At 36.4% G+C, this 72,089-nt stretch overlaps 2 non-coding genes across 2 annotated transcripts; both read right to left on the bottom strand.

Moving 5' to 3' along the window:
* Positions 1-41,450: 41,450 nt before the first annotated feature.
* LOC126005472 (small nucleolar RNA U3) lies at positions 41,451-41,659 on the bottom strand. Its single transcript, XR_007494544.1, has one exon. It is a non-coding gene; the product is annotated as a small nucleolar RNA U3 (small nucleolar RNA).
* A 17,269-nt stretch (positions 41,660-58,928) lies between these two features.
* On the bottom strand, positions 58,929-59,092 carry LOC126005652 (U1 spliceosomal RNA). Its single transcript, XR_007494694.1, has one exon. It is a non-coding gene; the product is annotated as a U1 spliceosomal RNA (small nuclear RNA).
* Positions 59,093-72,089: the final 12,997 nt, after the last annotated feature.

The raw sequence follows: 72,089 nt of genomic DNA, 5'->3' as shown, positions 1-72,089 counted from the left end.
ACCTATGCCTACTTCCACCTTCTCTTAAGCCACTTTAACTCCAAGAATGTGCATAAACACAGCAGTAGGGCATTTGCCTTGCATGTTGCTGACCCAAGATGGACCTCGGTTTAATCCTCGGTGTTCCTTATGGTTCCCAGACCCAGGATCGATTTCTGAGCTCATAGCCGGGAGTATCCCCTGATCATCACTTAATGTGCCCCCCTCAAAAAAGAATGTGCTTAAACAGTGTAAGATATGTGCAAGAAGTGATTAAAATAGTGAGACAGCTATGCTATTTAAGAAAGAAGGGGAGTGTGTTTTCACACAGATGTCACTTGGGAGATTGCCATGAGTAGGAAATCATCCCATTGCAGAGCAAATTCTATGATCTAAATTTTCTAGGGTCTGCAGAAGTTTGGGAACTCCTGTATGTGTCCAAGGTATCATTTATGCTTTCCATATGCATACTATACACAAATATTTATTAAGAAGTACCATATTCCAATGCTCTTAAAGCCTGATGCCAAGTCTAGAGGTGGGCATCAGTGGTTTGTACTATACAAATATTCTCAAATATTTGAGAAATAATTACAAGGAAAAAAAAGTGAGAAGAAAAGGAGTTAAAGTGAAAAGAATAAAAGTTACATGCAAGGAGCTAGAGTGGTGGCACGAGCAGTAAGGCATCTGCTTTGCAAGTGCTAGCCTAGGATGGACCCTGGTTCTATCACCCAGGCCTCCCATATGGTCTTTCCAAGCCAAGAGCAATTTATGAGTGCATAGCCAGGAGTAATCCCTGAGCATCACTGGGTGTTGCCGAAAAACAAAACAAAACAAAATAAAACAATTCACAATACTAAAAAAAGGGGAAATCTTACTTATAAAAACAAGCTCTTATCTACTAGGGATAAGAACTCATACTTTTTTACAATATGGGGGCACCTCCACCTTGAATATATGTCATGTGGACCCAATTTAGACCCCGGGTGATTAGACACCTACCGTTCAACCTTGAACCCTGGATCCAGACATAGAAAAGACACAATTCTTCACAACAGCTCCAGGAACTAAACCCCCTCCGGGACATCTTTAATACTTCTCTGGCACCAACATGTGCCAGTTTTGATATGATATCTTAACAACGAGGAAATGGGAACAGCTTGATTGAAGAGCAGGTTGTCTCACCATCTAATGATATGACAAAATCAGAAGACTTGTCATCCTTTAATCTGTGCAAAAGCCAAGATCGCTATCTACAGATGACTGGTTGTGACAACCATGACTGGGCAGAACATATCCTGGGACCAATAAAAAAAAGCCCTACTCTAGGTTTTAGCCTACGATCTGTACAACAACCAAGATCTCTAACTCCAGAGGTCTGACTGAGACAATTGCAACTGAATGGGTCTTCTGGAAACATAACGAAATACTCTATCCCAGGCTTCATCCTAGGATCAATGCAATGACCAAGACCACCAACTACAGAAGACTGATTAAAACGACAGTGAAAGAACAGAACTTCTAGAACCGTAAAGAAAGACTTCTTCATAAGCTCCATTCCTTGACCTGTGGAGATACCAAGATCTTTAGATACAGAGGTCTGATTTTATCACCCATGATGGAGCAGAAGTCTTCCATACACCACAAAAGCACCTAGGGGAGAGTAAATGAACATGCAAGGAGTCTGTAGTTATTCCCATGACAGTATACTTCAAGGGTGAAGAAACCCTGTATCTCTTCAGCCAAGGGAATTCCCTTTTAATGTCCCAATATTTACTGTGCCTATGCAGAAAAAAAAACACAAAACAATCTTTTTTATTTATCTATTTATTTTTATTTATTTATTTGGTTTTGATATTATTGTTGTTTCCATTTTTGCGCATTGTTTTGTTTTTATTTCAGGACCGTGGTTATTATGTGATGCTTGTCTTTATTGCTATAGTGCTCATTGGATTTTTTTTTGTTTGATATTTCTTTTTGTATTGTTGTGGTGTTTCTCTTCCCTTTTTTCCTTTCTTCTCTCAAACTGATGTTGAGAGCCTCTAAGGACTCCACCCATTTTTGGCTTATTTGATTTTTTTTTTTTTTGGTTTTTGGGCCACACCCGGTAACACTCAGGGGTTACTCCTGGCTATGCGCTCAGAAGTTGCTCCTGGCTTGGGGGACCATATGGGACACCGGGGGATCGAACCGCGGTCCGTCCGAGGCTAGCGCAGGGAAGGCAGGCACCTTACCTTTAGCGCCACCGCCCGGCCCCCGCTTATTTGATTTTTACCCCATTTTATTGCTTTTCTTTTCTTCAAACAGAACCACATAACTTGAACCATCTAGTTCCACCTCTCAATTGAGGGGGGAAATAATGGAGGGTACCAAGACCAAACAGTTGTATGCTCACTAAGTAGTAAGCTAGATACAGAGGGGACCACTTATACTAGTAGCCCGGAATAAGGATGGGGGATACGGATGCAACCTGGGAATGGGGGTGAAGGGAGGACAACTTTGGTGATGGGAATTTCCCTGATTCAATGTTAATATGTACCTAAAATATTACTGTGAAACATATGTAATCCACTTTGGTCAAAATAAAAATTATTATAAAAAAGTTATATGCAAAATGACTATAGGACTTAACTCATTAGATTATCTGATGAGTCTCAGAAACCGTCAGAAGGGATGACAACTGAGGAAGTAATGACTCTGAGTTTGTAAGCTCTGTTGGTCACATATGTTACAATGAAAATGAACACTATCAGCAAGTCTCAATCACCAGCCACAGAGGCATACCAAAGCAAGAAACCAGAGCAAAGGCTGAGAGTTTGTAATGAGAGCGGCAGGTTCTATCTGGAGGTATAAATTGTTTTAGTTATAGCGACATCAGAAAGAGGGCAAGAGGCCCAAGGACTTCTATAAACAGCCAATACATGACATTGTCTCCATAAAGAGTCTAGCATTAGTAGTACAGAGACCTCCTCTCCAAAATATTATGGCAAATATATAAATAGAAACTGATACTCTAATACCAATAGATTAACTTATTTTGGATCACTTAGAGCAGTACTCAAAACTTATTCCTGGCTCTGGGCTGAAGGATCACGCCCAGAAGTGCACAGGGATCTTTATATGTTGCTAGGGATCAAGCTAGATGCAAGGTGAACTTCTTCATTCCTGTACTCTCTCTCAGTCCTATTTCTGTTCATAATTGAAGTCAGTCTAGCGCAAGGTCAGAAGGAAAGAACAATGAAAAAAACATAACCGCATGAGAAAGCCAACCATGATGTCATTTCTTTTTTGGATTTGGTTGAGCAGTATTAATTTGCTTACCAGTTAAGCCATTTTAAGTCAGATTTTCTGTCAAAAAACACAAACCATCTAAATTTCTCTGATTTTAATCTTAGTAAGCAATCCATGAAAATATTTTTCTAGTTGCTGCTATATGTCTTTTATTAATACTACAATATACGCAAAGCTTAGAGAAGTAAATATGTTTATGGCATTGAATTAGGAAAATAATAATCACAATGTAAAAAACTTTATTTATGCACCAGCCCCTCTATGAAATACTTTACATAAAAAGCCTTATTCTAGGATCATTCCCCAAATCTTATTTGTTATATAAGAAATGGAAGCTCGTAATAATTTAATGCTTTTCTCAAATTGATGTTCTCAGCTATTTGTCTCTCATTGAGAGATATATGTCTATATATGTCTATATGTATAGATATGTGTCTCTCTATATAATGAGAGACATATCTTTATTGTATGTGATCTTATTAACTTTTTGTACAGTTACAAAGTTATTCATAATTAAATTTCGGTCATACAATTGTACAATGCCCTTTACAAGTGTATATTTCTAGCCACCAATATCCCTCCCATTTCCCTTCTGGCCTTCCCACTGACTGCCTCTGTAACAGACATTTTTCTTCTCTTTTTCTCTCTTTCATTTTCTTTTAAATGCTGTGGTTTGCAATATTATTTGTGAAAGGGTTTATGCACATCACTGTACCTCCTTTCAGCACCCAGCTCTAGTTCACAGTGATCATTTCCAACTAACACTGTAACAGTGGTCACTTTTCTGCACTAACTGAACTCCCTGGGAATATTTTAATTCTAGAGGAACTTGTCTCACTCTGAGACAAGATAGATGCTTTCATTTGGTACATGTATTCATTCACTTGTTTGCCCATTACACATTCATTCACTTGTTTGCCTTAGATCAGTGAGAAACAATTACTCAGTGTTATCCCATTCAGAACTGTTTCAAATTATCTTTTTTGTGTGTGTGGGAGAAAGAGGGTGTGGATACACCTGGAGGAACTCAGAGCTTACCCCTGGCTCTTTGTTTAGGGATCACTCCTGGCTGTGCTATGGACCACACCCGTGATTGGACAGGGGAAATTGTACAAGGGATGGCAGAGTGCAAGGTAAGCATAAGGCAAGTACTATCTCTCTGTTCCCACATCATCTTCCTTAGCGTGAAGCATTTTTTTCCAACAAAGGTGTTAATTTGCATTTAAAAAGCTATTTTGTTCGTGACTTCTATCATTGGAATAGGTTGATGAGAAATAATTCCAGCGTTGTCCCAGGCAAAATTGTGTGTGTGTGTGTGTGTGTGTGTGTGTGTGTGTGTGTGTGTGTGTGTGTGTGTGTGCGCGCGTACGTTTAGCTTTTACACTACAGAAAATACATTGTATCTTATTCTCAAAATTCCCATCACACTTCTATTTCAGGCTCCTTAGAACTTAGTTTATTGTCCTTAATTTGCAGTAGTTTCCCACAATTCCATCCTTAATTTATGAGGTATCCTCCGGAATAGTGGTGAATAGGGAGGGAAGACAAGGAACTTGTAGGCAGGTCCCTGGGGGACCTGTAGGCACGGGTTTCCCTGCTTTGTATGGAACCCTATCTGTAGCATCTGTCCCTGAGCATGACTCACTCTTAGCAACCTTTGCAGTACATCCATTAAAAGTACAGTGAGAGATCTCCTGTGTGACAGAAACTAGGACAACAAACCCATTACATGTTTAAATGTGCATGGCAAGAAACTTCCAAACCTGTCAAACATTTAGACAAGGTTATTGTCTGACCTTCCTACTGCGAATGATTTTAGTTAGTGAAATATGACGTTTGTCTTCACATCTTTGTAGGATTAGTTGCTAGGTAATTCAAGGCACCTTTGCCTTCTGACTCAGAAAAGCTGCCAGTTTGCTGAAACTCATAAAAGAGTGGTTATAAATACTCACTTTTCTTCAATTCATATTTAATAAGACATCCAAATTAAAACCAATTTATTAAAAGGACCTGAAACTCTCTCAAACTCTACTTTCAGAGCCTAATTCTTTTATGAACTGCGACATGAATAATTTTGACTACCACAAATACATATTTTGTGATTAAAATAAGACCCTGGACTTTTTCATTACACTATCAAAAGCATGATGGCATGATGCATGAATAAAATAATTAATAACCAGGCTTCACGAAAAATTTAAGCTGTTGCTTTGTGAAAGCCACCGTCAAGAGAATAAAAAGGCCACAGAGAGAAAATTGTTGCAAAAAATTTAACTAGTAAAAGATTGTGATCTGAAATATATGAAAAAACTCAAATAATTCAGCAATAAGAAAATGAACAATACAACAGGAAATAGGCAGAAACCTGATAGCTCACCAGAGAAGATATGAGAATACTAACAGGGGTATGAAGGCATCCTCTACATCAGATGTCATCAGGGCAAATCAGAATAAGTGGGTGCTATGTGCCTCAGGGTGGCCAAATATGAAAACACTAACAAGTCAAATGCCAGTGATAATATGGAACAATAGCAAATCTCACTTATTATTGGTGGGAATGAAACATGGAATAGACACATTGGAAAATCCAGCAATTCTACTTCTTGGTATTCACCCAAAGGAGTGAAAATGTGTGTCTATATAAAAATATGCACATGAATATTTTTTTATCATTTTCAGTATACTTACCCAAGCTAGGAAGAAAGATATGCTTTAGTCTGTGAATCTGTGAATGGGTAGAGAACCTGTTTGTCACATCTAGAAAATGGGACTTGAATAAACTATCAAGTTATGAAAACTTAAATGCATATTATTAAGAAAAATAAGTCTGAAAAGGCTATGGCTATCTATTATCTATAGTATGATTCTAACTACATGACATTCTGGAAAAAGCAAAACTATGGAGACAGTAAAATAGTCTGATATTGTCAGAAAAAAGGAGATGGCAGGGACAAATAGGTGAAGCACGACAAATTTTAGAATGCTGACTTCATGCAGTAAACATTTGTCCAAATCAACAGAATATACAAAACTAAGTTAACCTTAATGTGAATTAAGAACATTGTTGTGTGGACACTATGGATCAGAGATAAGAGCAGCTCTGCAGCTCTTATCTGTTATAAAATATGCAACCATTAGGTATAAAATAAGAGAGGACAGGAAAGTAGGTAGTATCTAGGAAATTCAATATTTTCAGCAAAACTAAAATTGTTCTGAAAAAATATGATCTTTTTAAAAGAGGAAAAATTCTAAATTTAAAGCAAGCATTTAAGGTTCAACAGTCTCCTTCATAGACAGGATTTAAAAGCTAGTCTTTCCAGGGCTGGATCGGTGGTGTTGAGCGGTAAGGCATCTACCTTGCCAGTGCTAGCTTAGGGTTTGATCTCTTGGCGTCCCATATGGTCTCCCAAGCCAGGAGTGATTTCTGAGCGCATAGCCAGGAGTAACGCCTGAGTGTCACTGGGTGTGGCCCCCCAAAAACAAAAATAAATGAATAAATAAATAAAAATAAGTAAATAAAATAAAATAAAAGCTTGTCCTTTTCAGGGACTAAAAGAAAAGGTTAGATTACATCTAATAATCCAGAACAGAGACTTTTAAGGGTTTTGTTTTCAGTGAACTCATTGTGCTATTATAGTTTATCAGAATATTTTAAAGTATTCAACAAATATGGTTGATTTAGTTTTAAGCTCACAGCTGATAGTGGAAGCTCAGAGGCTGCTCCAGCTTGAGTCTAGTGGTTATTCCCAGTGGTATTCTTGGAGCCACGTGATGCATGAAAGCCAACCAGGACTTCCTCCTGCCCCAAATATTACTTTTAAAGAATATTTTATTTTTCTGCCTCTCCGGAGTATAGAAATACAAATACACTGGTCATGACTCAGCCCCTCTCTGTAGACTACACCCCTGAAGCACAGTGAACAAGACAAATGAGTCATCTTCTCTGAGTCACTTTCTTTTCTTGAAGAATAGAGATAATAATATCCTTAAGATTATTGAAGGAATTAAATGAGATAATAGGAAGTATTGATTTCCTTTGTACTTTTCTTCTCTTAGAAACACTTCTTAGAAGGAATCGTGAGGCTTTTGCTCTTCCTATCTCTCTTTAATCATGTTCCCATGGCAAATTGTGATCTACCACAGAGGATTACTACAGAATTATAGACAAGAAGTGGAGAGGGATTGATTTTTGAGATGTTTTCTCAAATAACTGGTTACCCAAATTAGGTAAGTGCAGATGAAGTACTCTATATTTTTCAAACAAGTATGCTAAGACTAAACAAAACATGTAAGGTTTGCTTTTCTTAGTCTTGAATACATTTATTTTAAAGTTTATTACAAAGGCTTAAAAAAGGAAATTTCTCACAAACCAATGATGTGACTTGTCAATTTAAAAGTACTTTGAAAACATTCTATTTTTTGTTTGGTTTTGTTTTTAAGCAAAAGAGCACTATGTTGCTTGAACTCATGATGAAATGTCTTTCTGAAATCATGTCTCTGCTTCCTTTTCAGACAATGATTCTTGCTTTTGGCTTTGCTTAGTGCATGCTTCATCTTACGTGTTTGTGTGATTTGTCTAGCAACTGCATGCGACAAATATATTAACCAAGGTATCAAAGCCTTCTAAGATGAAAAAGTTCAAACCTGTTAATCAGTCATCTACCACAAGATTGTGACCCTTAGTACAAATGACAGTGTGCTAAATAATTGAGATTGTAGCACCTAAAATCTGATGCCAAGGTGCCAGTGGTTTCCTGAATTTAAAAAAAATAATAGAGATAATAATATTACCTAATTCACCAAGTTGTCCCAGGGACTAACTACAGAATTCATAAAATACTTAATAGGCTGGTTAGAACATGAAGAGACCTCAATACATATTGGTCTGACTTGATATAGATGGAAAAACTGTTTGTCTCTGGTTCCATAATAACTTTATTACAGTCAACCTGAGATTGCTGTCATAGAAAATTTCAGGCACAATTATCTGAGGACTGACGCTCTTGGAGTCAATATCTCTTGCTTTTGCAGGCGGGTACCAGGAGCTTGTTGGAGAAATATTTTTTTCTGCCTGTTTTGGTTGTGCTCAAAGATTAGTCAGGAGTCTTGGAAGCTGGGAGAATCTTTCTAAAATCAAAAGAATGGAAATGAAAAAAGGCAATGAGGAGGGAAGAGGGGATGGGCAAAATCTTGCTCTCTGGGCAAAATTACATTTTAACTGTTTTTGGGTGTACTGGCCTTTGATGTCTTTTCCACACATTCTAATCCTGAACTTTGGGAAAGAATATACTGAATTACAGGAATGGAACTCCTTCTTTCACATACAATGGGCCTTTCCTTCAGTGTTTACGATTTAGAAACAATAGAGATCCTAAAAAAGATAAGACAAAAATCACATGAGAAGATCTGAAAAGGTACCTCTTTGTGAAGCAGGTTATGAAACTGACATTGTTCAAGCCATGGAGGCAGAAGAGACTATGGGAGTCGGAGGAAGCAGGGGAGAAGGAGTCATTTTTGCTGTATAGGACCACATGGGTAGTCTACAGTAACCTCACTTCACCTATTCTTATAGATTAAGGGAAAGGTGACTTTCATTTCCTTTCTCAGACTATGACAAAATCTCCTGGTTCTTTTTTTTTCCTTCTACCAGAGATAGTAAGTGTGGGTAAATCATAGCCTTAAAAGATTGGCATAGCTTTCAGTGTTATCAAAAGAATGAGGTTGATATATTAATAGAATTGCTTAATTTAAGAAAAAGTCACTCAAATCTGGATTTCTCCTTTGCCCAAGAAAATCAATTTTTGATGCTCAAGTTTAATGAATAGCCTTCTAATAGCCAATGATAAAATTTTACTTCAAAATCTGAAGTTCAGTGATTTATAGTTTAGTGTTTTATTTTTTTTAAAGAAAAGCTCTGAGAGTGGGAATCAGGTGAGACAGGATTTGACTGAATGTGTTCCACTTAATAATTTTAGAACATTTTCTATCCCATCTCTATAGTTCACAGTTTACTAATTTGTGAAATTAAGAACAATATATTGAGTTCTAGAATTTAATAATTTTTGTGACTATTCTTTTTTGGTGGACTTTTTGATTTAGAAACTCCCTTTGTATTTATTAAAATTGATAACCCAAGCAATAAAATAATAATACAGAAGCAATTTATTTTCTTTTTTGTTTTTTTTGGGTCACAGCTGGCAGTGCTCAGGAGTTACTCCTGGCTCTGCACTAAGAAATTACCCCTGGCAGGCATGGGGAACCATATGGGATGCCGGGATTCAAACCACCATCCTTCTGGATGTAAAGCAAACGCCCTACCTCCATGCTCTCTCTCAGGCCCCAGCAATTTGTTTTCTTGCTTTTCTCTTCCTTCCCTCCTCATCCACTTTTCCATCCCCCCTCTTCTTTGTTTTTCTTGCAAAAAATGTTGTGTATTATTGTGTAGGTATATGTCTGTTAATGGATTTAAGATGAAAATAAATCAATCTCTTTAAAAAAATACCTTCTTATAGTATTTATGTATATATATATACCTTCTTTCATTCCAGACAATTTATAATAAACACTGTCTTCTCAACCAAGGACAAGTATATCCAGCATTAGTCATTACTGCCTTATTTCCCCACACAGAATAAGCTCACACCCTTTTTCCTACATGTTTTTTTTTTATTATTTTACAATTTTTTTCACTTCAAGATTCTATCTAGTTTTTAATATTTCCAAAAGATCCCTGAGCACAGCTCATAAAAACAGAACAAATACTTCAACAAGCTTCTGAAATAGTTGCCTATAGGTTTACTGATTGAAGTACTCAGTTATCAAATAACTGTGCTGGAAATTTTCTGTTGCTGCAATTTCAGGTCAACTGTACTAAGCTTGTCCTAAGCACCAGAGAGACAGTATTTCCATTATAACTAGTCATAGACTAACATGTATGGAGGTTTAATTATGTTCTTGCCTTTACATTAGGAATTTTAAGTACAATTCCTTATTAGGAAACTTAGGGGGTTTAGGTCTCTTTGAGAGTCCTCAGGATACACAAGACAGCATCTGAATTAATCAGCTGACCTCAGGATGACTTCCCTCTTGCTTTCTACAGAGGAACACTACTGGCAAATTCTATTCTGAATTTTTAGTTGGCTAAATGTTTGTCTCTGTTCCCTCACTAAAAAAAATTGTTGTACAATGGTAATAATACTTTTAGATAACAATAAAGAGCTCTATCTATACTCATTTTTAAAATATTGAAGTTTTTAATGTTTTTAAAAATTTATTCCTTAACAATGTATTTCCATTTTTTTTTAGTGTCATCTTAATTATATCAATGGATAGAACTTCTGCTCTGTAGAAACTGGCTCAGTCTGTTTTTCTCACTTTGGGTTTTAGGACTAGGAGATCATATCAGTACATAGCAGTAATAAGAAGTAACATATTGTTTAGATCACAATGTCAATATTGCTTATATTATAAACAACTTTTGGTAAGTTATGTAGTAGTTTAAATATGCCTTTATAATAACCATTGCCTTATCTAGAAAATTTGTTTTAACCAAACCAAATTTTCAGTGCTTTCTGTAGCGTTTTGTTAGCATTGTTTTCATGTCTGACTTGAGTATTGAACTTGCATAACAAAGTTATGGTGGAAAACAAGTGGTTTACAATAACTAAACATGTTAATAAATGATACACTGAGGCCAAAGTAGCACAGTGGTGGCTGACCCAGGACTGATGCAATGTCAATCCCCAGCATCCCATATGGTTCCTCGAGCCAAAGGCGATTTCTGATCACAGAGCCAGGAGTAAACCCCTGAGCACCACCAGATGTGACCTCCCCAAAATGATACACTTATTTATGAGAAATGTATTTTCCATGCAAACCTTTAAAAGATTAAACTATTTTGGTTTATTTATGATTTATTTTTATTCAATTAAGAAGTAATCGATTTAACCATTTAAGTATTAAACCTTCACAACAAAGGTAAAACTTGATTAACGGGGGATGGGAAATAGTACTGTTGGCTAGTCTGGATGCCTTGCATTTGCCAGGTCAGGTTTGATCTCTGTATCACATGCTCCTGGAGCATGTTAGTATTGTTAGGCTCCAGAATTTCAAGAGTGACCTGAGTATCCCTGGCACCACAGGAGCCAAGCAGCACTTGCAAGCCTTGCAATAAACTTCCAACCTGCTTGGCAAAGACTGTACCGTGGGAACCTGGACCTCTTTTTTGAGTACCAATTGGGCCACCCACCCACCCACCTACCCTCACTTTCCCCACACCCCTCACACCAAAAAACAGACAAAAAATTTCATTTATTTATATATGAGACAAAATAAACTTAACTAGGTGTTTTTTTTTTCTCACTTATTTTTGTAATCAGAAACAAACAACCAGTACTTGAGTCCTCAGAGAGTCACAATCTAGATGTGGTATTATATAACCCTTAAGAGAAGGAATAATGCTGTTGTCATCATTTGACTAAATGTTGCTTCCTTATACTAACATCAGAACAGGCCTGGTACTATCTTACCTGGCCTTCATTTTGTTCTTTGTCTCACTTATTGACTATTTCCAAATTAAAAGCAAAAGTTTTTGTTCCACCTTTGTCTCTATTTCCCTCCAAATTTGTCGTTCTTGAGAGGATACATAAAACTCCAGCTTTTTTTGTTCCAACAAAGTTTTTCATCCTTTTACCTTTCTATAGGAAAGGAGGTTAATATATTTTTAGTCAGATTAAATAGTGTGATTTCCAAGTAGTCCCCATATAAGTTTCACTTATATAATCTAGATGGACTTTAATTTTTAAATCTATGATATATTTACAGTATTTTTCCAAAAAAATGTTAAGTATCCTAAAATTTTCTTCAGAATATATAAATTGATTTTCTTGATGTTTTCTTATTATTAAAATAATGTTATAAATAGCATTTCAATTAATATACAATAGTATTGTACAACTATAATGCTTAACATCATGTAACGTCTTATCCTTAAATGTAATTATCAAATTTGGATTAACTGTATTATTTTGATCAATTCATATATATTTTTTAAAAGGCTTTAAATTAAGCAATCAGATAAGAAAAATAACAGCTTAAAAGTACACAAAACTATTGGCAGAACATTCTATATATAGCCTTGGTTTCATACCAGTAATTATAAGACATATGTTTTAGGTCAGAAAAGATTCTCTGCACTTTGTGTGTAGGAATTTTATTAAGAGGAGTCCTGATGATCAAGAATTAGGGAGTAAATGAAGGTTTAAGCAGATGGATATTCTGTTACTAAGACCAAAATGTTCTGGTGTTTAGGGGCCTTAAAAAATTGCTCCTTCCCTTGCCTGCTCCCATATTATTTTTATTTAGTCCCCTTAAGCCAGGGGTCCTCAAACTATAGTCCGTGGGCCACATGTGGCCCATCAAGGACAATTATCTGGCCTACAGGGTATTTTGGGGCCACTGTCTGTCCTGCTTATAAGTAGACTTGTCCCAGGCCTGCAGTGCACATGGGTGGGAGGTGCACCTCCATCTCTGAATACCTTCCTCTCTGTCTCTCCACTTTTCTCAGTCTCAGGCAGGGGTCCTCAAACTATGGTCTGCCAAGAACAGACCCTTAGTTTCCATTGAAATACTGCTAAGTTTGTCTATTTAACTTTACTTGCTCTTCATTTTAAAATTGTATTTGTTTCTGTTGTGTGTGTGTGTGTGTGTGTGTGTGTATTTTACTTCAAAATAGGATATGTACAATGTGCATAGAAATTTATTTACAGATTTTTTTAAACTGTAGTCCGTCATTCCAATGATCTGAGGGACAGTGAGCTGGCACCCTGTTTAAAAAGTTTGAGAAGCCCTTCCTTAAACCTAAGAAGGCATCTGGTAAATCAATCTTCAATCACGGAGAGGGACTCAAAGAAGGGATTTTAACGATAAATATTTCCAGTAACTGAAAATGAGGATCTGGAGCCTACAGATAAAATCAAGGTGGGCCAACCCACTATCCATTGCACTATCAATACAAAACTGTGGATTAGATGGAAATCTTTGGGAAATAACCTCAGGACACTTATTGTGCTTCCCTCCTGGAGCCAAGTGATCTCTATGGATGACTGGACTAGTTGGGGTTTGGGGTAGTGTGTTGGAGCCATACCCAGTAGTGCTCATGATTTACTCTGAGCTCTATGCTCAGAGAATCACTTCTGGCTGCTCAGGAATAACTCCTACCAGGTGTTGGGGAATCATATAGGGTACTGATAATTGAATTCAGGTTATTCACATGCAAGCAAGTTTCCTACCTATAGTAAAATCTTTCGGTTCCTCCCTCACCTAGTTTCTACTTCCTCTTCTATTCTATTCCCTTTGTCTATTCCCTTTGTATAGTCATGTGAGTACATGTTCTAAACACTGAAAAACAAGAATTTAAATTTCTCTACTGCTCTTTTTTTTTTTTTTACTATGTGGCTTCTCTGAATATAAATTTCCCTGTCTTTGTTTAATGAGGTAATACTACCTGTCAAAAAGTGTGATGAGACTTCTATTTTACTCTACTCTTATGTTAGAATACTATTGTTTTTTATTGTTTGAGAATAATTTTAGTCTTCCCTCCCATATGAATGAGAGTTTTGCTGGATAGTGGACTCCAGGTTGAAAATTTCTTTCGTTCAGTTGTTTAAATATGTCATTCCACTGTCTTCTTGCTTGAAGTATTTCATATGGGAGATCTGGTTTGATTCTAATGTTCCTTCCTTTGTATGTGAGGGTTTTTTTCCTCCCTTATTGCTTTAAGTAGGCCGCCTTTCTCTTTGTTTCTTACCATTTGAATTACTATGTGTCTTGGAGTTGGTTTGTTAGGGTCTATTTTGTTGGGTACTCTTTTAACCTCCTGGATTTTCTCAGATGTGTCTTTCCAGAGGGTGGGAAAATTTTCTGCTATTATCTCCCTGACTAATTGTTCTTCCCCTTTCCCTGTTTCCTCCCCTTCTGGTATACCTACAATTCTTAGATTGTTTCTTTTGTCTTTGTTCATTAAATACTGAACTTTTACGTCCAGTGCTTTTCCTTCTATTTCTTTGTTGGCTTCTTTGTTGTCTTTTGATTGCAATTTATCTTTGAGTTGTTCTATGTGATTCTCGAGCTGTGCAATTCTGCTCTTCTGGCTTTCTCGGTTTTACGAATTTCTTTTAATTCTATTTGTATGTAAATTTAGGTCTTCCTCTCTTGGGTCTGCGCATTTTGGTGGACTTGGGAACCTGTTCTGATTTCTCTCCATCTCCCCTGTTGTTAATGTTTTCCTTGGTTTACCCATCTTTCTTTGCATTTATTGGCTTGGCTTGGAGTGCAGTACCTTCAGGTTTCAGCCAGCTTTTGCCACCTGTGGTGTGGGGCTGGGTCTCTTCTCAGGATGTGGCTCTACTTGAGTATGTTGGGTGATGTGGCTGAGTTTTGGACCTTCCCTCGTCCCCAGTTCAGCCTGACCAATCACCACTTCCCTCAAGCCAGACAGTGCAGGTTCACTCTCTGGCCTGTCCCTGTTCCCTTGAATGGCCGCTTTCCACCCGCCTGCACGCACTCTGGCCTGTTCCAGGAGCTCAAGGTTCCCTAGAATGGCCGCTTTCTACCCTCCCTATTCCGCGACCTCCTGCACCCACTCTGGCCTATTCTGGGAGCTCAAAGTTCCCTAGAATGGCCACTTTCCACCCGCCCTAGTCAATGACCTCCTGCACCCACTCTGGCCTGTTCCAGGAGCACCAGGTTCTCTTGAATGGCCACTTTCCACTTGCTCCAGTTGGCGACCTCCTGCATGCACTCTGGCCTGTTCCAGGAGCTCCAGGATACTATTGTTTTTTCTTAAAGCTAGGATTTAAACATGCAAGGCAACAAATCTACTGCTGAGCTATATCTGGCCCCTCTAAAAGTGTCTCTGTTTCCTCTGCTGTGGTAGAAGAGATAAGATTTCTGGGTCACAACTGTTTATTTTTTTGGTTTTTGGGCCACACCTGATGGCGCTCAGAATTTACTCCTCGCTTTGCACTCTGAAATCGATCCTGGCTCGGGGGACCATATGGGATTCAGAGGATCAAACTCAGTTCTGTCTCGGTCAGCCACGTGCAAGGCAAAAGTCATACTGCTATTGCTCCGACCCCAAGAACTGTTTTTTTTTTTTTTTTTTGAACTGGTTATTTTTTATAGTCAGACTTTAGCTTGAGTATCAGTTTTTGAGTTGGTTCTCCAAGGTCTAGTTCCATAGAATAGTGCAAAAAAATATCACCTGATACTCACAGTTTGGAATATAACAATGGAAACTTGAGCTTAAGAAAGTGCTTTAAACCAGACATGAGAAAGCCAATCTTTGCTCTGAAAGAGAGTGTTTTATCATACACGATAGTTGTTTCATTCAGTGCATTTCATTTGCTGAAAAATGGAGAGAACAATATATCATACTAATGAAAATTATGAGGTGTAACTGTGAAAGTCTTGTAATTCACATTGGTCATAATAAAAATTATTTGAAATAAAACAAGAAAAGAAAATGATGAGGTCTAAAACAGAATATTTAAATGCCTCTCACTGGAAATAAGTATATCCTGGCTTTACTGTTTGACAGAATGCAACCTTGAGACAAATTGCTTAGCCTCTGTGAACCTGTTTACTCATCTGTGAAATAAAAAATGATAAAGGTAATCTTTTTTTTTAAATTGAGACCAATATGAAGTACAAGTCTTTCACAGTTATATTTAAGGTACATAGTGACAGTGAATTAGGGCAAATCCTGCCACCAGTGTTTACCTCCTTCTGGCACTGTTCCCGGCATGCATCACATACCTCCATGCTTTGCCTCCTGGATTGCTAGTGTAACAGGTCCCTTTTGTGTATAGCTTGCTGTAGTTCGGGTCTCTTGATTTTCTTGTCATTGACTTTGGGTGATAAAGGCCATCTTATAAACATAATTAGATTGTTCCAAAACCATATTGACCTATCACAGAAATGACTGATAAGCAAATATATTATTATTATTATTATTATTATTATTATTACATGCATGAACATTGATCAGCAGCCTCACTCATCTCCTGAGGAAGTATCATTAATAGAAAAAGATTTTTCTCACATCTTTAGCCAAGGGAAATGGCAGACCATGCTGAATTTTCTCTGCAGGATCTCTCTCATCTTGCATGAGTTTCAGTTCCTATTCCCATACTACCAAGCATGTGTTTTCATTCAGAGTTGGCTGGAGGAATATCAACTGCCATTCCTACTTTAGATTCTGGGGCTTGGGAAACATAAAAATAATCAATGTTCTAGAGACTCTAGAGTCTTTCTCTTGAAGGTCAGCAGCCATTTGGGTTTCCCCCCAATTTTTATTTTTTTTTATTAAATTGAATCATTGTGAGATATACAGTCACAAAGTTGTTTATAACTGGGATTCAACACATATACCTTCATCAGTGTACTTTTTCTACTATCAATGTCAAATTTGGACTTTTTTTTAACTCTCAATTTCCTTTATATTTTCCAGCTCCAGTGATTGAGCTAACGTAATTCTCATCTGAGGCTAAACCTAATGGCAGTGATTTAAGTTAGTTTTAGTCTTGTAGGGAAAAAATATTACTACAAAAGTTCCATTAAAAACTCAGAATTATAATCTTTATCACCAGACCCTTCTGTCCTCATGTGAAGATTTGACCCTATGAACTGCATATATAATGGCAGGGCTCAACAACCTACTAGGGTTATGTCTAATCTAAACCTTTACCAAAAGGAGAGATATCCCTATAGAAGACATTAGTCTGAGGAAATCATTAGAAAAAAAAAATAATGTGTGGAGGAAGACTATGATAGTCAAAAGCATTCAGCTACTTTATCTTCACAACCACCAAATAGATTAATCCAGCCACTCCTTCCTCCTATCCTTTTAGTGTCCTTTCTGCTACCCAATGACAGTTACCCAGAAGTGTTTGCAAATCCACCACCTCTATATTAGATTGGATCTCTCCATCCCTGTATCCTAACTTCTTCCCTTTCTGAATAGCCTTATTCAGATCTGCTTCACAGAGCAGCAACACTAGTAGAGTGCTTACTAGACATTCAGAATTCACTTTAGAGGGTTCCATACTAGAATTCTGAAACATAAACTGTTTCAAGTCAGCCCTTGATGGGGTTGACTGATGGAGGGATGGAGGATGAGGTCTTTCCAGCTCGGAGCACTCGTCTGCCACCCTGTTCAGCCGGCGGTCCTGAGGTGAAGCAGCGGGTAAAAGGCTAGCAAACAGTCAGGCTTGTGAAAATTCAGCTTTATTTGGAGGACAAGACTGAAGCCAAAAGCCTCAGCATCAGTTCCAGCCAAAAAAGCTCCCCGCCTTCCACAGACCCTTGCTTTTATCCCCCAGAATCAGGTACCACCCAAAGGTGGGATCAGGTACCACCCAATGGTGGGAGCAGAATCAGGTACCACCCTAGTGTGAGAGCAGAGTGCCAGGTCACACCCTATGGTAGGGCAAAATCACTGATCAGGGTAGGGTCAGTAACATAATAATCTCATTGAAATGTTTACATACACAATAAACTACTTTGGGACTGGGCAGAAAGTTCAAAGGGCTAAAGGGCTAAGTCCAGTCTCTGGAATGACATACCCTTCAATTAGCATAGTGGTGGCCTTGGTGGTTCTCAACACCACTGGGCCTGAATTGCTGGGCCCATGCATTGACCAAGTATCATGGAGAGTGGTGCTAGGGTCTCTAAGAATTACTTGTTTAGACCCCCAACGTAGGAATCTATTTTTCAGTTTTTTTGTCCCGGGGGGGGGGTCACCGTGGGTAGTACTTATGATTACTCTTGGCTCTGTGCTCAGTGATCACCCTTGGCTGGGGGTTAAACCCTATACAATCATATTTCCATTGGCTTTTTAACAAGTACTTCAAGTGATTTGAAAGTATAGTTATACTCTAATTCTCATACTTGCCAGCACCCTAGATCTACGGTACTTGTATCTTTTTTTGAAAATTTAGATACAAGTATTGGGGTCACAATTTAGAAAAGTTATGATTCAATTATAATGAAAAGAGACATTATCATTGTAATTATAATAATAATGACATTATAATTATAAAAGGAGCATTATAATTTAAATGCTGAGGGCAGGTATAAGGTGCAGTCAGGCTAAGAACTATCACATTATGATTTGGGAGACAATGGTGAGAGGATTACTGTTGGAACATATGAGTTTCATGCTTGAACTCAAACATGAATAACTCTGTAGTTTAAGATGACTCAACAAAAAATTAAAAATAAATAAAGTATCTTCCCCTCCCAAAAGAGAAACTATTGTGTTAGCTGGGGATATGATTCAAGAGAGAGATTCCTTGTGAATCATGAGTTTGTTCCCTGTTCCACTCAGATGCCTACTATGATCCTAGTGGCACTGCCATTTATGATTCTTAGCAACAACTAACGGACATTTTCCACCATAACTAAGAGTGTGAGCACCACAACCAATTGTATGGGACCCTGTTCATGACAGCAATAACAGGAAGAGGCAAGAACCACTGCTCTAGTGGCTCTTATCTTCTTTTAAAGAAGGTTTAGTTGAGACTATTTCTTCCTCCAGTTATTTATGTTGGCACTTGCTGTTTTTCTGCTTCCATTCCCTCACTGGCAACATGTTCTTTCCTTGCTCCCTTATCTTGAATTCAGTGAGTTTCACTCCAACCTGACTTTTTTTCCAGACTACTGAAAATGTCTGTTAATAAAGAGGGGGTGATGTTTGAGTCTTATTTCTTATTGTTTTTCCAATTTTGCCCTCAATTTCAGGGACACATTGTTTCTCTGGTTTCCTCTTTGAATGGACATCTCTTTCCCTTTCTTGTCAGTTGGGTACTTGACAAGTCATTCTCAAACTCAACCTGTTCTGAGCTGAACTGACATTTTTTCCAGTAAAATTATCTACTCCAGGGGTCTAAAACTCAATTTATCTGGGGGCCGCAGGAGGCAAAGTCGAGGTGAGGCAGGGCCGCATAAGGGATTTCACTTACTGAATATTTGCAATAAAAAATTGCCTTAGTAAGAAAAAAATTCGCAAAAAATCTATTAAACATTTGCATACCCCGAAAGGAACTGCTCAGGGTATGCGAATGTTTAGTGCGATTTTTTTCTTACTAATGCGATTTTTATTGCAATTATTTGGTAAGTGAATAATCGCGAATACTGCGATATTTGAAGGCCAGCCACGGGCCACAAAATGTTGTACAGAGGGCCGCAAATGGCCCGCAGGCCGCGAGTTTGAAACCTCTGATCTACTCCTTTTGTCTTCTCAATAAATATTATATCTATTCTTATTTTCCTTATGATGCCTAAGCCTAAATCTAAATTCATACAAGAAAACCAGATATTCTTTTGAGTATGTTCCTCTGTCAATATACCACCAAATTTGATCTTTTTTCCCCTTCAGAGCAGAATTTATTCACATATACAGTTCAGTTCAACTTCTATTCCACAGGACATTTTCTTGTTCTATGATTTTCTTTTTTAAAAAATAATATTTTTATTTAAACACTATGATGACAAAATTATTGTAGTTGGATTTCAGTCATAAAAAGAACACCCTCCCTCCTTCATTAGTGCAATTACTAAATTTGCCCACTCTCACCTTTCCCCTTCAGTTCCTTTAGTATCATTTCAACTCAGTTACCTTCTTTCAACTGGACCATTGCTTTCACTTTAAGAATGATCTCACTTATTCTCTTGTCCCTCCAATTCATTGTAAACATACACCCAATTGTTTCTTCACCAGCTGTTTAAAATCCTTTGGATAACTTGCTTTCAATAGATTGCATTATTTTTCATGTCTCTAACCTTGCCATTTTTTTCTTTAGTCAGTATGTGTCACTTTCCACAGTCAAGTTCTAGTTTTGTACCGAGGAGTCTATTCTGGCATGAGGACAGTGGGCCATAGTCTGGAATTTCTTCTTAGAGACAATCTGAACCTGCTGGAAATGATATCCAAGTTTCATCTCCAAGTCACTTTTTTAAGAAAGGTATGAAAGGGTATCTGGTGCTTTTTTTTTCTTCCCCAACATCATAACTTTTTCTTAGCCTTCCAATATAACATATCAAAACCAGATTTCAACTTCAGGATGTCTGTGCAGCTTTATTGTATTGTCATGAAAATTTAATAAAACTCAAGTGCTCTTATGTAGTAAATATTTTTCATATGGCATTCGCTTATTCCTTCACTATGAAATCAACCTCTGAAAATGTTGTGATAATCTTATCTCAGCTTCAAAATAACATAAAAGCGCACAATCTCTTACTATCATAATGGTGTAAGGCCATCTGGTTTTTAGTGAGAGAATAGTATAACTAGTGGTGTTCAAGAATTACTCCAAACTTAGCAATTGGCACTATTTATTGTGTTCAGAGACCTTACAATACCAGAGATTGAACCTAGGCTTTCAGCAGGCAAAATATGCAACTCAGTTCCTTGAGGTACTCCCTTTTAAGAATGAGCAGAACAATAATAAAAATTGTTGGAAAATGGTAAATCTACTGAACTTGTAACATTAGATGTAATTTTTAAAAATAATTATTTTCAGGTAGTAAGGTGTATTTGTTGGAGGATATGTTATTAACTGTTGGTGCCTTGTTTTTTAAATTGTAGCTTTATAGTTTCTAAAAGGTATAATTTGTGTTGAATATCATTTGCTTCAGTGCCCATTCTTATTCTCTAATATTATGCTATAGGTTTGAAAGATATTACTATGGAGAAACTGATAGAAAACTATTATTTCTTTCAAACTCGATTTACACAATGAAAATAAATACTCATTGGGCCACAATGTAGTACAGCAGGTAAGGTGCTTGCCTAGCTCATGGCCCACCTAAATTCAATCTCTGACACCATATATTGATGTCAAGTGATCCTTGAGCACAGAGCCAGAATAAGCCCTGAGCAAAGCTAGGTGTCGCCACCAACCAAATAAATAAATAAATAAATAAATAAATAAATAAATAAATGGCAGAGTAGAATACCATAGACTCTCATCTACAACTTTCTCCTACTACCTAAAAATAAATATTGATACATTCCACTAATCTTCAGATTTTTTTCACTTTTGTTTGTATTGATTCATTTGAAAATATGTGTTCATTTTTGGAGGGGCGGGTCACACTCGACAGCACTCAGGGGTTACTCCTGGCTCTATGCTCAGAAATCACTCCTGGCAGGCTTGGGAGACCATATGTGATGCCTGGATTCGAACCACCAACCTTCTGCATGCAAGGCAAATGCCTTACCTCCACGCTATCTCTCCAGCCCCATATGTGTTCATTTTTATGCACTGAAGCTATATTTTATTTTCATTAAGTTTGCTTTTATTTATTTATTTATTTGTTTGTTTATTTATTTATTTATTTATTGGTTTTTGGGTCACACCCGGCAGCGCTCAGGGGCTACTCCTGGCTCTATGCTCAGAAATCGCTCCTGGCAGGCTCGGGGGACCATATAGGATGCCAGGACTCGAACCAATGACCTTCTGCATGAAAGCCCTTACCTCCATGCTATCTCTCCGGCCCCCAAAGGACATTATCAAAGCTCATATGTGTTTCTGCTTCTGGAAATAGAAAAAGATGATTTTTTGCCACTGAAATGAGAAACCTCCAAATGTATGCATATGCTACTTTATACCTGAAAAATGTTCCATACTGCTACCTCCACAAAGAGCATTCAGCAGTTACAAAAAATAGAGGGGAATTTTGCTTAATTTTCTGTCTTAGTTTTCTATTTCAGAGTTCTACATAATAAAATTTTATGTAAAGTTTTTTTTGTTGTTTTATAATTTCAGAGCAAACTTTTTTCTCCTTTTCTTTTATCTGCTTCTAATTCCTTTCCCTATTTTCTTGCTATTTATTTTTTAAAAGATAAACAAAGTGTTTTTGGAAAAGTACAACTTAAATAAATAATCTACTCATCAAAGTTATAAGCAAATTTTTACTTTTTTATTTTTTATTTTTTTATTTAACCAACTTTATTACATACAGGATTGTATTTGGGTTTCAGTCATGTAAAGAACACCACCCATCACCAGTGCAACATTCCCATCACCAGTGTCCCAAATCTCCCTCCTCCCCACCCAACCCCCGCCTGTACTCTAGACAGGCTTTCTATTTCCCTCGTACATTCTCATTATTAGGATAGTTCAAAACGTAGTTATTTCTCTAACTAAACTCATCCCTGTTTGCGGTGAGCTTCATGAGGTGAGCTGTAACTTCCAGCTTTTTTCTCTTTGTGCCTGAAAATTATTATCGCAAAAATGTCTTTCATTTTTCTTAAAACCCATAGATGAGTGAGAACACAAATGACAAATGTTAAAATAAATAACTTTATGAAGAAAAATTTAAGTGGTAGGCTATATATTCTTTTAATGTAAAATAATTAAAAGTTTAAAAGGTCTAAAAAATAAAAGTAAAGAATTCAGTCCTCATAAATATTACTAGTTTCTTCTTAAATTTCTGATAATCTTTTTCCATAAAGTTACATACATATACACAGCAATACATACATATATACATACATACACACAAATGCACATTTTCACACACATAAAGAACTCTTTTGCTGACAGGGAAAAGCAAACAAATATCCCAGTTAAGGTCATGTTTTTCCCAAATTACAGATACTGTAGCTCCTATAATAAATGGAAAAAGAAGAGAGAAAAACGATTGTTGTTGGCAAAGCTTTGAGGATGGTGATTATTTTCTTAGGAAGAAAAGGTTAGATGTCATATTTTTCTGTTTTACACAAATGAAAGAGCATTTAGAAAAAAACAAGATGCTTAAATCTCTTTAGGATAGGTAATCTAATATTAGCTTAACTGTAAAACCCCAAATCTGCTTGCCCAGGATATTTTCCATAAGTACATATCATTATCTCTTGATACACTTTTCCCACCAGGCTCTTTCTCTGTACACTTCCTAAAGTAGATATGCTTAAGAGGAGAAAAATAGGAAGAAATTCTAAAAAGAAGTCGTCTAGGATGATTTAGTCACATAAGACAGTTCATTTGCACTCATTTTTGAGCAATCTGAATATTTCTGTAATGTCAACTGTGATGATTAACCATAGAAAACAGAGAAAAGGGGACTATAAAAGAATGCTAAATGATGGAGTTTCACAGGTATTTCTGGCACTTATATCATAGGGCTGGGTCCTGATCTTTGTCTCTGGGATCCTTTGTTGTTCTATGCTTGAGCTTTTAGTCAAAAGGAGAATCAAAGAAGTCCTCTGGTGTTTTGAGTTCTGGGTGTTTGTGAAGTGAGACTGGGAACTTCTCTCCCACACTGTGAATTTTCTAGCTAGATAAGAGATTCTGAACCTCCTTATGCAGACCTAGGGATCCTGAAGCCTAAAGAAAAGTTCACAGGATGGAAGCAAACAAGAGGACTCTGTTCATACTCTTGAATGAACACCCTGCTAGCAACAGGGTCAAGGAGGGCCTTGCATTAAAGTGGATCATGCTGTATTGAAGCACTGATCACAGAGGAAGACTGCCATCAACAAAGTCTTATAAAAAATCAGATTATTGGGGCCAGAGAGATAGCACAGCGGTAAGGCGTTTGCCTTAGATGCAGAAGGACAGTGGTTCGAACCCCTTCATCCCATATGGTCCCCTGAACCTTCTAGGAGCGATTTCTGAGCATACAGCCAGGAGTAAACCCTGAGTGCTGCCGAGTGTGACCCAAAAAACAAACGAACAACAACAACAACAACAACAAAATCAGATTATCACCAGGAAGGCATTCTGTATTAGTAATGAAAGAATTCAAGTATTCAAAACCATGTTCCTTTATTCAGTAACACATTAGAGAAACAATGAATAGTTAGCCAACAAACTCATCAATATGGCCACCTTTCTTGTGATTAAAACAAACAAACAAACAAACAAAAAACATGTGGAGCAGCTGGAAAGTATCCAGTCGGTAAAGCACTTGCCTTGCACAAGGTTGAGCAGGGTTCAATTCCCAGCATCCCTGAGTTCCTTCAGGAGGTGTCCTTGAGTGTAAATCCAGGAGTAAACACTGAGCATTGCTCAATGTGGTGTGGTGCACAAAATTAAAACACATGGAATCTGACTGTGACCACACAGTGCCTGGAAGTTGAGGTCAGATGAGATGAGCTTTTTGATTTACTCAGTTCAACCTGGACAACTTTCCATAGTAGTCCTGAAGACAGAGCCCCCAAGGACAGGGAAGAAAAGCATCCCTTTCTACACACAAAGCTCTTCTTTATAATGATTCAACCTCTTATTTTTCAGGATTGAAAGACAAGATTTATTGGTTCACCTTTCAGTTCCTTCTGTCAATTACCCAGACCCTTAGATAATACAGAGTTGACAAATGAAGCAACAATCTCTCAATGTCTTTGTCATTATAGCTGAAAAATGGGTTTATTCCTCTGATGGAACCCTTAGTTTATATCCTGAATCAAGGGCTAACTTGAGGTTGATCTCTACTCCATAGATTGCAAAGAGCCTCAGGATGCCCCGTGAGGAGACCACTCTCAAGGATGGGAGATATTTAATATTGGTGTAGGCTCAGGAGTGTGGAACTCAAAGAGGTCGTGATTCTTTGATAACTATGCCACTGGTCTCACCTTACTTTTGCCCCCTATGTTCCTGCCTTCCCTCCTGTTGAGCCGGTTATTATATATTTGAAGTTTCATGAATGAATGAATGCACAGACTCTACATATATGCATGAAAATTTAGACAACTTTTATTAATTTATAAATAAAAATTAATTTTAAAAATTTAAAAAAGGCTTCAAAGCTAGCACCCGATCCCTCTTTGCAGTGATTTGCTGATTCTACTCTTACTTCCTTAAAAATGTGCAAAAATATACATATTTTTATCACTGTTGACCTCAAGTAATCTTTTAATTTTCAAGAATACTTAATTCTACAGAAAATCTTATAACTGTCGAAACATGTTCACAATAAACGCCAATGTTAAATTCCTAGTTGGCTCTTAATTTAAGGGAATATAGTACAGTAGTTAAGAATTGAGGCATAGAAAGATAAAAACATAGTTCAATGAGTTTAACACGTACTTTGTAAACAGGAGTCCCAGGGTTTATTTCTGGCATCATCTCTATAAACTGCCAGAAGACCTTTAAATATAGAGCTAGGTATAGCCCCCCTCCACTGGGTATGGCAAAAAATTTATAGTACAGACCTAACCCTGCATTTATTAGTTAGGATTCTGATGAAATTATTTGTTTCTGGCTTACCTTGTACCTTGACTTTCTCATTTTTAGGAAGCTTAAATAGATGCCTGGCATACAGTAAATGGCCATTGAAGTGGCTGTTCTGGTTATATTTGTTGACTATTATTGATCTTGCCCTACAAATATGTTCCTGTGGAAAAACTTAACTTTCATTGTTTATGACATTTCACTGTTTTTCAAACTGTTACCATTGTGCTATTATTCCACCTCACATACTCTCAGCTGGATTAGTGGTTTTTGTCACCCTTATTATTAATAGTTTCTACAAAACTGTGCTTATAAAAACAAAGCAATGATTTTCAAATAGTGGACCAAGACTGTTAGTGGATAATTAAATAAAATTTTATGAGTTACAGTCAGTAATTTAAACATAAAAATTCTAGTCAGACCTAGCAACGCTCAGAGCTGATACTCCTGGCTCTGTACTCAGAATATTATTCTTGTTGTGCTTGGGGGACCACACGGGGTGCTAGGGTAAGACAAGTATTATATCTGCTGTACTATTTCTGGAGCCTAATAGCTAGTAATAATTAAGAAAAAATAAAATAGAATGATTATAATATTTGTGAAGTTATTTCAATTGTTTTTTTCTGCTTGCATATGTTTATGTTAGGCTTTATTACAAAATATGAACAAAGTTTTAGACATGTATTTTTATAACTAGTAGGATATTATGACTATTTTACTTTAAATAATGGGAAATATCAACTGTTGGCAAAGATGTGAACAAATTGGTTCCCTTATACTTAACTGCTAGGAACATAGTGGTACATCTGAAATAGAAAATTGTTTGGAAATTCTTCAAACTATTAAGCAAGCACAATATTAGTTATCCTATAAACCAGCAATTTCATTGCCAGGTATATACTTAGAAGAACTTAAAACATTAATGCAAATATTATGCACAGATATTAAACCATTATAGCAAATATTATGTACAAATGTTAAGTCATTATTCATAATTACTAAAAGGTAGAATAAACTAAATCATTAGTAGATAAATAGATAAATCAGGATAATATAACCATATAGTGAGTTATTATTAAGCCTTTAAAAAGGGAAGTATTAATATAAGTCACACATAAATGAATCTCAGAAACATTATGCAAAGTAAAAAGATTTATCATATTAAATGATTTCATTGATATGGCAAAACTGGAATAGATAAACCCACAGAAATAAGAAGCATTATTATTATTTTTTTTTTTTTACAAAATAAGGATCCCCAGGGAAGGACTGTATTTGCTTCTTCAGTGTGAAGTATTCTTGGGGGTCATGTTAATTTTTGGAACAGAGATGGTTGTACAATATCCTTAAAGTACTAAATATCACTGTGGTTCAATCCTTTATAAATGAAGGAGTCATTTTTGTACTGACTATGATTAGAAAACATTGTTAGCTGAGTTTGGCATTATGAAAATTCTTCAACATAAGCCTTAATACCTTCCACTGTGTATCATCCAGAAGATGTCTGAATACTTGGGAAGTGAAGCAGTGAATTAAGAAACTCCAAAAACTGGAAATTGAGCTCCCATATGATCCAGCTATACCACTCCTCAGGATATACCTTAGGAACACAAAAATACAATACAAAAGTCCCTTCCTCACACCTATATTCATTGCAGCACTGTTTACCATAGCCAGACTCTGGAAACAACCTAGATGCCCCTCAATAGATGAATGGCTAAAAAAACTGTGGCACATATATACAATGGAATACTATGCAGCCATCAGGAGATGAAATTATGAAGTTTTCCTATACATGGATGCATATGGAATCTATTATGCTGAGTGAAGTCAGAGGGAGAGAGATAAACACAGAATGGTCTCACTCATCTATGGGTTTTGAGAAAAATAAAAATCATTTGTGTAATGATTCTCAGAGACAAAATAGAGGAGGACTGGAAGGTCCAGCTCACAACATGAAGCTCACCACAGAGAGTGATGGGTGCAGTCACAGAAATAATTACACTGAGAACCATTATAACAGAATATTACTGAATGTGGGAAGTAGAAAGCCTGTCTAGAGTACAGGCCGGTGTGGGGTGGGGAGGAGGGACACTTGGGATATTGGTGATGGGAATGTTGCACTGGTGAAGGGTCTTTTTATTTTTTTAAAGAAACTCCTGGCATTCATAAAACAGATTCAGGGGAGGGTGGGTGGGAGGGGAGAGGGCATCAGGGAGGGTGAGAGAGTTGACATTGGTGGCTGGAAATGCGCACTGGTGAAGGTTGTTTAAGTTGTATTATGAACAAAAATAAAATAAAACTGTCGTATGAATATCCTTGTAACCATGGTGATTGAATAAATAAATTAATTAAAAAGATAGAAACTCCTGACACTTCCATAATTTTCTTTAGACTTAAAACTCATACTTTACACAGCAGATAATCAAGTCTTTTTATTTTCCAGTTATTTTTATAAAGCTAAGGTGTTGGGAAGATGAAATATGATAATCACCAAAAGCAACAGGAAATCCTGCTGATGGTAGGTAGTGTTTCTATCAATAGTTAAATTGTAAATGTGAGAGAAATCTTACTAATATAACTAAAAGGTATGTTGTTATGAAGGAAAGTTATATTATGTTAAATAACTATTAATTTTAAAATTAATCTATTAATACTAATAAATAATTGTAATCCTAAAAAATTTTGACCTGATGAAAAATATCATAAAGTTGTTTATATATAAATAACATTTCCAGTTAAAATTAACTCTGGAATTAAAGTCAGAGAATATTTCAACATTTGGAAACTGAACAACATATTGTTAAATAAATACCCAATCAAAGAAGAAATAGAGAAAAAAAATAAAAGAACTCGGTTGCTGGATGATTGATACATATGGCGAGGCTTTGAGTGTTGATTTTTTTGGGAAGAAATAATACCATGATGGTATTTAAAGAAGTTACCAAGTTAGAAGGCAGGAAACATCCCTGTAGGAATAAAGACACCATGCAGATGCAGAAATTGATGTACCAAAAGAGGGGTGTATCCCTCAGAAAAGAAACTTCAAAACAAAAGTTGATTATGGAAAAGACCTTCAAGAATCCAAGGCACCTCCCCCTGCCACACCCTTAACAATCCCAGGTGTAGGAATTTGAAAAAAAAAAAAAAGACTTTTACTAGACAACCATCTTTGTTAAATTGATGCTTCACATTTCTCTCTATCTTAGAGATTCACCATGAGATAAGTACTTTCTTTCTCTCCCATTTCTCCTATTTCTCTAATAAAACTATATTTTATTCCATAGAAAAATAAATAAATAACTCTAGGACTTGGGAGATAGCTCAAAGGTTTGGAGCATATGGCACCTAGGGTCCTCAAGGCATGAGCAACCATACCTAATAGCAAGTCAATAGCTTCTCAGCCCCATCAGGTATGATTCCCCAGACCAATAAATAAGTAATTAAATAAATTTGGTTTGCAAATGATCAAATTCAAAGCTATATACATCAAATAAATGGAAAAAGAAAGTTTCCCAAATAATCATGAAAATGGCACATTTTCAGTCAGTTTGATGGACAAAAAATGATTTAGTAACTTCTCTTTAAATTCAGTAGCTCTCAGGGTCCTGAGATATAACATGGAGGTAGGGCATTTGCCTTGCATTCAGAAGGACAGTGGTTTGAATCCCAGCATCCCATATGGTCCCTGAGCCTGCCAGGAGTGATTTCTGAGCATAGAGCCAGGAGTAACCCCTAAGTGCTGCCAGGCGTGACCCAAAAACCAGAAAAAAATATTCAGTAGCTCTGGGCTGGAGAGATAGCACAGTAGTAGGGTGTTTGCCTTGCATGTGTCTGACCTGGGAGGGACTGGCTTTGATTACCAGCATCCCACATAGTCCCCCAGCCTGCCAGGGGCAATTTCTGAGTGAAAAGCCAGGAGTAACCCCTGAGCACGGCTGGGTGTGGCCTAAAAACCAATCAATCAATCAATCAATAAATAAAGTTTTAAAAATAAATTCAGTAGCTTCTTTTATGTTTAGTAACTCTTTCTTACTCCTCAGTAATTTGGAACTTCAGGTACCAGATGTTTCTATTTGTTTCATTTTTTTCCAGTAAAAAAAAAAAAGCATTTATTTCCCATGGGAGGAAAAACCTAGTGGCTAAGTGGACAGTCTTCAAAAGATAATTACATTATTTCAGAAAAGAAGGCACTAATCCTGCAATTATTAGTAATTGTTAATGCATGTACTGCTTTGATCAGAATCTCCCCAGAACAAATATAAAGACCACGTTAGGTGATCCCGTTCCAATCCCTGACACTACTGAACACAGAGCCAACTGCCAGGTGTGCCTGATCTTGGTGCCTGATCTTGGTGTTACCCTTTTCAAAAGACTCAAGTATAGGGGCCGGAGAGATAGCATGGAGGTAAGGCGTTTGCCTTTCATGCTGAAGGATGGTGGTTCGAATCCCGGCATCTCATATGGTCCCCTGTGCTTGCCAGGGGCAATTTCTGAGCATAGAGCCAAGAGTAACCCCTGAGCGCTGTTTGGTGTGACCCCAAAACCCCCCAATAATAATAATAAAAAGACTCAGGTATAGAGTAAGATAGCTAGGAGGTCCCTGAAAAATGTATTTAATTTAACATAATTTTGTATTAACATGTATTAGGAGGAAACAAATTCAGCAAGACTAGCTATCCTATTTTGTTTCACTTAAAATTTCAATTTCCTAAAACCTTTCAATGTGAGAAAGTTTACTCTCTTCATTCACTGTATAGAAAAATGTGAGTATTGGTAAGAATAAAATTGAAATAGGGGCCGGCGAGGTGGCGCTAGAGGTAAGATGTTTGCCTTGCAAGCGCTAGCCAAGGAAGGACCATGGTTCGATCCCCAGGTGTCCCATATGGTCCTCCCAAGCCAGGGGCAATTTCTGAGCACTTAGCCATGAGTAACCCCTAATTATCAAATGGGTGTGGTCTGAAAAAGCAAAAAAAAAAAAATTGAAATAAATTGAAAAATATCAACAAATTTAGTATTAGTTATGCTTTTCAAATGCAGGGAACATACTTTTTATACTGTGAATAAATAGGAAATAATAAAGCATCCTATATTTGGAAGAATACATACAGGTAATGATCACTGATGTATTAGTGTTATATGAAGAAATTTAATCAGACATAATCTCTTAAGTCCTGATGGATGTAAATAGTACTATCTATGAACTCCTGAAAAAGAAAAAGAAAATAACTGAAATTTTATCAAGAATCTAAGATATCCTTCATTTTACCCAAACATGTAGGTAATAGAGAAAATTACATTTTTTTGAATAATATATTTTTCATTTATTAAAACCCAGATCATTAAAACTGTTCCACACAATAGCCCAACTATGTGACACAAACAATCAGTAAATGTTCAGTATAATATTTCCCTCTGTTTTTGGCATACACCACAGTCAGAGGTAACATTATATTGTGACCTTAACCCCACTCTTTATTATTATGCATTAATCTCTCCTTCAGTGTGATATATACTTCTTTAGGATATCTGCCAAAATAATGTGCTTTGGGATAGAAGTTATAAAATCAATTTTCTCCTCCTCTCCCCATTCAGAGCCTATCATTGGCTTGAACTATCAGGACCATTTCAGAGAATGTCAATTCTGAATTGTGGCTGCTTTCTTTCAGAGAAAAGAACAGTTGAGCTCACGAACACTTTTTTTTTTCGGGCTAAACCCATTCAGCATGCAAGACAAACACCCTATCTCCATGCTATCTCTCCAGCCCCCCAAGAGCGATTTCTGAGCATAGAGCCAGGAGTAACCCCTGAGCACTGCCGGATGTGACAAAAAAAATAAATAAAAAGAGGGGCCAGAGAGGTGGCGCTAGAGGTAAGGTGTCTGCCTTGCAAGCGCTAGCCAAGGAAGGACCGCAGTTCGATCCTCCGGTGTCCCATATGGTCCCCCAAACCAGGGGCAATTTCTGAGCTTTTAGCCAGGAGTAACCCCTGAGCATCAAATGGGTGTGGCTTGAAAAAAAAAGAAATTTACATATTTAATAGCATTGCAGAGATGTAAAACCAAATCTGCCTTGTGAAAAACTATAAGACAAACAACCCCAATTATGAAAGAAGAGGTGGTGTAGAGAAAAGTGGAGAGCTATTGAAAAATGGTAACTTCAAAAACCCATTCATCAACTTCATGTCTAAACCTTGTCTGTATTGAGTCAAAGAAACAGGGCTAGAGAGAAAGTTCTTGGGTTAAGGTTCTTTCCTTGTACACAGATAACCCAGTTCCGATCCCCACCTTGTGGTTCCACAAGGACCACAGCCCAGGATGAGAAGACCCAGCACCTCCTTTCCTCCCAAAAGAAAAAAAAAAGAAACAAACTAAAATTTATGTATAATACAATGAGGGAAATAAGAATTTTAACTGTACATTTGACAGTTTTATTAAATAACTTTTTGGTGAAGATGGAAAATATGGTTATTGATATTATAGCTATTGAAAGAATACTGATGGTGGGCGTGGTGTTGGAATAATGTATGCATGAAAAGTATAATTAACAGTATTATAAATCATAATACCTCACTAAAATAAAAAGATAAGTAAAATGGAAATTATTATTTTTAAAGGTACTTATAGATAAATATTCACTGATATCTAAAATTTGTATCTAAACAATTCAGGAGGACAGGTACTGGATTGGAGTCCAGAATGGATTAAAGAAATGCTGTGAATTTACAATTTTTGAAGCTGAGTCATGAGCCAATTACCTATTATTGACTCTTCTTTAGGAAATATTTGAAATTTTTCATAATAAAAAATTTAGTGTATGAAAACAAATACATTGAATGCAAAGCATTTGGAAACAGGCACTCCCAATTGAAATTAACAGAAAGATAAAAGACATTTGCGTGGTCATAGAAAAATACAGTATTTTCAGGATGATAAGTTTGAAATGATAAGCCATATGCTGAACCAAGTGGAGATGCCTAAGGCAATAAAATAGTTGTCATGTTAGCAATGTGCCTGTTGAATTTATGAAAAAGTTCCTTAGAAAATTCTTGAAAAAAACAAAACACTAGAGAATTGGATATACAAAAAATGTGACCAAGTACAAAGTTGAACTTTCACCAAATTAGACAGGAGCTATATAATATTCACTGTAGCAAGCTCATGCTGAAAATTAGCCTAATCACTCAAATGGAAATGAAAATGGTGTCATTTGGGTGTCCAAGTGATAGTTTAGCATTAAGGACACTTGCCTTACGCTCTGCTGACCCAGGTTCAATCCCGGCATCTCATATGTTACTGTGAGCACCACCAGGAGTAATTCCTAAGCATAGGTCTGGGACAATCCTTGAGCATCACCGGTGTGGCCCCAAAAGAAAAATGTATCATTTTGTACTGCCCTTGAAATATTGGGGGGAAAATTTACAGATACATCTATGTGTACTGTAACTCCACCTGGATTTAGGTGTACCTATCTGAGACCAGGCCCATTTCTGGGTGGGGTCTTGGGAACTGAATATTAGGTGTGACCTTACCTGCAAGACCACACCCATTCCTGGGAGGGGTCTTGGAATAGGTAGATAAACCCTTGAGCCAGGGGATTAGGGGTGTCTACCCTGCGGGGCCCTCTGGCTTTTGGGTCTTTGACTCTTTTGGTCTTTGACCAGGATGGAGGTCAAAGGAAGATGGCTGAAAGGAGTTAAGAGGCAGGGCTAGCTAAGAATGGCTGAATGCTTGAAAGGTTAGAATAGAAGCCACACATGTGGTGAATAGGGATGAATAAAGTTGATGCTTCCTGATGCCTGCCTGTGAGTGAGTCTTGATTCTGCCGTTCACCTGGGCCTGGGACCCACCGGCTGGATGGGGGTCGCGGAGCCACGTGGCCTGGGGTGGCAGAGAAAAAGATCCCTCCATCCTTCACCATCCATTGCCATCCTGCAACATTATTAATTATTTGATTCTTCAGTGTACTTTTTTAGGAATTCTTAACATAAATGTTTTTTCAGAGTTAAGAGAATTTACTGCAGTTTTGAAGATACATTGCAGTCATTGATTCACCCATCCTCTCTCAGCTAGCCAATTGCTTGAAAAAATGGTCATTAGAATTGCCAAAAGCAAATAAAGAAAAACCTCTGAGACAGTTTTCTTCAACCATACTGTGACTTAGCAAACTAAACTTCCTTTAATAGTTCTTCCTTATGCCTAAAGAATTCTCTCTGGGATATTAACTTACCCAGTTAAGAGAAGAAGAAATAAGTGCATATCATGCTTTACATTCAATCCACAGAGCCCTTGGAAAACCATTAAGTGGTTCCACATGGGGATGCTGACATGCTACAATGAAGGGTCCTTTGTAACTTTGCACTTGTAAAAGGCAGAGCTGTGGCAAGCGATGTCTGCTTGGCAGTCGGGTATTTGAAATAGAGCCAAGACTACCACTGGTTCCAGCCTTACAACCTTGAGCTGGTACTACTTTTCTCATATGTAAAGTAGGAATCCAAAAATAGAAAAACGGATAACCAATTCTCTTTGAATTCTCTTTGAATATTCACCACTGGTTTTATGCTAGTGAGTTGGACCAGGCCTGACTCAAGTTATCAATTACAGTGAACACTTACTAATTGTTCACGCATTTCAGTATTCAGTGTTCAGTATTAGGACAGAAAGATCAGAAAAGCAGTCAATGTCCAAAAAATGTGCAAAAATGAGAAAAGGGAAAATTGTTTTTTGTTTGTTTGTTTGTTTTCTTTTTGAGTTACACCCGGCAACACTCAGGGGTTTACTCCTGACTCTATGCTCAGAAATTGCTCCTGGCAGGCTGGAGGGACCATATGGGATGCCGGGATTCGAACCACCAACCTTCTGCTTGCAAGGCAAATGCATTACCTCCACGCTATCTCTCCAGTCCCAAAAGGGAAAATTCTTAAATAGAACTGAAAGTGCGCACTGAAAGTCTCCTTGGGGTTATGTTTATTTGTATCAGGTCTTAAATAAAGAGTAGATAATTGGAGAGAAGGGAACAAGATATTGAAATAAAGGAAAGGCTCAGAAATACGCTCAGAAAAGTAAAATATATATATATATATTTAATTCCAAACACATTAAAAATATTTCAAATTGGTTTACAAGTAGGAAGACAAGACTGAGCTGAGTTAGACTAAAAACAGACTAGATGACTGTGATTGCCACATAAGGAATTTGAGTTTTATCCCAAGAGCTCTTGAGGCCTCCTAGAGAATATTTACTCAGAAAAGCCATCACTGGTTTTTACTCTGAATACTATATCCATAGACAGAGCTCTTCTCTTCCCAGATCATAGGTTGTGATTTTTCTAAATCAGAAATATAAGCAGTACTGTACAAAGCACTGTGGGCAAACTTCCTCCATGCTATAATTTTGATGAAAATAATTGAGATTTCTTTTTCAATTTATGGTACTGTTCTATAGAATTAGCTTTAATTATAGGTCTTATCTAACTTGAAGCAAAATCCTTTCAAGATTGATGTAAGCAGATTTGCTCATCTTTGCCTTTAGTTCTTTTACACTAAATTTATTTTACTGGACTATTCATAATTTTTTGAAAGAGTTAATGTAAGAGCCAAATATGTCTAATTTATTCCCTGAGAATATTTGGATGAGGATGGAAGAATGTCTTTTATTTAGAGTTAAGAAAGCCAGCATTATCTAACATCTTCAAACACAGTGCTGTACAAGTTATAAGCTTCCTAGAGATAACAAAGGAGGAAAAACTGGAGACAGGCTGGTTTGTGTCCTTGAAAGCTGATAGACTAGGAGAGGCTAAATAAGCAGAAATAAAGAAAGTGAAAATGCTTTGCTAAGGACATACTAAGAAGTTTTCATGCAGCATAATTAGGATGATTTTTTAAAAATAAGGTTGGGGACATCTTCCCTAGCAATGTAGTTTTGCCTCTAACAATGCTTTTAAATAAAGCTTGCTGGGAATAAAAACTTTAACCTAACTGAATTTGGTAAATGCTTTTATCCTAATGTTGAGCTCTTAATGTCTTAATGTCAAGTTTTTTCTTCATGAAGGACTCTTATGCTTGAGGACAGAAAATTTTCTATTTCCAGATTTAAAAAGAAAAAAAGGTCATTGACAAGCAAAATTCTGAAAATAAAATAGAAGTCATAATAATATATAAGCAGATAGCACTATTTGGGATGAGAAGGATCAGCTCAGAAGTATTTCCATCTTTAACTCAGGACACTTGCGTTAAGGAACTCTGCAATCTATAATCTGGACCATGCAGACACAGTTTATAAATGGGTATTATCTGATCTCTTCTTTCCTTCTTTCTTTCTTTTTCTTTCTTTCTTTCTTTCTTTCTTTCTTTCTTTCTTTCTTTCTTTCTTTCTTTCTTTCTTTCTTTCTTTCTTTCTTTCTTTCTTTCTTTCTTTCTTTCTTTCTTTCTTTTTCCTTCCTTCCTTCCTTCCTTCCTTCCTTCCTTCCTTCCTCTCTTTCTTTCTTTCTTTCTTTCTTTCTTCCTTCCTCTCTTTCTTTCTTTCTTTCTTTCTTTCTTTCTTTCTTTCTTTCTTTCTTTCTTTCTTTCTTTCTTTCTTTCTTTCTTTCTTTCTTTCTTTCTTTCTTTCTTTCTTTCTTTCTTTCTTTTCTTTCTTCTTTCTTTCCTAATTTCTTCTTTCTTCTTTCTTTCTTTCTTTCTTTCTTTCTTTCTTTCTTTCTTTCTTTCTTTCTTTCTTTCTTTCTTTCTTTCTTTCTTTCTTTCTTTCTTTCTTTCCTTTCTTCTTTCTTTCTTTCTTTCTTAATTTCTTCTTTCTTCTTTCTTTCCTTCCTTCCTTCCTTCCTTTCTTCCTTCTTTCTTTCTTTCTTTCCTTTCTTTCCTTCCTTCTTTCTTTCTTTCTTTTTCCTTCCTTCCTTCCTTTCCTTCCTTCCTTCCTTCCTTCCTTCCTTCCTTCCTTCCTTCCTTCCTTCCTTCCTTCCTTCCTTCCTTCCTTCCTTCCTTCCTTCCTTCCTTCCTTCCTTCCTTCTTTCTTTCTTTCTTTCTTTCTTTCTTTCTTTCTTTCTTTCTTTCTTTCTTTCTTTCTTTCTTTCTTTCTTTCTTTCTTTCTTTCTTTTCCTCTCTCACACACACATACAATTACATAATTTGAGATCCAAATTTTTCCTACCATAAAACATTTAAAACAAAAACTCATTTGTGACAAAAAACAAACAGGTTTGTTCATTCTTTCCTTCAGTCTGAACTTTTTTTCTCTACAGAAACATAAACATGGGGCCTGAGATAGGGTATTTGCCTTGCATGCAGCTAACCCAGGAGGGACCCAGTTAGATTCCCAGCATCCCATATGGTTCCCCCAGCCTGCCAGAGGCTATTTCTGAATGCAAAACCAGGAGTAACCCCTGAGCACCACTGGGTGTGGCCAAATAATCAAGCAATCAATTAATTAATCAATGAATAAAGTTAAAAAAAACAATCATTTCCAACAGATAGGTGTTTAGTACAGAATGTTTCTTAGATCCACTGAGAAAATGTGTAATTGGCATTTAATCACTTAAAAACTTGAATAATTCTGAACCATTTTGACCTCAAGGGTTCCAAACCATGGTCCTGCAGTAGCATCCGTTTGTGAAGCGCCTTTCACAGAGGACCATGAGGTATCAATAATGTTGTTTAATGATGGCACACTAGAGTTAATCAATTCAACCAAGATCTTGTCCCTTGTGAGAGAGCAAAGGTTCAAACTCAGGTCATTAGGATTCCAAAGTTCATATTCTGTTCACTCTAACCAGCTTTTCTCTGCTGTTTTCTTCTCCTCTTGTCCCGGTATTCTGCCTTATAAAACAACCTCCTCAAATAGCTTTAGGATCCCCTCAGGTATAGAGAAGGCAGTAGAAACAGCTAGATTCTCTTTGAATTAGTAGTGGGTATTTTTGTCAGACCTACAGACCTACATTTTAATGCTGATTCATTGCCATCTAGTGGTTATTTTTAAGATCAATTTTATATATAATAATTAGGATGCCATTGCATCTTTTCTTTTCTTTTTGATTTTTAGGTCACACCTGGCAGTGCTCAGGGGTTACTCCTGGCTCTACACTCAGAAATTGTTTCTGTCAGGCTCATGAGGCCATATGCCGGGGTTCAAACCATTGTCCTTCTGCATGCAAGGCAAATGCCCTACCTTCATGCTATCTCTCCGGCCCCATCGTATCCTTCCTAAGAGATAGAGCACTTGGCTGTAGGCTACTACTTAAAAAAAAAAAAAGCCAAGATTAGCTGCAGAAGGGAAACTAACACAAGTAAATATTTATAAAATGAAAATACTTTTTCATTTTCATGTTCTTCAGGTAAAGGATTAGCCAGCAAAATAAATGGCTATATAAAATCTCATCTATAAGAACTGAACTAAATAATCATATAAAATCTCTATGCAGACTGCTTAGGAAAATGAAGCTTTCTTTAAAAAGCTAAGTAAAGTTAAAATAAAAAGTAAAGAAAAGCTAAAGTCAGCTTTTCTCCAAAGATTGCCAAAATTGTCAGCTCTAATTGTAATATTTGCAATGCAAATTGATGATTGTAATGTACACTCCCTTTATGAAGTTAAAAATAGTCACTTATATCCTTATTTATGTATTTTTCTTTCAAATAAGATAGTCTTACTTACCTTTGTAATAATTATATCATTTATTAATTTGAAGATGGGTCAAAGAAAATCATAATATTATCCATTAAAAGAAAAGATCTTGGTCATCAAAATTTTTATTTAGAATTTCTCATTTAAATATCAGTTTTTGAACTTTTTTAAAAGTTTTAAATTGCCGAATTACTCAGCAATTTCTGGGCCTCAAGTTGTTTTGCATCTAGAGAAAGAAGTATGTACCTCCTTTGGCAAGTAAAGTTATAGCTAACAGAAGGTACAGAATGTGATCCAAGAGTCTGACCAACAGATCTAGAAATTGGAAATGTACAGGATAAATTCTGAAGTTACAGCCTTCCTAGCTTCAGAAGCCTGAATAGGGAGCCACATCACACCCAGGCTCTCCCTTCGATCAATAGCAATGACCTAGATAATGGCTATCAGGAATGCTGATCAAATGCTATGGAACTAAAGTACATTTCTTCAGTAACCAGTGCAGCAGAGCTTTGTAGTTCTCCCAGCCTAGCCAACCCTGTCGGGAAGAAATGGGAACATCAGGGGACAAAGAGGTAGTATAGTGATTAGGAAACTTGCCTTGCAAGTGACCTATCTAAATTTGATTTTCCAGCATCCCATATAGTCCCCAAGTACCAGAGATGATACCTGAGTGCAGAGTCAGAAATAAGTTCTGAGCAATACAGGAAGGAAGGAAGGAAGGAAGGAAGGAAGGAAGGAAGGAAGGAAGGAAGGAAGGAAGGAAGGAAGGAAGGAAGGAAGGAAGGAAGGAAGGGAGGGAGGGAGGGAGGGAGGGAGGGAGGGAGGGAGAGATAGGGAGGGAGGGTGGAGGAGGCAGGGAGGGTGGGAGGAGGGAGGTAGGGATGGGAAGGGAGTGTGGGAAGGAGGGAGGGAGGGGAGGGGGAGGGAGGGAGGGTGGGAAGGAGGGAGGGAGGGAGGAGAAGGGGGAGGGGGAGGGAGGGAGAAAAGAAGGGAGGGAGGGAGGGAAGAAGCAAGGGAGACAGGGAGGGAGGAGGACACAATTTAAGAGTTAGCCCAGTGTTCCATGGTTCCACGTCTGTATATTTTTTACCCTTTAACATGCTGTTTCTCATGCTCTTTGGTTTCTTAATTCTGAATTGCAAGAGTGTTTCATTTTTACACAAAAATTCATGCATGGTTTCCTGGTGACAGGTTTCTTCCTCACGATATGTGATGACTCAATAAACGCAAAGCCAATAAAGTGTAAGACTCAGTACAGCGCAGAAAAGATCAGATGATTTGCAGCAGGGAAGATGGTAGGAGGGTGTCCTACTGGAGAGGAACTCCTGAATTACTGTTCTGAGGCAGCTCAGGCAGCAAAGCAGAGAGTAAGAAACCATGTACTAAGCAACTGCCCTGCTTTTAATAGAGGCTCACGGGGCCCATTTCACTTATCCCTTAAATCAATGAAAAACTCCATTAAAGAAACTGGAGGTTTACTTAGGGATCACAAACATGTTTCTTTGGAAAATTAAATTAAAATTAACAAGACATTTTTTTTAATTCCCAATATATATACATACAAATTTCATTTGAATCTTCAAAGAAACAAGGTTTTTGATAAGATATAAAGCTCATAATGTATTTAATGATAACTTGGAGAATAATAACATGTTAGTGACAGATAGCACAAAGGTTAGACTCTTGCCTTACATGGATCTGAGACTTGTAACTATTTTGAGTTCCTGGTACACCACACATGTTTCTCCAAGCACCACCAGTGCTGAGCAGAGCCAAGTATGGCTCCTGAGAGTTTAGGCTGTGACCCTTTAAATTCTGAACATCTCATCTGACCTTATAATTTTCCCTGTAAGTTGAATGAATGCAAATATACAAGGTACTTAAGCACAGTGCACAAAATAAAGAAATGCCTCGATAAATCTTAGCTGTCATCAGGTACAATGAAATTTTGAATTAGGTTTAAATAATTCAATATAAAATGTAACTGAGCCAACCAGAAGATAGTTCAAGTGGTTTGTGAGTTTAACCCTCAGCACCACATGCTATTTTCTTTCCTAGTACTCTCAAGTGTGGTCATGGTCTCTGACAATACCAGCACCACCAGCACTACCAGAGATAGGCCCTTGAGTACTGCTGGGGATGGCCCCATAAAATGTTTTTAACAAGTGGTTCTGACATATGTGGTGAAATAAACATCATACAATAAAGAAAACATTGATGGTGTTTATATGGAAAGATACATCAGCAGTAATTAAGTACTCTGGGAAAGTAAGTACCATCGTACTAGTACTTAAGTACCATGGAAGTTATTACCTATTTTAATAAATTTAAAGGTGCCTAGGAAGCTACTTTATGTTCATTTTGCAGGCAAGAAAAGAGAAATTTAGCAACATTAAATGATTTGCCATATAGAAAACAATAAATTATAATTTAATGCATGGTATATATGATTCCAAAGTATGAGTCCTTTCTACTTCATCCGAAATCAGTTTTAATTATTCAAATACAACATGAAGTAAACTTTTCTATAATTTTATCATCTTAGAATCTAAGATAAAATAGAAAAAATTATAGATTCATTTTTTTGGAGAAATCAGACTATTCTATCAGAAAAAGAATAGCAACTAATGAGTCAAAATTTTAAAATTTTATAAGAAATTATTATAATGCTTAAGGAACCATATTTTCAAATGCAAAATAGTAGTGAGTAGGGTTTTTTGAAACTAACATTGTCAATGCCCCTTGCTGCAATATACTTTATCAAAGATAATACTGAAGATATTGCTATATAATGACATATAATTATATGTAGATGGATAGAAAGTTGTAAGTGATTTAGCCTGTTTCAAGGAAGCAGTTTGGAAAATACCAAGCAATAAATCTTACAAAAATACTTTGGAACTTTCTCCTAATAGGGGCTGAACTGTGTAGCTCAGGTAGCACATGCCTCACATACCCAACGCCTGGTACTACATATAATCACAGCAACAACTAAAATAAATAAGTAAATAAACAGAAATTAAGGAAAAGAGAAAAAATAAGTATGCCATTATCTATAAATTTCTTGACTTTTTTTGTTTTTAAGTTATACCCAGCAGTGCTCATTCCTTATTCCTGACTCTGTACTCAGGGATGCCCAAGGGACCATATGGGTTGCCAGGGATTGAATTTGGGTCAGCTACGTGCAAAGCAAATGCCCTATCCAATGTCTGTTTTTTTTTAGGAGTTAACTAGGATTAAATTGACAATGAAATCTCAGAAAATATTCAAAGTACAAGCAAATGAATTATTATTCAGTTTTTATTAAATTTTTTGGGATTATATATATATATAAAACCACTCAGACTGCATTATCTCCTTCTGCCCCTTCCAAAAGAAGTATGATCATCAATGGCAAAAGTCAGTCGCAGAAGCAACACCTAGAGTCGGCTTCATGCTCAGGAGAGGATGCTCTGGCTCCTCCTCGTAGTTTTGAGTGCTCTACGCAACCAGAGAAACTTCTCTATTTACATACTATAGAAATGATTCCTGAATGTATAGTCTTTTTAACATAAAATATTATATTAAATGGCAGCACTCACCAATTGTGCAAAGAAAAAGTTATTTGTCTTCTTCCAGCAGAACCACACAATTTGAATCACCTTGTTCTGCCTCATAAATTGAGGGAGAAAATAAAAATAAATGGTACCAAGACCATACAACTGTATGAACAGTGAGTGGAATTAAAAAATGATCTGATTAAACATCAAACCTAAAGTCAACAACAAAATAGATACCCTATCTACAACAAGCTATTCATAGAGGGGAACATTTTCACTAGCACTCAGTGGGGGACAAAGGGGAGATATGGGACACATGCTGGGAAATGGGGTGGAGGGAGGAGGACAACCCTGGTGGAAATGGCCCAGATTCATTGTCACTATGTACCATAAATACTACTGTGAAAGATTTGTTATTCACTCTTTGGTCACAATAAAAATTATTATTATTAAAAAAATCACAGCAGTAGCAGGAAAAAAAGATCCAAATCTCCAGTGTGCACAGGAAATGAAAAGACAAAAATTTGATAAAAATATTTCAGGTTTTGGCTTTCATATACTAAGTGTAATTTGAAACTCTTTTAAAATAATGAAATAAGCAATGTGTGAGAGATTTCTAATAGTCCGTTTGCTTACAGGAAAACAGGGTAGTCCATAAAAGTACACAAAACAGTATAGTCATTGTCACCTAGAGGATGTGGTGATGGAGTTAATGTTTATAAACTATTTAGAGCTTTGGTGATTGCTAAAAAAAATAACAGGCACTAAGCACTGATGTTCTGCCAAGTTTAGGTGACTGTTTTAGTTCATTTCCAACCTTGGAAAACAAGAGTTTATTTGAACACGGTTCCATGCATATAAAGGGCCTCATTTCCTATCTCTAGTCAACAGTTCTCCTAAACTCATGTGTTCAACTATTTATTTGACTTCATTTTGAGGCCTCACATAATGAGAACTGAGCAACCTACTTTTTCACACTATTATCCTTTATTGATTCCAATTACTCTGGCAAAAAAAATTGGAATCATACTTTTCTTTCTTACAAAGACATCTCTATTATGTTAGCAAACTTCAACCACTCTGCCTTCATAATCTCTCCAGAAACTGCTCATTTTGTAAAATAATAATATTATTTAAATACCGTGATTACAAACACGATTCTAGTTGGGTCTTAGTCATTAAAAAGAACACCCCCCTTCACCAGTGCAATATTCCTACTACCAGTGCACCCACCTCATCCCCCACCCTTGCCTATATTCAAGACAAGCATTCTACTTCTCTCACTCATTAACATTGCCATGGTAATTGTTAGTGTAGTTATTTATCTAATTGCACTCACCACTCTTTGTGGTGAGCTTCATTTCATGAGCTGGTCTTTTCAGATCTCATCTTTATTGTCTCTGGGTATTATTACAATATCTTTTATTTTTCTTAAAACCCATAAATGAGAGAGACTATTCTGTGTCTCTATCTCTCTGACTTGTTGCACTCAACATAATGGTTTCCATGTTCATCCATGTATAAGAAAATTTCATGATTTCATCTCTCCTGACTGCTGTCTAGTATTCCATTGTGTATATGTACAAAAGTTTCTTTAACCATTCATCTGTTGAAGGGCATCTTGGTTGTTTCCAGAGTCTGGCTATTGCAAATAGCACTGCAATGAATATAGATGTGAGAAAGGAATTTTTGTATTGTGTTTTTTTTTTGTTCCTAGGATATATCCCTATGAATAGTATAGCTGGATCATATGGGAGCTCAATGTCCAGTTTTGTAAGGAATCTCCATATTGTTTTCCATAGGGGCTGGACTATATGGCATCCTCACCAGCAGTGAATGAGTTCCTTTCTCCCAACATCCCCACCAGCACTGATTGTTCTTGATCTTTGTGATGTGTGCCAGTTTCTGGTATGAGATGGTATCTCATTGTTGTTTTGATTTGCATCTCCCTGATGATTAGTGATGTGGAACACTTTTTCATGTGCCTTTTGGCCATTTGTATTTCTTCTTTGAGAAATTGTTCATTTCTTCTTCCCATTTTTTTGATGGGGTTATATTTTTTCTTGTTAATTTCTGTAAGTACCTTGGTATAGCTGAGATATTAGCCCTTATCTGATAGGTATAGGGTGAATAGTTTCGCCCATTCTGTGGGTGACTTTTGTATCCTAGGCACTATTTCCTTTGAGGTGCAGAAGCTTCTCGGCTTAATATAGTCTCACCTGTTTATCTCTGCTTCCACTTGTGTGGAGAGTGCAGTTTCCTCCATGAAGATGCCTTTAGTCTCAATATCATGAAGTGTTTAACTACTTGTTGTTCAATATATCTTACGGTTTTGGGTCTTTTATCAAGGTCTTTAATCCATTACATTTGACCTCTGTGCATGGTGTTAAATGGAGGTCTTAGTTAGCTTCTCAGGTCACAAAGCACTGAAATTAGAAGTGAACTACAGGGGAAACAGAAGAAAAATTCTAATACCTGAAAATTAAACATCACACTACTGAATAACCAGTGGGTCAGAGTTGCAATCAAAGAGGAAATAGAAAAAGAATTCCTGGAAAAAAACAACAATGAAGACACAAATTATCAGAATTTATGGGACACAGTACTAAGAGGAAAATTCATAGCTTTGCAAGCACACATCAGAAAGGAAGACGGGGCCTACAGAAAATGTTTAATGACACAGCTTATAAAATTAGAAAATAATAAACAAAAGGAACCAAAAATAGGTAGGCAGAAGGAAATAATAAAGTTTAGAGCAGAAATCAATGAAGTGAAAATCCAAAAAAACAATTCGAAAGATCAATGAAAGCAAAAATTGGTTCTTTGAAAAAATAAACAAGATTGATAAACCACTAGCAAATCTCACAAAGAAATAGAGAGAGAGAAACTTAAAAAACCGGATTGCCATGGTCTCTTTGTCTGGACACTTCAGGGACTTCCCCCTGGTCCCCAGGAAAGTGGGTGCAAGGTTCAGTGAAGGAAGGAGACACACTCAGTTGTTATGGTAGATTATAATTGTGTGTCTGTTTATTGGATGCTACAGGGGTGTATTTAACATGAATTTTACAAGTAAGAGACTGCTTACTTCTGCTTTCCTGCAAGGTTAAAAAATTGTACTTTCTTGTTAGCAACAAACTTATCAGTACATACTGATAGATCTATAAGTTTCTTCACAACAATCACAGGCCTTTAGTGTGATATTTAAATCTTCTGAACCAGAGGCTTCTTTGGTCTCTAAGGGCAAACTTTAACATCTCAAAATGTTTACTCCTAGGCTGGACCTTGGGTGTCAATTCTGATATAAATAAAAAGATTAGCAAATTTGACACGTGTTTCTAAAAAGGGCTCCTTTCATCTGAGTGAGCAGAATATCTTTTAAGAAGACTAACTTTAATTTGAGAATTACAAAGTTATTTTTATGTTTCTCTAGATGCTGATTTTTCCAGGTAAAGTGATATTTAATCAAGGCATATTTATATGTACTAATTTTGTCATTTGGAAGTAAATGTTCAACTATATACATACTTAGCACAGTTGCAGGGAGATTCTTATTAGGCCAAATATATGTTTTCAGCTATTATTTGAAACTACTACTAAGTTTAATAAATACTACTCTCACTTTTCAAGGAAGCGACCTCTCTTTGAGGTCTTTTCTCAGCCATCACACTAGGGGAGTACCGGATTAGAATTTAAAAGGGGGAGATCATTACAGATAATACAGAGATCCAAGGGTAATCATAGACTACTTCGAGAAACTATATCATGAAACATGAGAACCTGGAAGACATGGATAAATTCTTAGACTCATAATCTTTCATGGTTAAATCAGGTTGATCTAGCATATTTAAACAGACCCATAACTACTGAGGAAATTAAAAGAGTAATCAAAAGTCTTCAAAAAAAAAAAAATAAAGCCAAGGCCCAGATGGATTCACTAATGAATTTTTTCAAACCTTTCTAGAAGAACTACTACCAATCCTTTTCAGGATCCTTCATGAAGTTAAAGAATGAAGAACACTCCCAAATAATTTTTTATGAAGCTAAGATCACTCTGATACCCAAACCAGACAGAGACGCTGCAAGTAAAGAAAACAACTGACCCTGTACTCAGGGCTTACTCCTTTTATGTTCTTAGGGATCACTCCTATAGTGCACAGGGATCACTTCCCACAGCATTACACACTGACACATTAAAAAATCACTATTGTTAGTGCACAGGTTTTTAGTTTTACCCAAAAAAAGAAATTTAATCAAAATATAGTACATAACCTTCATGAGAATTAAAACAGAGCTAGAGCTCAAAGATATATACATAAGGAAATAATATATTTATATATAAATAAGATATATATAAGCTTATTTATATATAAGCAAAAGCTTTGCATAAAGAGATCCTGCTTCTATATCCCTCCACAATTCTACTTCACATACACACTTTCCCATATATCCATATATATGCACCCACATTGTCCCCTAAGCACCTCGAAGTATGTTCTCATCCCCTCCATCTACCAAAGAAAAATATTCCTTTTATACTTTATAGTTATGTATTCTTCATTTTTTATTCCTGGCCAGTGATCACATATTTTGACACGAATTCATGAAAACTAAATTATCTTTCTTATATTTTGTCTGTGACTGAAAGAATTCCCTGAAAATTATGATTGATTTGTCCTTTCCTACCAATATGCCATCATGTTAGGAACTTTGGCATTACACTTGGATGTCAAAACCAAGGGTGTATTAATGTAGTAGATTGAAGGCATATTTCTGAAATTTTTTCAAGAGTAGGATAATTAGCAGACACTTTACCACACGTGAAAGTGTTTATGAATGAGTTAGATATACCCATGAAGTATGACTTTCCCTTAGTAGATTCCCCCAAAACATAGTCTCATTATTCCTCAGAAAATACAGGGAAGTCAGAGTGGAAGTGACTTAACTGTTACAAAAATGACTTATGATTGCCAGGTTACAAAAATGTATGATTAAATGAATATGTTGATTAATTCAAAGTGTTTCCAAAGATTTTACAAAGGTCTTGTTAAGTCATAGCCCCTGAGGTTTAAGTTAACTAATATATTTGATTTAGAAATTTTATAAATATTTGTTAAATAAATCAAGAATTACCAGTATTAAAGATTCAAAATCTCCAAAATTGAGTGGATTCTTCTGATACTTATATGATGCTTACTTATTCTTGGAGAGTACTCTCAATGTCCTTTGAGGATAAGAAGACATATTATGAATAACATTTGGTGGTGGAGAGGACTGCAAGAAAAAAAAGGGAATAGTACTTAAAATTGAGAACTATCCATGCTGGCCTGCTGCTCCTAATGCTACAACTGGAATCCATTTTCATCTGGGAGGGGCGTAGCCCCAACTGGGGTAGTCTTTTGAAATAGGAGGGAAGGGGTAAGATCAGGGGTGCAGCTTCAATCTGTGATTTTGTTTTGTGGAGTCTAGGAAAAATAGATTCCAACAGTCCCATATCAGGAAGTATCCTCAAGCAGGGGATTTCTCAGTCTTTTTTTTTTTTAAGAAACCGAGCAGGCGCATATTGTTAGTCTACCATCATACCATAATGCTCATAAATATAGGTTGCCTCTAAGAAAGGAAACAGGAAGAGCAAAACTCGCTGGATAACAGTATACTATATATACTCCATATACAGTGTTCACCATATCACGTATTTGCTAGAATGCTCTAAACACAATCTATCCCAGGTAGCCTTTCTCCAGTAGAGATTTCCCTCACCAAGCAGGATCAGACCAGACCATGAAAAACCTTTGCTGGCTTTAATTATTTCTTCTTTCTCGCCCCCCCACCCACTTTAAAAAATTTTTTTTATGTACCATTTACCTGGATCTGCTTTTTTAACTATAGCCCGTGGATCAATCACATAAGCATAAATCTTCATACCAATGGCTGTCTAATGTTCTTGTGTAATATCAACGTCATCGTACAGTCACTCCATACAGTGCTCATTACCATTTCACTTGGTTATTTAGACTTGAAAACTATGATTGTTCTTAAGAACGCTCCACACATAACTTAAGTTATGAAGCCTTTCTTCAATCTAGTTCATCCTCACCAAACATGATCAGCCTAAATGCGGGGAGGGGTGGTGGGTGGGAAGGAAAACCTATAGTAGACTTGCCAGCTTCACTTTCTTTTCTTTTTTTCTTCTTCCTTTCTTTATCTCTTCTCTTAATTGTTCTGTCCTATATCACCTGGGAAAGCTTTTCAAATGTAACACATAAATCTATTCTCTGGCTGCCAATGTCAGCACATAAGAGTATATGTATGCCATGCAAATGTCAGTCTAATATCCGTCGGCAACAGATATAATGCCTATGTAGTATAATGTTCTCCCTTCTATTATAGATAATCCTCCCTCCCCCCGCTTTCTCTCTATTTTTGACTTACCACCTTATAAACCCTTTTCAAGCCCTTCATGTTATTTCTCCACATTTAACTATTATTATACTCTCAGTCCTTAACTCCTCACGAAGCAGAACATTCTCCCCAGCCCAGCCAGATGCCAACCAGCGCCTAAACTTCAAAGATAGATTCTTAGCATGAGAAGAAACCGACAGTCTGCTGCTACTGATTTGCTTTTGGTGGCCCCTCTTCCTTCACCTCCTTTTACCATGGACTATTGCTTGCTAACAGATTTGGTTCCTGAGAAATCCCCCGCTTGAGGACACTTTCTGATATGGGACTGTTGGAACTCATTTTACCTAGACTCCATAAAACAAAATCACAGGTTGAAGCTGCACCCCCGATCTTACCCCTTCCCCTCCTATTTCAAAAGATTCAAAGAGAACATATAAATTTCCTTCAAATATTTCTTTTAGATACACTTCTTGAACAGGCATAGCCATTATAGAATATCTCCTTATGTAGTGGCAACTTCCCCTACCCTTGGGATCCATTCACTATGAAATACTAATAGACAAGTCTCTGTTTAGAGTTCAAAGCAAAAGGTCCTGGGGACTGTTGGTCTTGACACCTCAGCCCCTCACATGCACTAGTAATACCTTCTGGCATTGTCCCTTTTTGCATAGGCACATTAAAATGTGAAAAATTTACAGATTCAACAAGTTCTTATCTAATAGAGATAGGAACAAAATAATCTTTATACTGCAATGAGACCTTGCACCCTAGATGACATAGTGACTTACCCTAGACTCCAGTTGATTGGACAATGACCACTCACTCCTGAACCATGGATACCACCTACAGAAACAAACATGGTTTCCTACATTAGCACCAGGAACAAATTCTACCAAGGAAGACCCCACCACTACCCTGGCACTGACTTACTCCAAAGACAGTTTTTATGCCACCCTGACAACCGGGCAACAACAACAGTCTGCTTTTAGGGCAGGATTCTCTGTAATGCCAACAGATTGTGAGATGGAACCAGAAGACACTACACAGCACCTGGACTTCAACATAGATCCTATACAGAAACCAGAATCTATAACTGCAAGAACTGCGATGGTGAAGAGCTGACCACCAAGAATGACTATGGGTTTGGACAACCTAGTATGCCTGGAGCCTTGAGTTGATTTTATGCCAAAATATCTTGGGGGTAAGGTCTTCCTGTTTTTTAGGACAAAGGTCTTTCTTTTCAATTCCTTCACTATTTTGCTGTGCCTATGCAAACAATAACTGCCACACACATTTTTAAATTTTTTTCTCTTTTAGTGTATCTCCCATCTCATAAAAATGAGGGTGTACTAACCTTCGGATATTGTATTAACGACTTTATCAGTGATTCAATAATTTTCACAAATATAACTGCTAATGAACTTTCTCCCCTTCTTTCTCCATCTTTTTTTTAAGTTTTCTATTTTCTTTCTATGTTTGAATAACTTCACTTTCTGTTATCCTGAAACAAATGTATGATGATCAGTTATGTCAACTATGGAATTTATTTTCCTTTAATAAATTAAAAAAATTGAGAACTATTTTATTCATAACCTTGGTACAGGGCTAGTGTCAGCTTTGCTACCTATAATGCCTAGTCTAAGTATGACCCAAAATTTTGTTTCTTGGTATTTATTTAAAAGGTTCAAAAGTACTATTTCAGAGATTTATTTGCTCTCCTATGTTCATTACATAACTATTTACAATAGCCAGGATCTAGAAACAATCTGAGTGTCTGTGAACGATGACAGGATTAATATACCCAATGAATACAACTTAGCTATAAAAATTATGTCATTTGCTACTATAAGGATCAAAGTAGAAGATATTATGCTAAATGAAGTTATTCACAAGGAAAGGGATAATAATTACACAATTAGTTCTTTCATGGTCAAGGAGTAACCAAAGGTCAAAGGCAACAGAATTTGAGAAACTGTCTACAGTTGACCAAGAAACAGTTTACAGCTTACCAAGGAAGAGATAGTAGGATGGGTTGATAGGAAGTGACCCTAGGATAACAGTGGAGGGAACTGGACACGATTTGGGGAATGTTGTTGGAACATTGTGGCATGAAACCCTATCATTGTGTTTTGAATAAAAATTAAAGTTTTTTTTTTATAATTTTTATTTTGATCATAGTGGTTTACATGATGACAATAATATTTTAGTTAAATATTTACATAACATCAGGGGGGGGATTACCATCACCAAATTGTCTTCCCTTCACCTTCGTTTTTGTCCTATCTCCCATATCCACTTCCCTCACCCCCAGGGCTGCTAGAATATGTGGTCCCCTATGTACCTATCCTACCACATAGTAGTCTTGCATCTGATTGGTCTAGGTGTTTCCCTAATTTCCCCCTCTAACTGGGAGGTAGGCCTAGTTAGTTAAGTTTGCGTGGTTTGGTCTGAAGAAGAGAAAAGTAGTAAACTGGGGTAAAAGTCTAATACTCCAAAAGTGGGCAGAGTCCTTCTAGAGGCTCTCATCATCGATTTGGGGAGCGATGGAGAAAAAAGAAAATGAAACATTCCTTCAGTACAAAAAAAATAAATAAATAAAATAAATAAATAAAAAAATGTGTCCATTATGTGCATGTGTGGTGCTTACCATTATTGTTGGAGTCCTCACTAGATAAAAATTAAAGTTTTATCTGAATTGGATAGTCAGTAAATGGTAGTCACTATTATCATTTGTTTTAATGAGGAATCTTGTTTGATACATGAATTGGTCATCTTACCTTTCTATAGCCTCCTTAGTAGAACCTTCCACTTTCTTCTCTTAATGCCCCCAAAAAAACAAGATAGAACCCACCTTGGCTGACTTTCCTTTCATATTTCACAGAAGAATCAAAGAGTTGGAATATTCACTATTTTAACCTTTCTATTGCTAAAAAACATTTTCCTGAAGCCAACCTCCTAACTAGAATGCTATATTAGTCCTTTAATTTTTTAAACCCTTTCCAAGGAATTAGGTAAATATTTGATAAGAAAGAAAAGATCTAGACCAAAATGTTTTTTCATATCTACTATGTGAATTTTATTTATTTATGTTAGCTTTTGAGTCACACCTGGTGGTGCTCAGGGATTACTCCTGGCTCTGCACTCAGAAATCTCTTCTGGCAAACACAGGGGACCATCTGAGATGCTGAGATACAAACCACCATCTGTCCTGGATTGGCCTAATGCAAGGCAAACACTCTATACTGTGCTATCTCTCTGGCTCTGCTATGTAAATTTTAAAATAATGAAATCAGTGAGTCATTGCCAGGTATGGTACATTCATTGGTCTTTAGTTGACCAGCCCTTTAAAATGATTAACATTAAATTTTGGAAAATAAAATGAAATTGAGTCATATTATTTAAAAATACCTACAAACATTTACAAAATATGACAATAAAGGAAAAGGTTGGTAAAGGCTAACCCTTAATAAACACTAATATCTTTTGTGAACTACCTTGATTGTCAAAATCAATTGCTTTGAACTAATTTCAAACAATATGCCAGGGGTATGTATTTATCAGTGGTTAGGACATTTACCTTGCATATGAGGTCCAGGGTTCAACTCCCAGGATGCATGGCTTCTTGAGCACCATCAGGAATGGCCCACAAGTGCGCAACTAGGAGGAATACTGAAGGACACCTAAGATTGCTCCTAGCAAGTTAAAAATTCCACAAATAGCAGCCAAAAGTTAATTGCATTTGGAGTTCATTATTTCTTTTGGTGGTGGAAAAACTCAAAGTTTATGTAATTGACCATGCTCAGTATCCACTGCAGAAGGAAGGAGGTAAGTGGTCTCTGGTGTGCAGATGTGGGAATTATGCCCATAGCTCTGTGCTTATGGGACCACACATGAGTCTGGGGTTTGAACCCAGGTTTGTGTGTGTGGAGACAAATATTTTACCTACTATACTATCTCTCTAGCCCTTCTCTAGCTTTAAGTTAAGAATTTCTCAAGACTAACTGAGCTCTTTTTTTTAGTGGCAAGGTGTAACTGTTGCAAATCAATGAAAATATTAGAAGCTCTTTGTCTTGGTAAACAAAGTATTTGTCAACAAATGGGAAAGAATTATATTTAAAAATTAATAAAAGTACAAGAAAAATTTTTGGAAAGTAGTGTCTAGGAATTTTGCTGTAGATATAGCTAGCAATATACCTTAATTAGGGTCAATATTATGGACCAATATTTTTCCATTATAATAACCTTTTAGAACAGTGGCATTTGCAAATTGTAACTAATTTCTGTTTCATTTTTTGTATAAATATAACTGTACAATGACTTGATATTCCTTGAAGTATTGCTTTTCAGGGGCTTTTTTCATTTCTAGTCAACATTTCACGATCAAATTTACTTCAATTATATACTTTCTAAAATCAATGAAGTGTTATTGCTCTCTTCTCCTGATGTAGCATTCAAATTAGTGAAACAATACTCCTGTCTCATTTTATATATTTTTTTCTTTCCAGTAATATTGATTGGCCCAGTTTTCTCACTTTTCTCTGTAAAAGCACATGAGTATAGGGACAGCTCATTTGTTAAATCAAACCATGGCCAGATAAAATTAGTTCACACTTATTTCCAGAGGCCTTTTATGTCAGTATTAGACATTATTTTGTAGCAACTGCCAATAAAACATTTGAGATAAAATGAATCTCAAGACCAAGGGTGACTGACCATAGTTACAATGGGTTTGCATCAATTGTGTACAGTTATTTATCCTGAGTTTTTTAAATCAAATTTCTTTATTTTAGACACGGTGGTTTCAAAATTTATTTGTTTATTTATTTCTGTATTCAACATTCCAACACCAATCCCACATTCCCTCTATTTAGGTTATCAGTTTTCAACCTCTCCATAGCATGCCACTTGGCATGTCTGAGTAATTTACTTAATGTTACTCGGTAAAACTTAATGGTAATAGACTTAAAGAAAACATTTTATTAAAAGAAAATCTGTGAAAATTGTTATATCATATACTGGAATCTCATGTAATTGCCTGAAGGACTACTAAAATGTCTATTGACAGTTAAGCATCTATAGTTAATTTTGTGTATTAGGTTACATGTTAAGTTCACACCTAATTTAATGTATTCCTACTGGAAATCAGTATTAAAATTATGAGGGTATTGCATGACTGTGTGAGTGAATACACAGTTCATGAATTTGAGGATCTGTGTAGTTGGGCTGATGAGTTCACATGGTAACAACTGTGGTTCCCACAAACCCTCTGAAGGGCCCCAGTGAGATCAGCTGTGAGGCTGATATATCCATGAGTTTAGACCTTTCTTTTGAAAGTTAGAAGGGTCCATAGAATTGGCCACTTGCTCAGACATGATGGTAGGCTCTAGATCATGGGCTTTTCTGCCATGGACTTCTGGAAATAGAGAGTTGCTAAGGGGACACAGTTTAGCTTGGCACCAAAGCTGCCTGGAGATGTCAGTCACAAAACCAGCATACCTGGAGTTTTTGGTAGTGAGGAGTCTCTGCTATCCTGAGTTTTGGACATTAATTCCCAGTAAGAGATTTTAAAGGTGTTACAAAAGTAAAATATACTAATTATTATAGTATTTTCTAAGAGCTTTTAGCACTACACGCTAGATTCACAGTCTAAAAACACACAAACCAGGACTCTACTCTCACTCATTGTTGGATAATATTTAAATAGCCGTGGTTTAGCAGTCTTCTTAGAATTGCCTTCATCTTAAACAGAAAACAGATTGGCTTTCAAAGGACACAACTTATATCCTTTAAAAGAACATTCCTTTTATGCCGTTTAAAAGAAATATCATTGGATTCCAAATATTTATGTGTTAAAATAATCTTTTTACTCTTCTACATAGTATGATCAATTTCAATAACTTTAAATTTTATTTTTATAGGAATAGTAGTATAGCTAAGCAGTAGAGTGTTTCCTTTGCATGTGTAAAACCATGGGTTCAATTCCCACCAAAGGATAGTGGGAGGATATAAATAATCTGCCTCTGAGGAATTTGTGATGGGTGACTGTTCTGGTCCATAGCAAAAGTTCTTATCTAGAGTTTCTGAATAAATTACAAAGCATTCAGTTAAACTGAATTTCAGATTAACATTAATTGTTTAATACAAACATAATCTTGCAATATTTAGAACATAGTTTACTAAAAATGTATTCAATGCTTAACTTGATTCAAATTTAATTTGGTTTCTAATATTTTGTTTATAAATTTGGTCACCCTGTTGATATTCCTTCATTTAAATACTCTAATTTATATATCAACATTCAGAAAATTTTGTTTATTCAACATTAACACAGCAGTCAAACTCAAATGGTGTTTGATATATGGAGGGAAGAATTCTATTTAATTTTAGGAAGTCAATTGTCTAAAATATATGTTTTGAGATTAAGTTATGCTGTATCTTTTAACAGTTACAGCAGACACTAAGAATTGACAATCTGCAAACTATTTACAATTGCTTGTAAACTTGCCATACACCAGTATAATAGCCAAAAACATAATGCTTATCATTCCCCAGACCCTGAATAGCATCAACCAGTTCCAGTGGATGACATACAAGTTGGAGGCACGGGTTGGTATTTCATGAATAGCTTTTATGGGAGGAATAATTCCTGCTTTCTTGGGGACTTTTTTGCTCCTTCCCCATTCTTCCTGCCTGGCACATGGAGGTGTTGCCTAGAGATGCAACCAAGTCATGCATGAGGTGATTTGAGACTAAAAGACAGAGAGGAATGAAAGAGTACAGTCCTCAAAATACACCATCTAAACATGTGGATTGTTTCAGGCTAAAGACATTTAGAACTCAAAATCAGTTTTTGTTTGTTTTATACATCTCTCTTGCTTTAAGGAATTTATATAGAGTCTAAATCAGAAAGAGAGATAATACTAAGAATAACCTGCAACATTAGAGACCTCCTGGATCATATGGGAGTTCAATTTCTAGTTTTTGAGGAATCTCTATATTGTTTTCCACAAAGACTGGACTAGACGGCATTCCCACCAGCAGTGAATGAGAGTTACTTTCTCCCCCACTTCCCCACTAGTACTGATTGTTCTTTGTGATGTGTGCCAGTCTCTGTGGCATGAGATGGTACCTCATTGTTGTTTTGATTTGCATTTCCCTGATGAATAGTGACGTGGAGCATTTTTTCATGTGTCTTTTGGCCATATGTATTTCTTCTTTAAGGAATTGTCTGTTCATATGTTCTCCCCATTTTTTATGGGGTCAGATGATTTTTTTTTATTATTAAGTTCTGTCAATTTCTTGTATATCTTTTTTTTTTCTTTTTCTTTTTCTTTTTTTTTGGTTTTTGGGCCACACCCGGTAACGCTCAGGGGTTACTCCTGGCTATGTGCTCAGAAGTTGCTCCTGGCTTGGGGGACCATATGGGACACCGGGGGATCGAACCGCGGTCCGTCCAAGGCTAGCGCAGGCAAGGCAGGCACCTTACCTTTAGCGCCACCGCCCGGCCCCAATTTCTTGTATATCTTATTAGATCTTTATGTTATGGGTATTGGGTGAATAGTTTCTCCCTTTCTGTGGGTGACCTTTGTGTCCTAGTCAATGTTTTCTTTGAGGTGCAGAAGTTTCCCAGTTTAATGTAGTCCTATTTGTTTATCTCTGCTTCCACTTGTTTGGACAGTGGTGTTTACTCCTTGAAGATGTCTTTAGTCTCAATGTCATGAAGTGTTTTACCTACATGTTCTTCTATATACCTTACAGTTTTGGGTCTGAAATTGAGGTATTTAATCTATTTACATTTGACCTTTGTGCATGATGTTAGATGGAGGTCTGAGTTCTATTTCTTGCATATCGATAACCAGTTGTTCCATAACCACTTGTTGAAGAGACTTTCCTTGCTCCATTTTGTGTTTCTTGCTCCTTTATCAAAGATTATATGTTTTGTAAACATTCTCTGAATACTCAAGTCTATTCCATTAATCTGAGGGTCTGTCTTTATTCAAGTACCATGCTATTTTAATGACTATTGCTTTGTAATACAATTAAAAGTTGGGATAAGGGGTCGGCGAGGTGGCACTAGAGGTAAGGTGTCTGTCTAGCAAGCCTAGCCAAGGAAGGACCGCGGTTCGATCCCCCAGCATCCCATATGGTCCCCCCAGGGACAATTTCTGAGTGCTTAGCCAGGAGTAACCCCTGAGCATCAAATGGGTGAAGCCCAAAAAACCAAAAAAAAAAAAAGTTGGGATAAGTGATGCCCCCCCATCGTCTTTTCCCTAGAGTTACTTTAGCTATTCATGGGCTTTATTGTTGCAAATGAATTTCAGAAGTGTTTGATCAACTTCTTTGAAGAATGTCATGGGTAACCTTAGAGGAATTGCATTAAATCTGTATAATGCTCTAGAGATTGTTGCCATTTCAATGATGTTAATTCTACCAATCCATGAACAAGATATTGTCTCCATTTCTTTGTGTCCTATTTTATTTCTTGAAGCAGTGTTTTATAGATTTCTTTGTATAGGTCCTCCACCTCTGTTAAGTTGACTCCAAGGTATTTAAATTTCTGTGGCACTATTGTGAATGGGATGTATTTTTTATGTACATTTCTTCTTTATCATTATTTGTGTATAAGAAGGCCATTGATTTTTGTGTGTTAATTTTGTAGCCTGCCATTTTGCTATATGAATCTATTGTTTCTAGAAGTTTTTTTAGTAGAGTCTTTAGGGTTTTCTAAATATAGTATCATATCATCTGCAAACAGCAAGAGCTTGATTTCTTCCTTTCCTATCTGGTTGCCCTTGATATCTTTTCTAAGGACACAAAAACATTATACAAAAATGCTGTCTGCACACTTATGCTCATTGCAGTGCTATTTACAATACCCACAATCTGGAAACAACCCAGAGGCCTGACAACAAATGAGTGGCTAAAGAAAATGATACATCTACAAAAGGGAATACTATGCAGCTGTCAGGAAAATTGAAGTCATGAAAATTTCCTATACATGAAAACTACTTACTGAGTGAAATAAGTCAGAGGGAGAGAGACACACAAAATCGAATCGAATCATTCATCTATGGGATTTAAGAAAAATAAAAGACAGTATGGTAATATCCAGAAACAATAGAGATGAGGGCTGGAAGGACCAATCTATAATATGAAGCTTATCACAAAGAGTGGTGAGCACAGTTAGAGAAATAACTATATCAACAACTCGTATGACAACGGTAGTGAAAGATATAGAATGCCTGTCTCAAAGACAGACAGGATGAGGAGGATATTATTTAGAAAATAAAAGAAAGAAAGAAACCTACCTGCATGGCCTGGCAAGTACTTGTTAGCAAATGTTTTCTCTTCCCATATTATTGTAAATTTTCTCTTCTCTTGTAGCTCTAGACTGTACTATTTACTATCACTCTGGAGGACTTAAGCATCAGAAACTCATTGTCTTTGGGTCTCATGTCTCTAAGCTTACACAAAAATGTAGATATGGTTTTCTCTACTTAATTTGTCTTTGCCAAATTTTTATGGAAGTCAGAAAAAGAATCTAGAAGCAGTGAAGTTAATATCTACCACCCCTATACTACCTATAATTTTTTATTACTTGGGGTATATAAAATTTGTCTTGAGTGGGTTGAATAATGGTGCCCCAGAAAGTATGTCAACATTCTGATGCCTGAAACCTGTATGAATATAAACTTATTTGGCATATTGGTGTTTTTAATGGCAATAAGATTAGTAAGCTCAAGATAAAGTTATCCTTTGTGATAAAAATGGAACCTAAATCAATCAATGTGACCTTAAAGAAGAGATGAGGGGAGAAGACACCAGGCAAAGAAAGTAAAGATCATATGAAATCAAATGCAAGCAAGTGATTCAGCCACAAACCAAGGAATACCTGGAGTTTCTTTTCTTCTTTCTCTTTGCTTTTGTTTTGAGCCACACACAACAATGCTTAGAGGTTACTACTGGCTCTTTGTTCAGAAAATCTGTGTTCAGGAAATCACTGTGCCCAGGGAACCAGCTGGTATGTTGGGTATCAAAGTTGTGTCAGTCAGGTTTAATACAAGTGTCTGGCTTGTGTCTCTCTAATTACTATTTTGATTTCCTAACCCAGAGAGTTATTACCGGTTTTGATGAGAAGAAATGTGGGGCCACAAGTTGTAGAGTTTGATTATTTAGTTAATACTCCTCCTTTAAAGTCAAAGTCAATTATCATTCTGTTTTCTTATTTGTTTTTTATTGTGCTTGTATTGAGAAAAATATTTAACATTCGAATGTGGGGCTTTGTAGCACTCTCTGGCTGGCTACAGTTCACTTGAAGCAATAAAAAAGTATAGTAATCATCCCAAGTATGTACTTCATCAAATACTGTACTTATTTAACAAGAAGTTTGTGCTGGCTTTTGCATCTATTAGTTTGGCTACATTGAACTTTATAGTTCTATTTATCAATCAAATGCTAATCTAGTTGCTGTCCTAAAGGTAATTTGTAACTATGATTATAATCCCTAGTCAGTTGACTTTGTTATTCATAAGTGATATTGTCTTTCAAGGGGAGTGAACCAACTAGATGAATGTTTTTAAAGAGAACAGGCTTTCCTGAATTTAGAGATTTCAAAGAGTGCCCTGTCTATGTCTCTATATGTGTGTGTCTCTTTCTCAGTCTTTCTCTTTCTCTCTCTCTAGGATTCCAATTTATACAGATAATCTTATTAATATCCATTATATGTATTTTAGAATTGATTAACACTCACAATTTCATGATGCTTATAACCTACTCATTCAATTTTTCTATTTAAGCCATGAGTTCAGTTATGGAAAAATACACGATCTATTTATATATTTCCTTGTTTTCTTTTCTTTTTTTTTTTTTTTAAATCAGGGGAGAGCGCGAACGCAGTCCCCCACTACCACAAATTATGCAGTCGAGTTTCCCACATTTGGGGGAATCGCAGGGGTCAGCACACCCGGAGTGCAATGGGTGAGCCTCGCCCTGGAGAAACCACCTTTGTGATCATGGTATCTCCCCTGCCAGGTAAGTATTTCCTTGTTTTCTAAGAACTGTTTGCAGAAGTTTATTTGGCAAGTTTTCCAAGATAACCTACAGCTCTTGCAGATCCAAAGTAGTTTTTAGTTCTGCTTTATACCAATGTTTATTAAAGTGTATTTGTCCAGCACTTCCACTCTAGCAGCAGCATCTAGATCAATGGAGAATATTCTTGCAATACAAATTTCTTTGGTTCGATCTGCCTCTCTTCTATGCTGTGCTGTATTTTCGGCCTGATTTCATCCTGTGTATGGCATCTGCGGACGGCCCACCTTCCCGTGAGCCTTCCGTGGAGGTGAGTCGACATGCCCAGAAAGGGAGGAGCCACTGAACTTTGCTGGATCTCAGATGCCAGCACCCCTATCTGCCTCTCTTCTGTGCTGTGCTGCATTTTCGGCCTGATTTCATCCTGTGTGTGGCTCATCAGCAGATGGCCTGCCGTGGAGGTGACTCGACACACCCAGAAAGGGAGGAGCCAGAGGAGCACGGCCGCTCTGCTCCCCTTTGCTACCGTGCACATCATTTAGCCAATGAATACAACTACAACACGTAGAAAAACCCACAATACAAGTGTGACAATGGGGAAACAATGCAGGCCAGCGCCAGACATAGAGAATAAAGATGGCAACTCTGATGACTTGAACATGACCAACCAACTAGTCAGTCTCTCAGATAAGGAGTTTAGAGTTGCAATATGGACGATGTTCAAAGAACTCAAACAAAGTATAGAAGAGAACACTAATAAGAATCAAGAGAATATGAAGATAGAAATGAGAAAACTCCAAACTGAAATTTCAGGTCAAATAACAGGTCTGAAAAACTCAGTAGATGAATTGAAGAATAACAAATTTCTTTGGTTCTATTCCAAGTCTATTAGAAATTTTGGACCTTCAACCTTACAATCCACATGCTGACAAGTACTTCATGCATTTTTGTGTAGGCATCTGATATCCAGTTTGGACAATAACATAAGTTGCAAATAAGTTTCTTTTTGTTTTTTGTTTGTTTGTTTGTTTTTGGGTCACACCCGGCAGTGCTCAGGGTTACTCCTGGCTCTATGCTCAGAAATCGCTCCTGGCAGGCTCAGGGACCACCGTCCTTCTGCATGAAAGGCAAATGCCTTACCTCCATGCTATCTCTCTGGTGCAAATAAGTTTCTTAAATAATATAATGTGAGATGAAATAAAGTAAAAAAATATCTGCATATGTAAAACTCATGTTTCATTAGTTTATTTTATAACATACTTTTATCTTCTTTTTGATTGCTTTTGGATTGTACCCAGCTTTGCTTAGGGTTTTACTCCTGGTTCTGTGCTTAGGAGTCATCCCTAATGGTGACCAGGGAACCATATGTGGTGGTTCTCTGGACAATACAAGGAAAAAGATTTATCAGCTGCATTATCTATACAACCCTGAGTTTGCTATATAGTTATTTTGGAAAGGACCTCTCCTGAGTGGAATCTTTATCAGATAGTGACCAGTGCAGACTGGCAATCTTCCTTTTAAAGAAAGGAGTAATGAACCCTTAAGGTAACTTTATGACTTTGTGTATCATTGCTTACTATCTAACTCTTTGTTAAGAAGTTGTCAGCTGGGACCAAGAAATGTAGGGAACAGTAGACTCCAACCAAAATTGCTCCTATTCCCTATTTTCACTCCTTGAATCCCAAACTAATTAACTGCACCTTCGCTTACTCTTTCTTGTTTCTGAGTCATTTACCTGATGAAGAGGATGATTGAAAGTTTTGAGCATACCTCTTTTGTACTTTTGTTTGACTTGACCTTAGAGTCAGGCTTTGTCTCCTTACTCCAGGCAGCTGTGTCAGAATGCTTTTTTTCCTCCTTGGTTTTGAGTTAAATTGGCTACTGTAAAAATCTCATTCTTTGGAAAATTGCCTCAAGGTGCTCAAACAATGGGAGAAACTGTAAGATCAGCCTGAGTTCTTAAAACACATGAGAAAAATGTTTAATTTATACTTCCTCTTTGGTCCTAGCATATTGTGCTTTCACAGGAAATTCAAAATTTTGAGTTCCTATTTATATTTTTAGTTTTCTTCTGAAGAAAATATCATCTTCAAGTCAACATGGACAAGAATAAGATCAAAGTTGACAGTATTGGAGCAAATTTGAATAACCTATTTTTACTCAGGTTTAACATCTTTGCATTTCTAAATTCAATTTTATTTAAATAAGAATATTTTATTCCTCCTCAAAGATAAGAATTCATGTTCAATGCTTTTATCAACCTTACAGTAAGATTTAGGATCAAGCAGAAAGTTATCAACTATCATTACTATCCTCAAAACATCCTATTACTTTTTAAGTTTGGTTAATTTGTATAATATATTTTGTATCACATATCTTTGTAAGATAGGTAAAAAAATTTTCTAAATAGATTTTAAAGGGTAAAAAAAGACAAATAGTTGAAGAACAGGTGAAATGGTAATGAAGGAAAGGTGATTGCTTTGATTGAATGTAGCAGAGTTTAGTTTAATCCCTGGCACTGTATATAGGTCCCTGGGCATGTTTGGTCAATAAACACATCATGTATTGCTACAAAACCCAAGGGAAAAATTTTAAAAATTAAAGCATTTTTAAAAAGAATGTCAAACTCCATACTACGTTAAACTGTGTAGGCATCATTTATTCCTCCATTAATTAATTCATTGGTTCATCAACTAGGTCATTCATTCATTTAGTGACTATTTTGGGACTTCAATACAAGTGCCAGATTCCATGAAATAATTGGTGTTTGTTTTAGGGTTAGTGTTATTTATATGATTAGGATGTATACTTAATATGTTTGAAATTTTATCATAGCAAATATTTTATAGTGTCATGCTTGTATTATACCATATTTACTTACTGTTAGGAATAATTAGCAGAATTAGGAATTAAGAAAATATTTCTCCTCAAAAAGAGGCTTCACTCAGTCAAATTGAAAAGTATCATTTTAATATGTTAAAATACCAGATTTTTTAACTAGAGCTATAACCAAAGGGTTGAGTGCATGCATTGTATGTAGGATTTAATCTCTATGGATCATTTAAGCACCCCCAGGAGTAACCTCTGAGAACAGATTCAAAAGTAACTTCTAGTCCTGCTTAGTATAGACCCCAATTCAGCAAACAAATAAATAATAAATATCAATAATCCATTTTAGAACCTTGAAAGCAAGTATCAAGACATAAAAATTAGGAATATTACAAGAAAAATATTTAATCAGTTATTACAGATTTCTTATTATATTGGCCTGTATAAGTGGGTGACTATAAATGAATCGATTCAGTGAGGAAATCGTAGTACTTAAATTGACAGAAAATTTCTATTCAAGTAGCATTTAAAAAATTTAGGGCTGTCAGTAAAAATAAATATTGTTGGTTTCTCTAGTTTTACATATTGTCATATCATGATGTTTCTGAGCAGTGGTTTTTCTGTGATATTGTCATAGAATGACATTTTTAAGCAAAAATAAGGAGCATGGAGGAATTCAGTACTGTTTTTTCAAATCTCAACTTGTAAAAATTAATTTGGTATGACATGATAGTCATAGAATGAAATAGGACAGAACAGACTAGAAAAAATGGAATGTATCAGAATAGGTTACATGGCATGTCATGTTATGAGAAATTATTGTCCTTAACATATCACTTGTTGCATCATCAATTTTCTTTTCTCTATCAAATCTTTCCATTACTACAAATGTGAAATTATTTTATTTTAAATTTCCTGATTCAAATATTCACCATATTAGTAGTGTCCCAGTGATTTTGTTAATTTTTTTGATATCAATGTTCAGCAAAGACACTACATAAAAGAAAAACAAACTGGTATACCTGGTATATATTGATACGGAAATTTCAACACTGGCACACTATAGGAGTTATATCTAATCTTGAACTTAAATTTATTTTTAAATTGTTCAAAATATCAAAATAATTTTATTCAATACATCTTACAGTAGAACTAGAAAGAAAATCTGATCATCTCAATAGATCCAGAAAAGTAATGAATGACATTTAACATTATTTGATGTTGATAACAAACTAGAATAAGAAGCAAACGGTCTCAACATAATAAAGTTCAGAGCTAATGTCATAATCAAGAATGAAAGACTGAATTTCAGCTTTTCTTATAATTTCACATACAAAAATCCCCAAAGATGTCCAAGCACATTCATTGCTTCTAATCAACATATATTGAAAGCCCTTAGTCATAAAAATTAAACAAGAAGAAATGAAAGTCATACAAACTAGACGTGAACAATTAAAGTTATTTGTAAATAATAGCTATTAAATGTCTTAATTATATTATTAGCATATATTTTATATATAATTATATATATTATATGTAATATTTATATATTCATGTATATTACTTCTATTAATAAAATATATTATAAATAATTAAAGCTATTTGTAAATAATATCTCTTATGTAGTAAACCCTATAAATGTCACACAATAAAAATATATTAGAACTATATGTGAATTCTAGAAAGTAGCACACAAAATCACTTGTATTTTATACAATATAAAATATAAGCTATAAAAAATCTGAAAGGAACATTTTAAAAATAATATCATGGACATAGCTCACAATCAGAGACCTCTTGCTTGCATGAATATGCCCTGGTTTCATTTCTCGGTACTATGTACACAAAATTTTATTTAAAAAAATATTTAAAAGAATAAAATATTTGAAATATATATAACCAGTTTGTAAAATGTTTGTACTAAATAAACTACAAAAGATTGCTGAAAGAAATTAGGACCCACTGAGATAATGGTGGAAGAATCAGACCCTCTGATGGAAAGTGTTGGAATATTTATATGTATACAATCCTATAATTAACAAATTTGTAATTCATAGTGTCTCAAATAATTTTTTAATTTAATATTTGTAAAGCGAAGAGCCAGGATTAAGCCCTGAGCACTGCTGGGAGTGACCTTAAAACAAAACAAAAAATTAAAGAGGCACTTCTGCACAGAAAGATATTACATGCTCAAATTGGATAGTTTTTGTTAAAGTGTTGTTAAAATTTTGTAAACTGTCATAATTGCCTAAAATAAGCTACAGTTAAATGTAGTTCTTTTCAGAATTCTAATTCTAATACTTTTTTAAAAGTTTTATCCTATAATTAATTTTTTGATACAGTGCTGAATTCGGTTAGCTAAAATTTTGTTAAGTATTTTTGAATCTATGTTCATTAGTGAGATTAATCTGTAGTTTTCTTTCTTGGTGGTGTCCTTGCCATCTTTGGGAAAGAGTGTGATATTAGTCTCATAAAAAACGTTGGGGAGTATTCCTGTCTTTTCAACGGTTTGAAAGAGCCTATGGATAAATGGTAGTAATTCATCTTGGAATGTTTGATAGAATTAACTTGTAAAGCCATCTGGACCTGGGCTTTTGTTCTTAGGTAGTTTCTTTCTTTCTTTTTTTTATTTTTTTGTAGTTTTTGGGTCACACCCAGCAGCGCTCAGGGGTTATTCCTGGCTCCAGGCTCAGAAATTGCTCCTGGCAGGCACGGGGGACCATATGGGGTACCGGGATTCGAACCGATGACCTCCTGCATGAAAGGCAAATGCCTTACCTCCATGCTATCTCTCCGGCCCCCTTAGGTAGTTTCTTAATTACAGCTTCAATTTCCTCTGAAGTGATGGACCTGTTTAGACTTTCTAGATCTTCCTTTTCCAGTCTTTGAAGATGATATTTTTCGAGGAATCTGTTTATTTCTACTGGGTTCTCTATCCTAACTGAGTATAGATGTTCATAATATGACCTTATGATATTCTGTATCTCTCTGGGTTCTGTTGTAATCTCTCCCTTTTCATTTGTTATCCTATTAATTTGGGTGTTTTCCCTCTTCTTTTGGTGAGTTTTTCCAGTGGTTTGTCTATCTTGTTAATTTTTTCGAAAAACCAACTCCTAGTCTCATTGACTTTTTGTATTGTTTTTTTAGTTTCTATGTTGTTTATTTCTGCTCTGGTTTTCATTATTTCTTGTTTTCTGGTTGTAGTTGGATTTCTTTGCTGCTGTTGTTCCAGTTCCTGATCCTTTAAACTGCTGATTTTGTCATTTTCCTCTTTCCTGACATAGGCCTGTATTGCTATGAGTTTGCCCCTAATTACTGCTTTTGCTGTGTCCCACAAATTTTGACAAGTTGTCTCCTTATTATCATTTGTCTCAAGGAATATTTTCATTTCTTCCTTGAGTTCCTCCTTGATCCAGTTATTGTTGAGCAGCATGTTGTTTAATCTCCATGTTTTGGATTTTCTCCATTGCTTCACAGTCAATTTTGACCTCTGTTGCATAGTGATCTAATAAGGTGCTTCTAATGTGGATTTGTACAAGTTGGATTTGTATCCCAGGACATGGTTTATTCTGCAGAAGGTTCCATGAGGGCTTGAGAAGAATGTGTATGCTGTTTTCTGGAGGTGGAGGGTCCTATAAAAGTCTATTAGCCCTAGATCTTCTAATTTTTCATTTAGGGCTCTTATTTCTTTGCTATTTTCTGTCTGCTGTATCTGTCCAGTGGTGATAGTGGAGTATTGAGATCTCCTACTATTATCACATTTCTCTTCATGTGTTTCTCCAGGTTAGCAAGCAATTGCCTCACATATTTTGTTGCTGACTCTACATTAGGTGCATAAGTATTGACCAGGGTTAGTACCTCTTGATCTACTGTTCCCCTGATTAGTATGTAGTGACACTCTTTGTCTCTGATCATTTTCTTGAGGTTGAATGGAATTTGGTCAGATATAAGAATGGCTGCCCCTGATCTTTTTTGTTTTCCATTGGCCTAAAAAATTGATTTCCATCCTTTTATTCTAAGCCTATGCCTATCCTGTACTTGTAGGTGTGTTTCTTGCAGGCAGCAGAAGTCCGGTTTATGTTTTCTAATCCAGTTCTCTACTATGTGTCTTTTAATTGGAGAGTTTAGTCCGTTAACATTTAGGGAGATTATTGACATAGAGGGCTGTTGTGCAGTTGTGTTGTGTAGAGTGGTTGTTGATACAATCGGGGGTTTGGATTGTGTAGTTCGTCTCTGAGTAGGTCTTTTAGAATCGGTTTTGTTTGCACAAATAATGCAAGTTAGTTTTTGTTTGCGAATGTTTTTAGGCTACCATCCCATATGAATGATAGTTTTGCTGGTAATTGTACCCTAGGTTGGAAAGTTCTTTCATTCAGTCATTTAAATATTTCATTCCACTGTCTTCTTGCTTGAATTGTTTCAAATGGGAGATCTGTTTTTATTCTTATATCCCTTCCTTTGTACTTGAGGGTTTTTTCCCTTATTAATTTAAGTAGTTTATCTTTCGCTTTGGTTTTTTTTTTTTTTGCCATTTGGATTACTACATGTCTTGGTGTTAGTTTATTAGGGTCTATTTTATTAGGGACTCTTTTTACTTCCTGGATTTGCACGGAGTCCTCTTTCCAAAGGGTGGGGAAGTTTACTGCTATTATTTCCCTAACTACTTGTTCTTCCCCTTTCCCTGTTTCCTCCCCTTCTGGTATGCCTACACTTCTTTGATTATTTTTTGTCTTTGTTCATTAAATACTGGACTTTTTCTTCCAGTGCCTTGCCTCTTATTTCCTTGTTGGTTTCTTGGTCATTTTTTCTTTGCAGTTTTTCTTTGAGTTCTTCAATGTGCTTCTCTAACTGTGTGATTCTGCTCGTATGGCTTGTTACTGTGTCTTTTAATTCCTTTAATTTCGTTTGTATGGAATCTCTCATGATCTGTAACAGTTCTTCTTTAATATGGCTAATTTGTTCATCCATGGATTTCTTGAACTCGGTGGCTAGCAAGTCTCTCATTTTCTTTACCCTGGCTTGCATTTCTACTGTACAATTAAATATAATCAGGATCATTTTTTTTGGTTTGTTTTTTGGGCCACACCCAGTGAAGCTCAAGATTACTCCTGACTATGCTCTCAGAAATAGCTCCTGACTTGGGGGACCATATGAGACATCGGAGGTCGAACCACAGTTTGTCTTAGGTCGGCCCCGTGCAAGGCAAATGCCCTACCGCTTGTGCCACTGCTCCTGCCCCAGGATCAAAATATTATTCTATGTGTTTTTAACAATAAAAATGTAAAAGCACCTATATTTAAAGAACTAAAATTAAGGGGTAGGGAGATGGTTTACTAAGTAGCTAATGAGACTGCTTGCTAGACAAGTGCTTGAGGCTGTGGTTTGATTTTGATTGCTGCTTTATTCACTGAGCACATCTTTGGCAACTGTCACCTATGATATGTGTAGACAAATGCAATTTCTGGCTACGATTAGGTGAATGCAAGCCCCCTCCTCCTGAAAGTGGAAGTGTGACCATTGGTAAACACCAAAACTTAGAAAACATTGGGCACCCAGTCAAGAGTGCAATCTCAGCCTACCTCCACAACTGAGCAAGCACCACATCTAAGTATGGACTTAATCTCGGTCATGAAATGATGTAGACAGAGAGAAGTGAAGTTGGGGGTTGGGTAGAGGACAAAAATTTTTTAATAAAACATTTATTGATTTCCCTTTGAAAGTGAGCAGGGAAGAGATTCAAGTGTTCCCTGAAGAACTACATGTTTAATCAATTTATCAGTTCTTGGGACCGGAGAGATAGCACATAGTAGGGTGTTTGCCTTGCATGTGGCCGACCCAGGATGGATCTGGGTGCTGTGAGCCAAATTTTGTTTGCAGTCTTCAGCACCTGCAAACAAATCCTTCGTGGAGTTCGGGAAAAATTCCACGGGAAAAGGTGGGCACGCGGAATGGCGAATGACGGAAAATATATTGTAGAAATGAAATGAAACCACGCAGATTGCATGGGGACTCGCGTTTTCAAGGAACGAAACGGAGACAAATTTATTTTTTAAGCTGGCAGCTTTTAAAAGGTAGAGGCAGGAAGGCAGATGCAAATTCTAGGCATCAAAGAGGCTGGGAGAAGAATGAAGGGATTTGGCTTAATTTAGCATTTTAAAGAGCTGATGCTGAAGGTGAAAAGGCAGCTTGTAATTATCAGGGAAGTTGGAAGAGTGAGGAATGTTTCAGAGTTTCGGGGGAAAAGTGAAAATTACTTTGTTTTGAGCTAAGTTATGGAAAAACCTGAATTTAGGCGCCAAAGTAGCAAAAATTACAGGGAGATATTAAGTGGGAGATTTTTGGCGGGATTAGTACTGTCCTAGAAAGAATTTACTAAGGCCTGATTTCTAATAAAGAGAGAGATAGTTATAGCCACTATTTAGAATTATTGCCAAACCCTCCACGCAAAGGGTCAAGTGATTTTGACTGCTCTAAGCGGGCCTTTTTGGCAAATAATTTCTTTTCAGGAGAACACTACACTATTTGGTGTGTGTCCTTCCTGAGTGGGGTGTGGCATCTGGGTTTGAATCCTGGCATCCCATATGGTCCCCCGAGCCTGCCAGGAGCAATTTCTGAGCACCGAGCCAGGAGTAACCCCTGAGAGCTGATGAGTGTGGCCCCAAAATCTAAATAAATTTATCAGTTCTTGATTTTTTCAACTGTGTAATTCAGTTTCTATACTTTGAGGGATCACTAAGGAATATTTCTTTAATTTTTGCAACCCAGCTTTCAATCTTCAGCTACTTCTTGATGATATATCAATTTCTGAGAGATGATAAAGAACCATAATGTTAATTTTAGATGTGGTATTTGCACAAGGCAGACACCATTTTAGAGATTACAATAATGTGGAGTCTATTTAACTCCATGTGATTTATAGCACTAGGTCATGCAAGATTCCAAGCAGCACAAGTCTGGGGCAGTATAGAGAGGATCTCAGGAACAATCTTTCACCTTATTCAAGGTAGGGGTTACCTGCAGCTAGTTGTCATTTTTCTCTGCAGTACTCATCACTATAAACCTGATAGTTGCAAAGGTTGCTTGAGGGGAACCAATACAAGCACCAAGCTTGTTGTCAACTCTGTAAAGTAGATTTTCTCTGAGATGCAATAGGTAAGGTGCTTGTCTTATACACAGCTAAATTCAATTACAGAAACCATGTATAGTCACTTAAATACAGCCTGTGTAAGCCCTGAGCATTGCTAGGTGTGGTTCTAAAACTAAAAACAAAAACAAATAAAAATGTATTCCTTCTTAGTTCTTATCATCAGTCTAGTATATCACCATGCTGGTATATCAGAAACTGCCACTTAATTCGCCTTTTCTCCTCTGGGAAAGGGCAGCTTTTCCAAGAAGGCTAAATTCTGAGTGATTGAATTAGCTTGTGTAAAAGGCAGTCAGTGCCTGGGTAATTTGTTTACGAATCAGTGTATGTCACTGGATTACTTTTCCTGATTATAGAAGGCTGTAGTACAGGTTTTAATATCCTCAATGTTCTAATGATACCATCCTGGTATTATGTGCCCCTCCAAAGGAAATGCTACTTCAGCAGATTTGGGAATGAGCTCATGCTAGTTAGAAAGTTTTAAGTGCTGAGGCATATATAACACCTATATTTATAATTTCTTCACTGCAGATGTATGCGATTTTCTGCAATGTTCATATAACTCTTACAAAATATTTCCTTCTCGCTTTTTATTCTCTATCTTAATTATTCACCTTCCTTCTTTTCCATCTTGGCTAAAACCAGACAAACTTGTCACATACACAGACACACAAACACACACACAAACACACACTAGTTATTCTCCTAATTACTGCTACCAGTAAAACTGCTTCTAACTTTTTGGTTTGGTGTTTTTGTTTGTGTGTTTGTTTTGCTTCTAACTGTGTGGCTCAAAAGCCAGCTATATCTTAATCAGCTGTAAAGATCCTAACAGAGGTAGATCTCTGAGATAGATCCCTTAGAGGTTGCTTTTCTTTCTAATGAGGTAGAGGTACACTTAGCATTATTCAGGGGCTATTCCTGGCTCTGTACTAAGAGGTCACTCTTGACAGTGCTTGGAGGTAATATGCTAATATGCAGATCCAGGGATTGAACTCTATGCTCAAAGATCTTTTCTGGTAGACCCAGGGGAAAGAGAAAAAAAATCAACTTGGCTCTAGATGATCTAGAAAAATTGTACACATATGGGACTAAAATGAAAAAATGATAAACAGTGAGCTTCAGAATTTGTCTAGTGTCACATCACTTGTCTCCCAAAAGTCTTGATTTTAGCCAGACTTCCCTCAGGCCAGCTTAAAATGAGGACAGTTTGAATGGTTGAATAATAACCAAACTGCAGAAAAAGAGTGCTGATTTGATATTTGTTATTTCTGTAATTTGTGTAAGGGATAGTGGAGAAAACACTTTTTTTATTAGTTCTAGGGGACTTTATATCAAGGAAATAAAACATTATAAAACCTTCAAAATATTTGGCTAATTATCTTGTCCTATGGAAATTTTACATTCTAAGAAAAATAAAATAGCAGAGACAAACACACATACCTGTATACATCTAGTTCTAAGAACATGTCAGATAAATAGTGAGTATTATTAGTATGCTAAATTCTAGAATATAAAGAAAATTGAGGTAGTTCTCCTCACATGGTGTTTGATGTGAATCTGGAGAAAAATAATAATAATAATAAGTGCTCAAGGTAACAATGACAAAAAGTCATCTGAGAACTGGTCTACAGAACTGATCTTACCAAGGGAAGGGATTGGGGGACTCCAGGGAATGGAAGGACCATTCATACCTTCAAACAATGGTGGAAGGAAGCAGACACTGGTGAAGGGTGGCATTGGAATACTGTATGCATTAAACTATCATTAATGCCTTAAAAGTTTATAAATCATGGTGCTTTACATATATACTAAAAAGTGCATGTGCAAAGTTTTCCTGAAAACTTTATTAAAGTATTCAAAAGCACACTTTGGTGTTGAATCTTGTTTCATTAGGACATAACTGTTTAGAGAAATTTTATACATGGTATTACTCATTCTGGCTCTCAAAACTTTGACTCTTGAGAGTCAAAAAAATCCTCACACAGAAACATACTTTTAACTTAGGAATTTACTTAACAGGGGGAAAAAGAAGCTTATTGAATAAATAAGCCTATATGTATTCAGTGCTAAGAAATAGATGCTCTTTTGCACAATGAGTCTTTAAGAATATGCTGATGTCTTTTCTTTATAGGTCATTGTCACTGAAATTGGTGGCAATCCTTCTCCAGGATATGATTTTCTTCTGTGATGAGAGGACACCAGATGTCTACATCTTACTCCAGGACAGAGGTAGAACCACAGATTATTTTAGTTTTTGAACCTCCAAATGGTTACATAATGAATCTGCCCCTCTGCCTCTTGACTCAGAGCACCACATGTACTCTTCCAAGTGCAGGGTGAGCAGGAGTCCTACTGTCACTGTATTCTCTGCTGTGGCCCTTAGATTCCTGTTTAATTCCCTAGAGAAATAACTGCTCTTAATTTGAGGCTAGAACTAGATCTATATTCCTCATTTGTGTCAAGTCATAAGCTTCTGTGAAGTGGTTTAAAATATTCTTAGCAATAACTTTGAACACTGCTTGTGTATCATTTTCAACAATAGCATAGTTTAAGTAGCGATGTAAATGTTCCAGCCAAACTTTAGGCTTACAGAAGTGTGAGAGACCAGCATTGGGTAGGCAGTTTGATGGGAGTGGAGCTTGGAACTTAATGTCAAAAAAGAAGAGAAAATAAAATTTGATACCATTTAGATGAGGAGGATGGTATAAGGATGGAAAAGAGTTGAAATAGGAACTCTGGAAACCTTCTAAACATTAAACTGTGCCATAAAACCTAATTTTTATAGTCTCTAGAAGGACTCCTCCCATTTTTAGCTTGTTAGAATTTTTGCCCCCCACTTTTTTCTTTTTCTTTTTTTTTCTTTCCTTCAAACAGAACCACATAACTTAAACCATCTTGTTCTGCCTCACAAATTGAGGGGGAAATAATGGAGGTCACCAAGACCAAAGAGGCATATGAATATTGAGTACAAATAAAAATGATCAGACTTAAACACCAAATCCAAAGCAAACTACAACAGAATTGATACTCAA

Source organism: Suncus etruscus, chromosome 3, assembly GCF_024139225.1.
Source record: "Suncus etruscus isolate mSunEtr1 chromosome 3, mSunEtr1.pri.cur, whole genome shotgun sequence".
Taxonomy (NCBI): Eukaryota; Metazoa; Chordata; class Mammalia; order Eulipotyphla; family Soricidae; genus Suncus; species Suncus etruscus.
This window is presented reverse-complemented; position numbering and strand designations above follow the sequence as displayed.